The sequence below is a fragment of the Mytilus trossulus genome, chromosome 7 (genome assembly GCF_036588685.1).
Source record: "Mytilus trossulus isolate FHL-02 chromosome 7, PNRI_Mtr1.1.1.hap1, whole genome shotgun sequence".
Classification (NCBI taxonomy): domain Eukaryota; kingdom Metazoa; phylum Mollusca; class Bivalvia; order Mytilida; family Mytilidae; genus Mytilus; species Mytilus trossulus.
The window spans coordinates 71,573,995-71,646,083 of NC_086379.1; the positions used below are offsets into that span (position 1 = coordinate 71,573,995).

The 72,089-nt window shown below is 32.8% G+C and overlaps 2 protein-coding genes across 2 annotated transcripts; one reads left to right on the forward strand and one right to left on the reverse strand.

Annotated features, from left to right (window-relative positions):
• The first annotated feature begins 10,889 nt into the window (after window positions 1–10,889).
• LOC134725724 (mismatch repair endonuclease PMS2-like) lies at window positions 10,890–57,290 on the forward strand. The gene is made up of 26 exons (XM_063589761.1): window positions 10,890–11,068; window positions 14,106–14,262; window positions 14,784–14,870; window positions 17,366–17,468; window positions 18,108–18,210; window positions 19,688–19,857; window positions 22,190–22,268; window positions 23,871–23,968; window positions 25,480–25,579; window positions 25,820–25,904; window positions 26,332–26,411; window positions 26,879–26,951; window positions 28,441–28,474; window positions 29,267–29,309; window positions 30,208–30,313; window positions 30,910–31,538; window positions 31,997–32,084; window positions 32,280–32,373; window positions 33,048–33,084; window positions 33,583–33,713; window positions 41,325–41,425; window positions 42,477–42,545; window positions 53,803–53,840; window positions 54,929–55,033; window positions 55,662–55,697; window positions 57,023–57,290. Exons 2-26 carry the CDS (start codon window positions 14,127–14,129, stop codon window positions 57,083–57,085), a joined length of 2,688 nt encoding a protein of 895 aa, XP_063445831.1. The 5' UTR covers window positions 10,890–11,068; window positions 14,106–14,126; the 3' UTR covers window positions 57,086–57,290.
• Window positions 37,410–39,431, reverse strand: LOC134725723 (uncharacterized). The gene is made up of 2 exons (XM_063589760.1): window positions 39,313–39,431; window positions 37,410–39,151 (listed from the first exon to the last, which is right to left on the reverse strand). Exon 2 carries the CDS (start codon window positions 39,146–39,148, stop codon window positions 37,472–37,474), a length of 1,677 nt encoding a protein of 558 aa, XP_063445830.1. The 5' UTR covers window positions 39,149–39,151; window positions 39,313–39,431; the 3' UTR covers window positions 37,410–37,471.
• Window positions 57,291–72,089: the final 14,799 nt, after the last annotated feature.

The window sequence follows — 72,089 nt, forward strand, 5'->3', positions numbered from 1 at the left end:
TGTCATACATAAGAAAATGTCTGTACCAAGTCCGGAATATGACAGCTGTTTTCAATTCGTTTGATGTGTTTCGTCATTTGCTTATGGGCGTCCTCTTTAGAATTTTTCTCGGATTTCTTCGTATAAACTTTAAAAAGTTTAGCAAACTTGTATTTTACTTTGTCTGTTGCCAGAGATGGTCAATCATGAATAAATTTGTATAAAGCGAATTATATATATATAGGTATATTTAAGGAAGTGATTTTTATACTGATATTTTCATTATAGAATTGATTTTCATTTAACCACATTCATTTTTTTTAAATCTTAGTTTTGGTAAACGATCATATACCTACATGACCAAGGAACCGGTAAAACACGTAGCAAAGATTGTAATAATTTTGAAATAATCAAAACAATACATTAATGATTACAGCTTATAGCACAGAAAACGAATTAAAAGATTAGAAAACATCATTCCAATTAAAATGAATATAGATTAAGATGACCTGGAAGGGTAGAGAGAGAGAGAAGTGATGCTTGCTACGAAAACGGGTTTATGTATCCATTGCGCAACAAGTCATAAATGCAGGCGTTCTTAAAATAAATATAAAGAGATCACATCATTATTATGCAATACTGTTTTGAGCATTGTGTCGAAACCTTTCTTTAAAAGTAAGTATAAAAACATCCCCGCAAAATTCTCCCGGATATCGTACAATTTGGATGATATATGATTAGAAATGTATAACAAGCCCTCGCAAATCGTAGTTTGGGTGACATGTGCAGGTAATCAATGTTCAGCTGATGTGTGCTGTAGTGATAATACATAAAAATTGAAAGTACACATTTTAAAATTGAGTCAAATATTTTGTCATAAAGAGTTATTCACAATTAACCATCAGTGTCGGTTTCAATAGGGACATTATCCGTCACATACCTGTATATGTGGTATCCTTTTATGTCAAGTTCAATGGAATAGATAACTTAAATAAGTAGGTAAACATGATTACATAACAGATCAATTTCTAAAGTTTAAATAATTTAGTGGCAATACGTTATCGCAGTATCTATATATTTTTACGGAGATTTCTCAGTCGAGTCTTTCGCATTACCGTTGTTTACATTTTGTAGTAACCGTTCATATCAATATGTAATTCCTTAAAAATTCTCCACATTTAGTAGTCTAGCTTGGAAGCATTTAAATTTACTAATAAATATTCAATTATAGAAATGAAATAGAAATAAAACGTACCTTTTACTTTGACTTGAACACATGGTTTAAATGACCGAATTGCTTTATAAAATAGCTTATTTAATACATCGTAGTATATTGTCGAATATTATTTACGTCGTGTCCTATATTCGACTCCTATTTTTGTATTGCCTATGAATAAATGAAATAAAAGAGATAACCAAGGACCGTGAATAAACAGTAATTTTGAAGAAAAAACGGTCTTATAACTCTCGGAAGTTCCCAAGATTTGTTTTAAATTCATCTACATTTGGCTCCATGCACTTCACAGAGAGTCGACTAGTGAATAATCATATCATAACTAACGACCCCTCTGAACATTTGAATGTCTGTATTGTGTATTTGCTACATAAACTACACAAAACATTCTTTATATACATATCGTTTTATCTAGGCTTCAAGTAGTCTTCTACAACTAATACTTCAGTGCTTTTGAACTAATTTCCTAATGCCGGCGTCACACATTGTCGTATAGAACGGCGTGCATCAAACGCACGGAAAAAATTGACAAAGCAGGTATACGTTAGTTGCACGCCAAAGGAACGCTAAGCAATCGTTAAACGCGCACTGCATAAGTTTGAAGTACGTCAAAATACAAAGGTATACGCTACACGCACGTTAAAGATACGCTGCAAGCGCGTTGAACGCGCTACAGTTAAGTTTGAGACACGTTTAAGGCCCATTGTATACTCTTCAAGATCGTTCAACTTCAATTAAAATGTATGCGGGCGTGTTTGTAACAAACACCCAATAAAAGAACGTCCAAGACACGACCGGGACGCGTCTCAAATACGTCCAAGAAACTGTTTTCCTTCGTAGCGTACATTTTGTCTACGTTAGACAAACGCCAGGCATACGCCAACATACGTTTCTTGAACGCCCAATAACCGCTAAGGTACGCTTCTCGTACGCCAAATAAACGATTACAGCTCGTTCTGTACACATTACAGATATGATTGACAGGTTGAATGCATCCAAAATTACTAGCGTATTGGCAGCGTGCATGATTGTTTAACACGCCCGACATACGTCAGAGCTATACGATATATGGTGTGTGACGCCGGTATTATACTACTATCAAAGAATTTTCATTAACTTTTGTAATAAATGTGAAAATAATGAAATTGATTATTTTTACAGTGTAAAGATTTCGTTTGCGAATAATTACGTGCTTTTGATTCAATTCGGTTGACCTACTTGAAAAAATTCTTACATAAACAGCAATAAATGCATTTATATATTCTAGTTCCACAAAAGGAAACTAAATGAATAGTAAGTTATCAAAGGTACCAGGATTATAATTTAATACGACAGACGCGCGTTTTGTCTACACAAGACTCACTCATAAGTGACGCTCAGATCAAAATAGTTATAAAGCTGAACAAGTACAAAGTTGAAAACAATCAAAAATGGGGAAAAAAAGGAATATCAGTGGTTCCTTATTGTTAATTTTCCTTTTCTTAGACTGTCACAATGACGTTTCTTTGGTTCAATCCTTTGATGTTTATATATATAAACTAGTTCGCTCTGTCCGTTTTCGTAGTCACGTTTAAGATTTCTATGAACCTACAATGTAATATATGCTAATTTGGTCAATTATTAACTAAAGCCAGAAATTTCATAAATTACTAGACATCTTTATTGAATTTTGTTTGGAAGTTTGACTGTACCCGTCAGTGGTAAAAATTTCAATGCGATTTGTGTACATTTATCGATCCTTAACTGTTCGAATAGACTAATTCTAAATGGTTTCAAATTTAACACTGTAATCAGATCTTTAAATATTGGTGTTATCGGTAAAAGCATTGATTATGTTATCAATAAATTGAAACATAACTAAATATTTTATTTATACAGCTATGGACATCAATGCATGGTCTTACATTCGGTCGCTATCTATATTTCGAATCGTCATTGCACAAAAATCATGGTTTCTGTCACTGTTTATGACGTCTTTACACTAAATGCATTCAATAGGTATAGATTGGTTCTGAAGTCAAGCTAAACATGGTTTATCTATAATAATAACAAGTTGTATTTTTCTTTGAACTATAGCTTCCAGTCATTGCGTGCACCCTTACATCGGTAATTTGTGTCTTTTAAATGGTATATTGTTTAGTGGTTTGTTATGCTTTGGGTCCATCTGATTAATGAAGACTGTTTAACTGAACTTCACAGTGTGTTCTTATGCTGAACTGTTACACCAGTGTCAAGGTTAGAGAAAGGAATCAGTGCTCACAATATGAAAAAGAGGATGTGGTATGATTTCCAATGAGACAATTCTTCACAAGAGACCAATTGACACAGAAGTTTACTACTATATGCCCCGAAATGCAAACTGTTTAACTATTCAAACGAGAAACCGAATGGTCTAATCGATGTACAAATGAAAAGGAACAATACACAAATATGTAACACCACCACAAACGACAACCACTGAATTACAGGGATCTGATGTGGGACAGGCACATACATACAGAATGTGACAGGGTTAAACATGTTTGCGGGATCCCAACCCTCTCCCTAACCTGGACAGTGGTGTTACAGTACAACATATGAACGAACGTTGAAATAGACTTTTACTCATCAGATGGATACAAATAGAAATACATTTAACAAAAACATGGACAGAGTTGCCTGGTACTTGTTACATCCCAACAACGAAAAGACACTAAATACAAATCTGAGAGTACTCGCAGTTACTGTCAGTTAGTTCAAAGCCAATAACAACTAATTAAAAATATATTGATTTGAATTACAAATAATGTTCCTTGTTTTCAGTTTCTACCCGTCTCTTAAAATTTTTAAGGTAAGATGCCAAAACAACAAATTAAGCTTGAAATTATCATTAAAGGACATTACTGTCTGGTAGTTTAACTTAAAGGCAAATCTGTAGATCTAGACGTCCTGACAATTTTATCCTGTCTTTTTCTTTTACCGTTTTCAATATATAAGACAATTTATGCATTTTACCCTTATATTTTCTGCTTTTTTATTACGGCCATGTTTATTGAATAGTTATATCAAAGGTACCAGGATTATAATTCAATACGCCATACGCGCGTTTCGTCTACATACGAGTCATCAGTTACGCTCAATCAAAATATGCATAAAGCCAAACAAGTACAAAGTTAAAAAGCACTGAGGATTCAAAATTCCCAAAAGTTGTGCCAAATATGGCTATGATTACAAAAAAATTAAAAAAAATACAGTTTAATCTATACCCAATGATTATTACCTTGGCTTGAATTGGTTTCAAGTGTGTCAGTGCGAAAGATCTTTGAAAAATAAATATGTGCATCAATTGATGACCAAATCCCACATTGTTTTATGCAGGTGAGCCTGATTAATTATTATTATTATTATCTATTTATTATTATTATCTATTTTTTTACCGTTAGATAATAACCTTATTAACTTACCTTATTTTGTATCTATAGCTTTCGGTGTCCTGTGAATAATGTGTTTATTCATACAGGTAACCTCATTTGATAAGTAAGCTGGTAGTTAGGATTCTTCAGTTGCAGTGTGATCTCTATGCCAATAGTTTATGTTCGTCCTTGTCCTTATAAACATCATTCATTGTATTCTTTATTTATTACTTTCTTTCAAATGTATAACTGTTCTGGGATTTAAACAGGATACAACACAAGTATTGCCATATCCCATCAACATGAAAGCAAAATAACAGAAATAAAAACTACAATTGCCCTACCCTGTCAACATGAAAAATCAGTTTTAGAAATATATCTAGATACCAGTATAACTTCTTTAAACAAGAGTTGATAGACTGTTCTTTGCTCAACACCCAGTGACAAATACTTCAGGAATATTCAGGACGAAAACAAAATATCATTATATGCAATAAGAATTTAAGTAGCATCTTTAAAAATTAACACAGTAAATTGGTATATGAAATCTTAATTTGTGAGAACGTATAGTAAGATGAAGTACACGAGAAATTACTATTGTATTAAATCATAATAAATATTACAAATTCATGAATTTAGAGTAAACTTTTTAATAGAACCAGTATTGTTACGTTCAATGAATTAGTTAAGCTTATTATTCTAGGAGAACTGATAGAACAAATGATGTTGATGATGCTTAAAATTCATTTGTTGCATTTAAACATATTTTAAAATTGCATATTAACACATGTTAAACTATCATATAACTGATAAAGTTGTATTTCAGTGATAAAAATATGTAAAGATTAGTAAGACATTTAATGATTAATAGATTGGTGTTAAATTTGTTTGTTTAAGCTTGACAAATATTGAATCAACTGTAACAGATGGGTTGTGTACATATATGTATTACTGCACCCAATTACTGTAAAAATCTGGAGTTGCAGAAACCCTAGGCCAATTCAAAGACGTAAACCCTGTATCGAGAATACTTGCTGACAGTCTAAATCATTATAAACTTAAAGTGGGAGAGATCCGTTTGCGCCAAAAATGCGTCCTTTTGCGCCACAACATTTTTCTCCAATGCTACACTGTAAATCTACCTGACGCCTGACGTGTCCGGACGCGTTCAAAATTTGTACACCGAATGTTCAATATTTTAACGTCATATGTTCATGCTTAGAGACGTGTTGATAGTTTAAACGTTTGTGTTAAAAATATTAACATGTGTGTTCAGACATAGTGTACACCGGTGTTCAAATTATGATCTGAAAAAGAGGATAGTTGTTTGTCCGATTTTCTATCCTTCTAATTGGGAAATTTACAAAGAAATTCATTTAAAAATATGAATGTACACGCAGGATGATGATCAGATCTTGTGAATTTTTAACAAATAATTTAGTAATTGAGAAATATTAAACTTCCAAGCTGGCATACATGTATAGTTTATGAACTTATTTTATTATCATTACTAGTTTTACTTATAAGTGACATAATTATGCATATCAATGAGGCCTGTTATGATAATATCGTAATAAAAATATGTCGATGTTTATCTTATTTCATGATCCGTTCAGTTTATTAACATTACATGTTCAATCAGTGTTCAAATCGCTCGAAATTTTGAACACATCGCGTTATAATATATAAAAATATACCAGGGTACCAAAAACCGGAAACAGATATCGGCTGGTGATTTAGGCGGTTAAACGAAGAAAGGATACACATACATGAAGAGAGAGCTGGAGAAGGGACTTCTATCCCACATGAACACGAAAGAAGTGAGTAACAAGTTAGGATAATCTCCATAGGTAGTTCAATGGCTTTCTTGTTTTTTTTCTCATGTCAGATATATATTTGTCAAATATTCATAACTGTTATATCCAGATTTTCTATATTCAACATAAGAGACGAATTGAAGAACAGTATTTAACGTAAATAACTGTCAACTTTGTTCTGGTGATTTTCTAAACTGCTGCATAACCAGTCTGTGATCGTCTGTCAGTTATATAGAATAAATGATGATTTTTTCACATCCACGCATATTAGCTGAACACTAAGTGTAAAGAACTCTAACATCAAGTGTTCAAAAATAAAACACAAAGGCATTAAAAACTGAACACCACACATTCAATTGATGAACATTAAGTGTTAAGAACTCTAACATCAATTGTTCAAAAATGAAACACAAAGGCAATAAAAACTGAACACCACATATTCAATTGATGAACACTCAGTGTTAAATAACTAACATCAAGTGTTCAAGAGTGAAACACAAAGGCAATAAAAACTGAACGCCACACATTCAATTGATGAACACTAGTGTAAACATATGAAACACCATTTTTGGCTTAGAAAATGCATTTTTTTTTATTTGCAGGAATTGTTACATTATAATGTTTGAATTAGACACCGGTAGAAAGTTAACCCACGAAGGTCATTTCTGCATGCTATAAAGTGTTGGAAAAAAGAAAGATGTCAAAAAGGTAATATGACAATATATGTATATTAAAATAGCTTATGTAGGTGTATCATTTCTATAAATGTATACCTTTGGTCAAGAAATCGACTTATGTAATTTATAATGTCAAAACTTGCATTTCACTGCCATAGAATATCAATTTGTAATCTGGTACATATCGAAATTTAAGCATAACAACTATTGCATAATTTGATGCTTTATGAAAAACTCTCTTCTATTAATTTTAAATTTTAAATTTTGCAGGATATATAGGCTCATAGACATTACTTATTGTGGAGGATTTTGACATTGGAAGTTGATGATAACACATAAAATGCCACCCAGATGAAGATGCACTGAAAAGTTAAGCGTACATTGTGTGTGATCGTACAAGAACTGTTGGAATTTGCAAACTTTTAAACTTTCATTGTGACAAATATCTATATCATAAACTATCTACTTATCACATTGACATGCTTTTTTGGTTAGGATACACATGATGTAGCAACTATATCTTGTCATGTAGAAGAAAATAATTATTTGTGATATATTTAAGTCGGTTTATTATGTATTATTATGTATGTGATTTCACTGACTGTTACTTGTGATATCATAAGGTATTATTGTGCACTTTTCTTACATATATACTCATTTTTTATTATATAAAGAATTACTTGTTAAAATATGTTTTATTGTTGTATTTTGCCTGATTCAATATAGTTTTTATAACAGTTTAATTAAGAATAGTACTTATGGAAAATTATGTACGCTTAACAATAGAACATGTTCCACGTTTGAACACCATCAATTTGAACGCCTATGTCAACTGTTCTGAATGTTAACGTCTGGTGTTCTGAATCTTAACATTTTGGTTTTTGAACATGTTCGGTGTGTTCAAAAAGTGTTACAAAGCTGTTGAACGCGTAGACGTATTACGATTTTGAACATTCGGACACGTTAAATCGTTAAACACTAATGTTAAGGTCTTTAACATCAAGTGTTCAAAAATGAAACACAAAGGCATTAAAAACTGAACAACACACATCCAATTGATGAACACTAGTGTAAACATTTGGAACACCATTACACGTTCAAAAAGTGTTACAAAAAAGCGTTCAAGCGGTGTTCTATTTATTAACACTTAGATTTACAGTGTACGTTTGCGTCACCTGTTTTAAAATTACATGGTATCATGTGCGCCAAAAATAAAACATACGATTGCACCAACTAGAAGAAAAATTACTTCCCTCCTTCTTTATTCTGACTTGGAACTGACAGTTTACACGACAAATGTTTCCTTTTCTGAGAAATACTTTCTTTTTACTGTTGCTGAATGGCTACTTCCCAATTCAATGTATGTAGTAGATTGTAACTTCACTTTATTGTCCAAAAAGACAAACATTGAAGGATGAAATGCATAAAACAGTTCATTATAATTCCTGTGGAATGCTTCTGCTCCATTACTGATACGTTTTGTTGTAGATCGAGTTCCATCCCATAGGATTGATGGGAACAAAGCACTGAGTCATCAACATATGTGGCTAAAACATAATCATCAAAAGCTTCTATTTTATTCTTCTTTGGCAAATATTGTATTAAATATTCGGCAAGGCCATATGTTTGTTCCCTCTCGGTACATGGACTGTCTATTGCAATTCGAGTCATTTCTCTCCAGATGCTCATCTTCATGATGAAATATCTCCGAACATTTGATACTTTTTAAGCCAAAGTAAGAATTAATTTTAATCACTAATATTTATGATAGATATGTGTACAGGTTAATTGGCGCAAATGAGTTCCGAATATTGGCGCAATTGATACATTTTGAAAACAAAATTTGGCGCAAATGATACCCCTGAAAAACAGTAATTGGCGCAAAAGGACTGCATGCTGCCCTAAAAGTGAATGAATCCTTTAATCCTCAAAACCCGTCTCACATAAAAATTATCAAATCAACTCTTTAACGATGGATGTTATTTTTTGTAAATTGATCTCAGTATTTTCACGACAGTGTTTTGGCATAATGTTGTTTAAAATAAAGTTATCAAAAGGTTCAAAATATTTCAAAAACTGTTAAATGAATGTTGTGGTTATACAATAATTACGAACAGTACTGTTGATTAATTGTTGTCTCGTGGACTTTCCTCCTGACTGTTTTGTCAAAATGGAATTGGTTGAAGATTATCAGATCACAATTAGTAAAAACAAATTCTTGTGGGAGCTATTTTTTTTTTTAGAATTTACAACAGAAGCTCATTGTTTGAAATGAAAAACATATCTTACCAAAACAGGCACTCTTTTCTGATATCAAATAATCCAAATCAAGGAACTTCAGAAATATACCTCTTGCAAAAATGTTACTAATCACTGATGGTATTATATTCGTGTATACGTAAATTCTATAAGCTGTATTGCTGCATTGCTTAAGAATAAAAGACTTATTATTGCGTAGTAAACATGTTTCATTATAGATTGTTATTTGATATAGACATGGAGCTGCAATGAAAATATTATTCTTGCAAACATATTTTATTGTCCCTTGACAATCATTTCAATTTTAATATTTAAAATACAGACTTATTATCCGGCCGTACTATCATATTGATTTTGATAGTTTTGTAGTTGTTAATCTCCTTTAGGTGTCGTAACAAAAAAATGGTGCCAGTGATGCAATGCATTACAGTTACTTTGGTTGAATCTTACTTTGGTGCATTTAATAGTATATTAAATATATGTTAATACTTTTGCAGAAAAGAGATAAATAGTGTCAAAATAGAGTCAGACATCTGTAGGTGCATGGTTGTTTGCTAGTTCAAATCGTATTGTTCTATGAATTGTTTATAGATAATTTATACCATATGCTATTAGAACGACCTGCCTCTCAGAGCTATGAGGCACAATAAAATATGTTTTCAAAAATATGCCTGCCAAGATATACTTGACTTTATAGAGGGTCCCTGTTCAACTGTTCAAAGAAATTAAAGTCTATACCGGGGTGTGTTTTTTTTTTTAGATAAATGTTTTCCAAATTAATAAGCTCAGATTGTTTTGTTCCAATATGCTTGTAGATTTTAAGTTTAGGACTAGCTTCTTTTGTGCATTTTTTTTTTTAATAACTATAGGTGCCATTTCAAGTATGCAAATGTGTTATTCTTTTTCTTTTTCGTTTTAAAATAGCCTGACATATCATATATTCATAATTCCCTCTGGTTTTAAACAATCGGAAAATTATTCCTCATATGGGTTGTTCCTATAATGACTAACACATACTTCTCTCCCCAGTTATCATGGTTATAATACATAGTGAATAAACTAGTGTCAAATTAACTTTAAAGATATAAAGGAGAAGACCAAAAATATTGTCTTTTTTTCATTTTGTGAATTATCTAAAAAGTGAATATGTGACCATAATCTGTAAATGTTATCACATTAAATATCAGTACACCAAATATATATATATATATAAAAAAGAACTGCTCAAAGTAAAAATCTTTAAAAAAAATCTAACTTTGCATGTAAATAGTCTTAAAAACTTCCCATGTCACGAAAAGTTAAAATAAAACCTGTAAACCACCCTTGAAATAAAACATAAAGGCTTTTTAAAAAAACTGTAAATAGTGTATATAATGTTGTTGCGTTACGATTGTTAATTTATTCTTCATTTATTTTTTTGGTGTAGGAACTGTTCGACATACGAAAATATGGTTACCCTATCAATGGTGTAAAGATCCAGAGAAGAAGAAGAAGCCCCGTGAAAACTTTTCTCGGATATTGTCCGACATTTGTTCGAATCTTACTTACAGTATTCCGAAAGGAAGATTTGCGAGACAATCCGAAAAGTGCGCCAAATTGAAATTTTATATTTTGTTGTTGTTTAGGCCTTACTGGAACCTGAAGATTATATTTTACTTAACCTGCAGATTAAGAAACGTCAACATTAAATGAGAACCATATTGTGATGTGGTAAGATTAAAAAATTTACAGATCTAGAGTTTCAAATGTCTGAAATGTTTAAAATTATCAGTGTTTTAAACTTTTTGTCTTTAGTTTACATACAGACTACAGATCTAGAGTTCCAATTGTCTGAAATGATATCAGTGTTCTTTAGTGTACAGTGTACAGGGGTGCAAAAATGGCAATCTCTTTTGTTATTCTGCCAATGAATTTCCAGTATTAAAATAAAAGATAAATAGTCTGGCCAATTATAATTTTTTTTATTGGCTTCATCTGTTCATTAGACATCTATGATACAATGTCAGAATGTACTACTACTAATCCAAATAATTATGACGTCTTGAAAGGCTATTATAATTTTTTCTTTGACGCTTAACTTCGACGGCGTCAAGAAAAAAAATATAATAGCCTTTCAAGACTCCATAATTATTTGGACTACTATGATACTAGTCCAAATAATTATGACGTCTGGGACGGCTATTTTATTTTTTTTCTGGGACGCCTTCAGGAAAGCCCAAAAAAAATTTAAAATAGCCTTGCCAGACGTCATAATTATTTGGACTACTATGATACCAAACGATCCTGAATTTATTGTTTCTGTGAAGTTTGGTTAGTCCTCAAATGATCATGATGATTATGCATGATACTTCATTTAAATTGTTTGGTGATTTTTAATTCATTGGAAATTAAGAGAAAAAGGTAGGCACTTGTAACCTGTCCCCAAAAGTAGGATTGTGTTTTGGATAGATTTTTTTTAAGAAAAAAAATGTATATTAGATACAACAGAAAAAAGGGGGGACACCCCAACCCTGGTGTCCTATTCCCAGTCCAGGTATATCAGTGAATGTTCATAGATCTCTGTTGTACATGTTGTACATGTTGTAGTATAACTTAATTTAAATGATGCATCCAAGCAAGTTTGATATAGTATTTTTTCAAATGCCTTAACCGTTTCAAATTAAAGCTACACAAAAAATAGAAAAATGGCTGCTGCTGCATTTGTTTTGCGTTCATTCATTAGAACAGTATATTCCTTTTCAGACTGCTCTTTTTTTATTATATGAGATACAGAGAAAGTTATTGCATGAAAATTGCTCAGGACTGTAATATTAGGCAGTTATTTCAGTAAATTTTTTATCAAGTTACCTGCATTTTCAGATAATTAACAGGTAAAAGGTGTAATTTATTACATTTGTGTTGAATTTTGATTTTGAATAAAAACTATGTTTTGTCTTCATCTATTTTGTGCTTTTATCTGCCGTATAATAATGAAGACACCAGTTGCTCGAATCCGTAGCATATTGCACCATACACAACGTATTATGTAATTGTGGAACAAATCAGTGCCTCGGTCCTCAAAATTTTCAGTCAACCTCTGTTTTCCCCCCTTTTTCTATGTTTGGTAATGATCCATCAAAACATATTTCCCACACGATTTAAATGTAATAAACACATTGAGATAACAAAATATAAAAAGAAGATGTGGTATGATTGCCAATGAGACAACTATCCACAAAAGACCAAAATGACACAAACATTAACAATTATAGGTAACCGTACAGTCTCAAAAATGAGCAAAGCCCATACCGCATATAGTCGGCTATAAAAGGCCCTGATAAGACAATGTAAAACAATTTAAGTGAGAAAACTCACGGCCTTATTTATGTCAAAAAATGAACGAAAAACAAATATGTAACACATAAACAAACGACAACCACTGAATTACAGGCTCCTGACTTGGGACAGGCACATACATAAATTATGTGGCCGGGTTGAACATGTTAGCAGGATCCCAACCCTCCCCTAACCTGGGACAGTGGTATAACAGTACAACATAAGAACGAACTATAAAAATCAGTTGAAAAAGGCTTAACTCATCAAATAGACAAAAAATAAAAGTGGACGTTGCCGGGTACTTATACATACCGACACAAAAAGACACAATGAACAGATCTGAGAGTACTCGCAGTTATCTGACAGCTAGTTCAAAGCCATTAACAACTAATAAAAAAATCATGCCTCTAAGACTAAGCAATCAATCCGTACACATCCAACATACAACGTATTTAGTGTAAAGACGTCATAAACAGCCAGAGAAAAACATGACCTTGTGCAATGCCAAGTTACAGGTATCAACAGATTGTAGATTCATGAAAATGTATATGTATCTAACATACTAGTAATATTTAGTTAGCTTTTAATCTACTTATAATTTATAACAAAGTCAATATTTATACCAATAAAAACAATATTCAATGATCTTATCACAGTGTTGAATAGGTAACCTTTAAGAATAAGTTTATTTAAAGGAGCAACAAGTTTACATGGATCATTTCTAAATTTCGGGGCACGGTTTACAATATTTCCGTAAAAATGAGGATGTGCTTTCCGTTTGAAATAAGTTTTCTACAGGTACAAACAAACTTCAAAACCAAATCTTTATATCTATGGAAAAATTTAGTAAAGGTTTTAAGTAATTTATGGTAACGATATCCCTGGTTTAATAATTTACCAGTAATACATAGGTTACGTTCGTTAAAATCAAAAACGTCACAACAGACACAGGCATAGCGAACAAGTTGTGAAATATAAACACCGTAAGATGGTGCCAAAGGAACATCACCATCTAAAAATGGAAAATTAACAATAGGGAACGAAAAATTGTCTCTTTTGTCGTAAATTTTAGTGTGTAGTTTCCTGTTTAAAACTGAAATATCTAAATCCAGGAAAGGACAGTTATTACCGAATACATTTGACACCTTTTAACTTATCCTCATTGTCAGTTTCGCAATAGAAATGCTGAAATATTTCCATATTTACAGCTTGGTTTCCGATTTCCGACATTTGCATTTGTCAATTTTTTTATTTGTTTTCATTCAATTTTCCTTCTGCTGCATGATTTTACAATAAAAATTGCCAGGAAAAAAAATGTGTCAGATGACCCCGCCTACAAATAAAAAAATCTGACATGGCTAAAATTAGAACATAGTGGTAAAATGCAGTGAGGATTTCAGATATTATTTTTACTCTCATGAATTTTTTTCAGGATTGTATTCTTATCCTTCTAATGGAAGCTGGATCAATAAAGGCTATAGACAGAGGGTCTGTACACAGAATATGCTCAGGACAGGTTGTATTAACATTAGCTACAGCAGTAAAAGAACTGGTAGAGAATAGTATAGATGCTGGAGCAACCATTGTAGGTATGAATGGCGCCATTATATGTATCACTGAAAACAAACAATTATTTGAATCTGGAATAAATTTCTGGGGAGAACACTGACAGCAACATGTTTAGATTTTAAACTTTGTATTTTTTTCTAATATGAAACACTCTAAGATTTTTTTTTCTTCTTCCCATCAAAATTTACCACAGGACAAAGGAGTAATAACAGGTACAAAAAATTGAATACATTTATAAGACCTTTGTCAATAAAGATGTCAAGTTTAAAACAAGTAGAGAAAACTTTTAAAGTTCTTAACATACATATACATTGAGGACAGGATCAATAAACATGATAAATCAAGAAAACCCATAATTAAACAATAAGCTTTTGTATTGAGATACATCAACATATCAGTAGGAAATTTTTGAAATGAAACACGTAATGTATGTTTTGGATTTGACACCAAAAAATATTTAACTGTGTAGTAGTTTTTGTTGATAAAATGGCATATAAACTTGTAAGCCTTGTATTGAGTATAATTATGTCCTGTTTTACAGAGGTCAAACTGAGAGAATATGGGAGTGAGCTGATTGATGTCAGTGACAATGGATTGGGTGTTGAGGAAAAGAACTTTGAAGGACTCAGTAAGATTTAGTTTTTATAAATTGAACACAAGTAGAAAGATAAGGAGATTCTGTATGATTGCCAATGAGACCACTCTCCACCAGAGAAAAATGATGTAAAGATTACAACTATATGCATGCGTAAGGCACAGTAAGTTAAAAAAAGAATAATGAACTACCATGACTACCGGGTATGTTAAAAGAATTTCTTATTTTAGCACTGCATTTCTATTCTTTTAAATGAATCAAAATAACTTTTCTTGTTCGAATCAACCAATGTGCCTTCAGAACAGCTTCCTAAGCTTGTACAATGTATATCTAAATGTATTATTAAAGTGTCGTGTGAATTCCATTGTATCTTTCCAAACTGGAATCAAACTGTATTTTTAAAGTTTTCATTTCTACCTTTTGAAATATTGAAATAACTTGATGATGTCAAATACTTTGGTTAACCTTTTCATATATGGACCATAATTTGGTAATCGGTCTTTGGTTTCTTTTTGTATCCTTTTTTATAAGTTCTAAAATTTTAACTTTTATTTTGTGGGTTGTGTTGGTGTTAGAATAGTATGAATGGAACAATTGAGTTTTTCGAGAAAAAATTAATACATTTTGATTCACCGTTTACGTGACATGAAACCAAACAGGAAACCAATCTTTATTTTCTTTATTTTGCACAATATAATTCAAAAGGCATAAATAAACACCATTACTAGTGTTACTTGCTTCATGTTAATATTTAAAATCTATTTTCAATGTTATATTAAAGTTTTTTTTAAACCTGAGAGGAAACCATAAGAAACCGAAAGCATTTTTTTAGTTTTATTTTATTGCAAAATCTGCTTAAAATAATCTGAACAGTATACTTTTTCTTAAAATCCATCTTAAATGTAACAGTATTATAAAACTCCTAAATATGTGCTTGTTTTGAAAACAATTAGTACAATTTATTCAGAATTTTCCATATTTTCTTCATTGATACAGGATACCATAATCGTTGTATCTTGATGTTTAAGCCAAAAAAAATGAATTTATATTTGGTTTTGATATTCCAGTTATATACAATTTATTCCAAATCATTGGCAATGTAACATTCTTTAAATCCAGTAAAGAAAAAACTTTTAACTTGGAATTAAAATCTTTAAAATAGGCACAATGTGATACTTGTGACCTGTACACCATCTACATGGTTTCCACATTTTAACCTACTTTAGTGGGCTAAAATCAATAAAGTACTTCCTTTCAAGTCATGCATGGTAAAAGTTTAGTTCTCCTTTGACAAGTTTATTGCGTTTCTGATAAGTGTTATATGCAGTACATGAATAAAAAATATTTATTAAAAACTGTGACAAAGATTCCGACTTTGTACATTCCAAGTGTAACGGTATATTAACATGTATTTTTTATTAAATTATATTTATTCACCTAAAATATCCAGTAATATTTACTGCTGAAGTTAAATCAATCCAAAGAGCATTGGTACAATGATAAGAGACGTAATTTCGATTGATTTTTCCAAGGACTCTTCACGTCATTATCGGGAAACGAAGTGTGTTCTAACGTCTGTCAAATATGAAATCGATTTTGTCAAGTCATTGGGCATTTATTTTCACACAGGATCGTATGTAACATTATGCACATAGGAAAAATAACAGACCATCCGCGCAATCTCTTTGACAATTGTATTTTCCTCTTTTAAACAAGACGAAACAAGTCTACAGATTATGTTTGCTAACATCCCGTTGGAAACAAAAACAATGTTTAGACCTAGTATTTCGTACATCCGGCCGTAATGGCGTTATCACATGTTAGTCACATGTTTCACGTATGACCGGAAATGATTAGAACTTAAGGACAAAAACAATTTTAATAAATAACTGGACTTCTGTTTCGTGTGAAATGCAACGCATAACGGTAACGTAATTTTCTTACTTAATTATTACGAAGATCAAAAGAAGAAATGTAAATCATCTCGGATTTACCTGTTTGAACATCTCGCGAGAGTTCATATTTGCATATTGTTTTTAAGAATTCTATTACAACAAAGCAGATTACATCATCTAAAAATTGCGTTACGAAATCGGACACAAAAATCACGCCACTGTTCTTACATCTGCTACATAAATACTTATAGTTCTCGGCATTTTCTTCTCACTATTCTTATTGGTCGATGTTCTTTGTTATTTGAAAGCAAAAGTTACGAATTTGCCGGTGACGATTATCTATTAATCAGTCAGCGTTATGCTCTTCGGAAGCAACAAATAACGCGAGAAACGACACAAAAATACGGTTGTAGAATCTTTGAAATTCGTATATTTTAAAAAAATTTCTAGAGAAGAGTAGCATACACTTGTATGTTGATAAAAATAATGGCATCTTTAGATGTAGTTGCAACTTTTCTTACAGTAATTCACATTTTATCACTTTTCTATAGTTATAGGAAACAGAGCCCAATAGCAAATTATGGTCCATATACTCTGAACATGCTATCTAATGTTGTCTTTTTCTTTCTTAAGCTTTGAAACATCATACTTCAAAGCTAGAAGATTTTTCAGACCTCATAAATGTGGAAACATTCGGATTCAGAGGAGAAGCATTGAGTTCCTTGTGTGCTTTAAGGTAAAACTTTTCAAAACTACCGTGAAAGAAAAAAATTAAATGGAATAAAGAGAACAGTTCACTTAAATAAATTTCTATCCATCAAAATCTTGGCTCAGTGGAAAGATGGGGAAGTACTGATCTGGACAAAAAATTTACAAAGCATTTCAGCCTGGTATATTGTACCTGTAGTAACTATCCTTGTTTTATTTATTCATTTCAGATGACAACTCTCCTATCATTTTGATGTATAGTGGATAATGGTCCAGTCCCAACAGTACCTTGTAAAAAAATCACAAAAAGCACATGAAATGATAAATGTTCAAAACAGTTTTGCTGTAAACTTTTACTCACCTTTTAAGATTGCTAGTTTATAGCCAATTGCATTTGTATTCTCAGTTTCTGTAAACTCAGAAATTATTGCATGCATGTATTATTGCGATTTTGTCATTTTGGACTAAAATGCAAATTTAATTTTTGCTATATTGGGAAAAAATCCTGTTTGTTTTACATTAAAAAATTCAAAATAAGAGTTTAAATTATTAATGCATTTATAACCCTGTTTCATTTTATGCAATAGTAAAAACATCACAATAATATCTGAATTTAAATATATTTTTAAAAATAGCATTATATTTACCTCCAATTCTATCTTTACAGTGTTATGAGTGTTGTAACCAGACACAAAGATGTAGAAGTAGGTTCTAAACTGGAATATGATAACCATGGTAAGGTCAGCAGTAGGTCATCAGTGGCTAGACAGGTATGGTTAAATATAAATGGTAAATCAAGATGTATTTTTATTATACTCTATATGATAGGGATTGCCTTCACCTCATTTGTCTGAATTTTCAGCATTTTATTTTTGGAATTGCAAAATAGAAAATATTTTATCTTCAGAGATATTGTAAGGTTGGTAGTAACATGTTGTAAAGTCTTTAAGTATCTGTCAGCCACTTTTTTCATGTTTGCAGATACTATATAAAATAGAAGATGTGGTATGATTGCCAATGAGACAATATTCCAAAACAGACAAAAATGACACAGACATTTACAACTATAGGTCACCGTACGGTCTTATACAATGAGCAAAGCCCATACCGCATAGTCAGCTATAAAAGGCCTAAATAAGACAATGTAAAACAATTCAAACGAGAATACTAACGGCCTTATTTATATAAAAAAATGAACGAAAAACAAATATGTAACACATCAACAAACAACAACCACTGATTTACAGCCTCCTGACTTGGGACAGGCACAAACATAAATAATGCGGCAGAGGTTAAACATGTTAGTGGGATCCCAATCCTCCCCCTAACCTACAACTGGTTCATTTCTGACCACATTGGTATCTATACCCTACTCAGAAACTTCTGATTAGGTAGACATCTTATTTGACCAGCAGCTTGATATAGATACGAAGTAAGATGTGAGTGATTTTGGGGTCTGTTAGACACCTACTTCCTGTTTTCTGATACTTTGAATAACAAGAGAATTTGCACAACACATGTATCTTCTTGTTTTGGTTTAAGTTTGGTTTTAAGTAAAATCTTTGCATCTTAACAATCAGCATTAGCTATATAGCTAGATGGTATTTGAATGCTATATAGCACCTTTACAATTGAAAGCACTGCATATAATGTATTATCGGACCACAGATGAATTATCACATTGTGATTGGTTAAACGCTGTCACCCCCTATGAGACCGTATGGGGTTAGTAAGTTTCATATGGGGTTCATGATTCATTAATGGCGACATCATCTATTAATGTTGTTGTGTTACATTGTTTATTTTTCATCAAAACGCTGCAGAAAAAGTCCAGCGTCCGATAAATTCGTTATACGGTTAACTACTGATCCCGCACCGATCCATAGAGGGTGAATAAAATTCATAGGGGATTCGGCCCTATGAATTTTACTAACCCTCTATGGATCCGTAGGGGGTCAGTAGCGAACCATATAACTTATAATATTTTAAATATGTAATTTCCATGAAGTAACACAAACAATATAATAAAACATAACTTGTTGTTTTAGATTTAGAAGTTTGATTTTCAACTTATTGCAAAGATAAACATATATAGTGATACAAAGATGATTAATTTCTTGCTTTAAACTGTAGCCCTAAGATATACAGCAATCTGGTGAAAAACAATTTAAACATATAAGAAACTAGTAGTCAATGTAACAGTAAGGATTGTCATTTCAGTGCATTTTAACAATAATCTATTTATAGATTGGTACTACAGTAACTTTACAGAACCTGTTTTATACACTACCTGTAAGACATAAAGAATTCCAACGAAATCTGAAGAAGGAATTCGTAAAGATGGTACATGTCCTGAATGCCTATTGCTTAATCAATACAGGTGTAAGGATAACTTGTACAAATCAGACTGGCAAAGGGTAGGTACATTATTAGGGGAAGGTAACATATTGATTACTGCCTCATCACTATAGATGTAAGGATAACTTGTACAAATCAGACAGGCAAAGGGTATGTACATTGTAGGGGGAAGGGAACATATTAATTACTGCCTAAATATATAGATGTAAGGATGACTTGTACAAATCAGACAGGCAAAGGGTATGTACATTGTTAGGGGAAGGGAACATATTAATTACTGCCTAAATATATAGATGTAAGGATGACTTGTACAAATCAGACAGGCAAAGGGTAGGTACATTGTTAGGGGAAGGTAACATATTGATTACTGCCTCATCGCTATAGATGTAAGGATAACTTGTACAAATCAGACAGGCAAAGGGTATGTACATTGTAGGGGGAAGGGAACATATTGATTACTGCCTCATCAATACTGGTGTGAGATAACTTGTACAAATCAGACAAGCAAAGGGTAGCTATTATTCTGAGGGGAGGTGATTTAGTAATGATTTGTAATGTTTAATGTAAATTACTATTTTGTAATGAGATGCTTCCCTTCCCATCTATTTTATGTTTCTTTTAGCTTGTATTGTCTTAAAGTGGTGTCATTAATGCATCTATAGCAGTCCCTGGTCTGTCAACCTTGAAAAGATGAGTTTGATAACTGATTGTGGCAAAAGGAGTAGGGGCATTAAGGCCTAGTTTTGGCCCAAGAAAATAAAATGTTTGATAACCATTTCAAATTGGCACACAATGTTAAGAAATGCATCGGGTAAAGAAATATAAATGAAAAACATAAAGAATTTTATCTGATGATGTCACAATTACGTCATAATATGTGCTGTTTTCACAAAACGATGAAAATTACAGAAATGGTCTTATTGCATTTCTGCTAATTTTTCAAAATCCCCAGACTACGTCTCCGCAAATTTAAAATATGTGTTTCCGCAATTTGTATTTATTACTTTTCCGGAATTTTGCTGGTAACTTATAATTGAAATATTAAAAGCTAATGCTCCGTCTGATGATAAATACATGAAGTTTGCCGATTATGTTTTGGAATTTTATATAGATGGCTATTCGAAATTTCAATAAACCATTTTGGCATCACCTCCTGAACCCGAGGAAAAGAGAACAATGAATGGTGCCAGTTTTTTGCTAGTCATCACGTGTTGCCTATAAATATTCTGCCACAACTGACTTATGAACTCATATCAAGATATATCAGATCAGTGCTGACTATTGAACATACATTTTCATACTTTTTAATGATGAATTTTACTTGCATGTTATGATGACCTTTAACTTAATAAATATTTATTTTTTATTATGTCTTTGATTTCGACAGGTATTCCTGAATTATTTGTGGAAAAGTAATAATTTATTTTTTCAGGAATAGTTAGTTTTTTTCCGAAAAAAGTAAACTATTTATTTGCGGAAACGTTCACTTTTTTTTCTGGAAACGTCTTTTTTTTTTTCCCGAAAAGTAATGCCAATGTGAGGAAATGTAAAAAAGCCGTCAGAAATTAAGCAGTTTTCTACCTTTATTTCCATTGTAGAAACATCCTGCACAGCCAAGAAACAACAAAATAATCAAACAGAAGCTTTTTTACAACTATTGGCATAATCTCACCAAATATAAAGTTGTTTCTTGGGTGCGCACATACTTTTTCAATCTAAAATATACTTAAAATTTGATGAAAAAACAAGGAAAATAACAAAATTTAACATAATATGCAAATTAAGTCATGGTTTGTTGCCATGGTAACTTGTTCAATGTCAAATTTGGGTATTTTTTGGCAGTACCTTATACCGTAGTCAAATTTTTAGTTATTTAAGAATATGTATGATAACTTTTGAATTTGCAGTAATTTTTGGGCCAAATAAGGGTTAATGCCCCTATTCCTTTGGAATTAAGCTTCTTGATCACATGCTTTATTGTGTAATGCATTTTCACATGCATCACTAATCAATTTCCTGTTAGCTAAAATACTTTTAGAGGGAGGGTATCATTACAGATGAAATATTAATTGAGTCAAAACATAGCCATCGTACATTTGGTAATCATTGTAACAGTCATCAGTCAAGATGAATCTATGCTTTCAGTTTTTTAAACATCAACAGATAAAATTTTACCAAATTTGGATAAAACAAGTTTTTTCATAATCAAAAGATGGTACTGAGAACATTTGAATATTTAATTAAGATTATTCTATATTTATCTTATAATTTGACTTGGTTTTAATAAATTTGGTTGCATTTTTTTTGTCAACATTAAGATTTTACACTGACAGTAACAATTGCAGACAATACACAGTGTCTGATTGTCTTTTTGTCTTTTATTCACCATAGGAACAGAACAACAGTAGTATCCAGTAAAGGTAACCAGACAGTAAAGGAAAATATATCCAATATATTTGGTCCAAAACAGGTAGGCCACACATATATTGTAGCATGGGATTCGATAATTTCTTCTATCCTTATTGCATGTTTTCCTATAATTGTACAAAGAAACAGTGTATTATTGGTCTATAAATTAAAAAAAAACAGGTTTTACAGTAGATCATACCAAAAGATGTTTAATGTGGTTTATTGATGGCAGAATTGGACTCATATTCTTGTTTATACATTTTTTAAACCCTAGAGTGGAATAACTTTAATTATTCAATTTTAAAAAGAAGATGTGGTATGATTGCCAATGAAACGACTGTCTACAAGTAACCAAAATGACACAGAAATTAACAGCTATAGGTCACTGTACAGCCTTCAACAATGAGCAAAGCCCATATCGCATAGACAGCTATAAAAGGCCCTGAAATGACAAATGTAAATCAATTCAAAAGAGAAACTAACAGCCTTATTAATGTACAAAAAATAAACGAAAAAAACAAAAGTTATTTAACAGCAAAATTTAGACCTGTGCATAAAATACAATCAAAAATGTTTCAAATATCAGTTTAAGTCTTCTACAGAAGGAGATGGTGAGTTTGATATCTGTCATTAATTAAGGAGAAAGAAGAATGTGTCAACATTCCTGAAGCATCACAAGAATTGATATATAGTGTACTTCTTACTTTTATTTATTTTGAGAATCATAGGAAGGTCATCAACAATGAACTATCGAACACCTACATGTAATAGTAAGATAAAGATTGATTTTAAAAAATATAATGTTTTCATAATGGAATCTTATTTTAAATTATTTAGATTATATTGACCTATGATTTTGTCCTAACTGCATTGAATACTATACACCTTTTGACTGGGTGTGAGGGTAAAAGCAAGTTTGTTGTCCCTGAGATACCAACTATTGCTCGAAGCAAAGCCAAGAGCAATAGTTGGTATGCGAAGGGACAACAAACTTGCTATTACCCGTGCAACCAGTCATTAGGTGTTTTATTATACTGAACAAAACAGCCGTTAAGTGTTTTTATATACCAAATAACTAATTTTTTAAAAGTGTAAATATATCATCTGATTTTAAAGAAAAGAAAAATGTCACATAACTTTTAAACATGCACATGATGTACTATACTTGTTTTTATAATTCGTTTTGTATTTATAAATATTTCATTAATTTCAATCAAGACTAGAAATACTTGTGTTAAACTTTCCGTGCTTATAATAAATTCTAGCTAAATTACGACAAACAAAAATTTAATTCACTTTTAATATACGGAGAGCGAACCCATATTATGATTTTCTTTCTCTTTTATAATTGCTTCTTGTAAGTGAAGTTACAATCAACACAAACAGATTCCACCGTTTACAATATAAAGGTGAGTTTGACGTGGCAAATCATACGTAACAAAGCAGAGTAGTCAATGACATCATTATCATCCAATGAAAAATAAGCTTGAAAAAGTACGGGAAAGATGATTATGGAACTATTAACCGGGGCAATAGTCTTTGAAACTATTGACTGGCAAATGGTTCTGTGGAATGAAATAGCACAACTATTTCATTACTTTTTATATAGAAAAAACATACTGTGGTATAATAATAAATTTTATTATACATTCTTACATTCTAGACGCAGAGTATATTAGAGTTTAAACAACACAAACCCACTGAGGAGGTATCATCAGAGTATGGGATCAAGCTCACAGACGGACAGACAGAATTGTTCAAGTTGGTTGTAGTATTGTTATAAACTTTCTTATAGTGATACTATTTAGCAAAAAAGGTCTTTTCCATCAGCAGTCTTCATTCACATTCAGTAGAAAGATACAAAATTCTCCCTCAAATATACTTATATTTTTTTCTTTTAAATTTTGATAATTTAGATATCGTAGTAAGTATAAAAAAGATATAGAAATCTTTGATATTTTATCCCTTTTCTTCAATAGAAGAGGATCATTATGTTTTATGTTGTTTGTCTGTCAGTTATTCTGTTTATCTTTCCCTATCAGGTAAGGGTTTTTGGTTAAATGATTCTAAGATGAAATTGTGGTTTAATCAATTTTAAACTTTACATGTGTTTGTTGATTGTGATGTGAAACTTTTATTTTGTGGAGAAAAAACAACATTTTGACCCAGATTTCATGTTTTCTTTGAACATGGGAATGGGACCAGTACCAGCTTGGCATTGTGTCCAATGGTCACCCATTCAATGTTAATAATTATAAGACTTGATTGTTTACATTGCAAAATATTATGGTACAAACATATATATAGAATAACCATACATTGTCTCGAAATATCAATGTTATTTGTACAAGGCTTAGAAACAGGTAGAAGCGAGGCTGTGCCGAGCATTTCTACCTGTTTCGAGCCGAGTACAAATAACAAATTGATATTTTGAGACAATGTATGGTTATTTTTTATATACTGCAACTCTTAAAAATGTTCGGAATGAAGTATTTTGGGTAAAAAACATCATTTCTTATTTTGAAGCGGACGACGTTAAATTTCCATGAACCTGTATGTTTTATTGACGTCATAAATAAAACTCTACGGAAACACATTGTCAACGTCATAAACAAGGTGATATACGGTCAGGGACTGTATATCACATATGAATATACAATCAATGCAATTTGACTGCTCAAATAGCACAGCTGCAGTATATATATATATATATATATAATTGAAATTCAATAGGGTCCATATCCTTCTGAAAAAGATATTTATTATAGAAGTTTTCATGACCTGGCAACAATAGAGGGGTCATTAAGTTTAATCTTTGTCTGTCCTTACATACGCCATAGAATTGGTTTTCATTCAGTTAGCCATAACCAAACTTATATACAACCTTTAAATTACCAATAAACACAGATCTTTGAATTTGGGTGGCGTCACAAATCTGAAATTTGACAAATCTTCTAAATGTAAAAGTTAACAAAATAATTTGCTGGACCAGTTCTGTCACAAACTCCACATACTTAGTTTTGAAAGAATCAGGTATATTTGTACATAGCAGAATATATTTGCAATGTTTTGTAATGTTTTAGGATAGAAGGCCATGTATCTAAGTGTGAACATGATATATTTCCAATGTTTTGTAATATTTTAAGGATAGAAGGCCATATATCTAAGTGTGAACATGAAATATTTCCAATGTTTTTTAATATTATAAGGATAGAACGCCATATATCTAAGTGTGAACATGATATATTACCAATGTTTTGTAATATTTTAAGGATTGAAGGCCATATATCTAAGTGTGAACATGGTCAGGGAAGAAGCAGTGCAGATAGACAGTTTTACTTCATTAACAAAAGACCATGTGATCATTCTAAGGTACCTTAGTGTTTGTCTTATTTCCTGTGGAGTAGGGTTACAATTGGCCATAAAAATCATTAAATTTTAGTTATACAATTAAGGGTTATAATGTAGTTGAAATCATCTACAAAGGCTTAGAGAAAAATATGCTTATATTGAATTCTGTATACTGCAAAATGTTCCTGAAATTAGTTTATTATGCTTATTTTTGGATACTAAACATTCATTTTGTGGCTTTTTATCGCTCTTTTTTTCCAGCTATCAAAACTTGTAAATGAAGTATATCATCAGTATAATCGACATCAGTATCCCTTTGTGGCCCTCAGTATTACTATACAGAAAGGTAAATATTTTTAGAAAATGGTGACTGTTTATCATTTTTCCCCAGTTAATTAAATAAAAGAGTAATATCTTAAGATGACCATCAGATAATAAGTGTGAGCAAAATTTCAGTTTCTCATTATTTATATGCATTTGCTCTTTAAGATGGTATAGAGAGTAACAAATATGTAAATATCATGGTATGAACATATGACATTTCCAATATACTAAGTAAATGATGAGTAATAGACAGGTGATGAAGAGCATTTTCCCGTCTGTTTCAGTAGGATGATATTGACAGATGAAGCTCCACTTACAATTTAAATAGTAGAATTATCTTGATATGTTGAAAATGGATCATAGCAATATATGTATAGCATTTATTGTAGCTTTGACTTGTAAAATCTTGTTGATAAAGACAAATATTAATAACAGTTTATTAATTACAGAATCTGTAGATGTGAATGTGACCCCTGATAAAAGACAAGTGTTTATAGAAAATGAAAAGATTTTATTAGCTGTCATTAAAGTAAGTATGTACAAATTTCTTGATTGATGCTTTATGCAAATACTTCATTTGATTTTAGGGCAAAAACATATTAACGATAGATCAAATGAATATTTTCTACAAGATAATTTATGTGAGAATGAAAAAGCTTTTGCTAGGTGTTTTTTTAAAGACACATAGCATGACACTCTTCCTATACATCACGTATCAAATTTATCATCCCCATTTGGTTCAGATGTGACTGCATATTTAGACACAGCCTACTGGATCCCATTTTAACATGTGTTTTATATCCGCATGTTAGGTCCATTGAAAATATGTGTATACCCTAGTCACAACTTTGTGTTAATAGTAAGTATGTGTATCAATACAGGTGAAAAATGTCACATGACATCATGAAATAGAATTTACATCAATAGTTTAAAAGCAGGTTTTTTTTAAAAGCAAGTTACATTTAGTTGAGGTATAAATCTGTTTTATTTTTGCAGACATCTTTGATAGAAATGTTTGAACCTACAGCATCGGTATATAATGTTAATACATGTACATTACAAAACCTTGGTAAGTATGGTCAAAATAGAATTGGGGAAAAAAAATGAAATTGCTATAATAAGAATATGAAGTATCCATTATTAAAAATTTACTGATATGAACAATGACAAGTGAATAGAAAATGAATTTCTGTGTAACACAACATTTTTCACAATGAATATAAACGTATTTACACTTTTGGTATTTAGCTGTATTTTGCCTCCGAATGACCTTAGATCACCTCCGAATAACCTTTTGACGTCAAACAAAAATATCTCATTTTAATTATGACGTCAATTATTTTGAATTCTTATGTCGAAGTTTACAGGAACCTTTGTGATTTTACATAATGGCAGACACATTTGCATACAAGTGTAAATATGTCTATTGCTGAGTTGAACTTTTTTGTGATATTGTATATGACTGCATGGCAAAATTGATAAGAGATCTCTAAGAATTCTATAAAATGCAGTTTTCATGTATTTACAACATATTGGTATGCTAACTTGACAGTCTAATATTTTCACTATATAACATCAGACATTTCAACTCCATTCTTTGAATAAGGCATGTAGACAACAAATTATTATAGAGCTAGCATACAAAGGTGAAGGAACTTTTCATTAATGAATTCATGTTTACTTTATGTTCAGTGGCAAACATTTCAAGCATGTTGGGGACAACAGTAAATATAGGAAATAGGTTTATGATGCAAGATCCATGATTTTTCTTAAGAAATAATTCCTTCATGTCATGCTCTATGCTCATTTTAACATGGGAAGGCATTATATTTGTTGATATTTTACACTGAGCGTTAGTGAGGAATGAGCATAGATCATGACATGAAGGAAATATTTCTATTCTAATAGGACAAATACAGTAATTATATAGGTCGAAGCGTACGAAAATACAGTAAAAATGTTTAGCTATTCCCATTTCCTCCCTGAGGAGTCTGTACATTGCATTTCATATTTGATAAGTTTAAAAAATATGAGCAGGGTAAATATATGTTGAACTAAATAACATATATTATAAAAGTTTATGTAAGCTTCTTGAATGTATATATTTTATAGGATAACGATGGAAATAACTTTAATATAAACAGTAAATTTGTGGGCATGTGTCAAACATATTTTGTGCTCATTAGAACAAGGCTTTGTTTAAAAAGCGTAATAAGGATGTCATATTAGAATATGTATTCACCTATAATGTACACCTATTTGATGTTAAAAGATATTTATAAAAGTGAAGATGTGGTATAATTGATAATGAGACAACTCTTCACAAAAGACTAAATGACACAGAAATTAACAACTATTGATCACTGTATGGCCTTCAACATTCAGCAAAGCCCATACTGCACAGTCAGTTACATATGGTTTTTTTCAGCTTACTTATTACAACCCAATCTGTACATAATGATACAAAATGTAACAATGAAAGATAATGTCAGAGATTTCCTATCAGCTTTAGATAAGAGATTGTTTTGAAGAATAATACATTTCAATCTTCTTTCTAGGCAACAAAGTGAAAACAAGTCCCTTTAAACAAAGGTATGTAGCTTGAAAATATAGAAGCAATATTTCTGAATTTTTCTCACTTGCATCAAAATGCATTTATTGTTTTATCTCTCCTCATGCCAACAGGTGCCAAATTTAAGATAGTCCTAGTAAAGTAATGATCTTGAGATGCTTACTGAGATATATGATAAGGAGGGATAGGATCTTTATCGGGAGTCAGGAATCTGGTGTTTCTAAACTCTTAGGGATTTTCCCTTTTTGGATCTGGGATTTTTTTTTCTTCTAATTTCATGATGTTGGGATTTAAATTTATTAAAATTGAGGACCTCTGGATTTTGTGTTTTTAAGCTGGGTTTTGGGATCAGGACCCCTTAAACCCCCCTCTTTGATGCATGAGTAAGGAGTAGAACTACCTTTTACATTAGAATTTGATTTAAATGTGTGGTAAATGTCAATGATTTATACCCCACCGTTTATCATGTTATCTGGTCTGTTTATTTGTTCTGTAATTTGTCCCATGACTGGTAAAAGATTTTCGCTAATATAGTTTTCACGAAATTCAGGTCACACTCACTTGAAGTTTGATGAGTATGTTCATTATGATTCAAAATTTAGAATATTATGCAAAATAACGGTGTTGAACCCATTTTTGTGGTTCCCTGAAAATGCAGTGAAAACTGAATATGGAATTATTATCTTAACAACTAAAATGATGAGGGCTTGAAAATAAGGTGATTTTGAGTAAAAGAGGGAATTTTACCTCCCATATAAGTCATGTGACATTATAAAAATCTTTTACATTGGATTTTTTCTGATTTTTCTCAGAGAAAGCAGTGAGTTAAATTGTGAAAGTCCAGTTTTGTCAAAGGTATGTAAATAGTATTTTATAGCTAGGCTAATATATAAGTAATTTCCAGAGAAACTTACTCACATACATGAACTATTCTTTAGATTTAAGAATTTGTAAGAACAAACTTGTAAAATTAGAATAATGTAATTAAAAGACAGTTTTAGAGATGATACTGTCAGCTTGTCAGTTATAAGCTCAAATTGTGTACCCCTAGGTTCTCTTATGTTAAATTACAAATTACAAATGTTATGTTAAATGTTCATTAAATTTTATTCCACATTGTATTACATTGTACTACAATGAAATATCCAAGAACAGCACTTATAATCAATTTCATTAAGACATGTAATGTTATTGGTTATTTCTAGCATCCTTTTGAAACATTATGGAAAGTGTATAAGAGAGAATTAAAGAATTACTTGCATGTTAACTTATTAGGGATTGATTTGTGTGATTTTCAAAGTTGTTTAAAATGTGGTGTTTTATTTCTTCAAAATAACCAGTGACAAAGGACAAGGTGTACAAATTCAACATTTGATAAACTAAACAGTAAAATTGAGAAACGGGAAATGTGTCAAAGAGACAACAACCTGACCATAGAAAAAACAACAGCAGAAGGTCACCAACAGGTTTTCAATGTAGCGAGGAATTCCCGCACCCAAAGGTGTCCTTAAGCCGGCCCCTAAACAAATATATACTAGTTAAGTATTAATGAACGCCACACTAATTACCAAATTGTGCACAAGAAACTAAAATTAAAATAATACAAGACTAACAAAGGCCAGAGGCTCCTAACCATATATATCTGTTATTTCATTATATAGTTACTTTATTAAGGGTTTTTCTGCTCTCTGTACATTTATATATTTTTGAAAGATGACAATCATTAAAGACTTATGTTTTTCTCCCATTTAAGCATTCAGTAGGCAGTGCCTTTAATAATTTAAAGAGAACATTTAGTAGCAGTTTCACCAAAGAGGAGGAAAGTTCAATATCACCTGTTAAAGAGCAACAGAGTAAACGTAAGCTAACAACTGATTTCCTCTATTAAGTCAAAGATCCAAGGTTTCTTACATTAATCGAAATTGTAAATTGATCCAAAAATGTATAGCAAAATGGAAAAATGTTTTTTTAATTTAAATTAAAACTTGACATTCAATCCACAGAATTTTGATTAGAATTTTATCGAGTTATTGCTGTGTGCATTTCTGTAGAAGAGAATACTAGGTTTAATGCTGGAATGATTTATGGATATTCAGATGCAGTTCAATTTTTTCTGAATGCATTACAAATTCATAAAAATCTAAAATACTGCTTATTTATATGCACTTTACCATGAAGTAAAATAAGCATACTCTGATAATGGTTACTTATGTCATTATTTCCACACTTTATTATTCTTTTGAATGAATCATGTGAATAAAAATATTCACTGAAATGGACCATGCAGAATAATTCATATGATCAAGAAATAATTTGAGTTGAAAATGTTCTTTTTGTCTAGATTAACAAAATAATTTGGCAGTGAATGTATTGAAGAGTTGAATCTATTTATATCATATTTTGGCTTCCACCTCAAATTGGAGTAAAGTTGTATAGTTTAACCTTTCTATTTTAGAGCGAAGACTTGATTCTTTTGTCATTAAATCAAAAACTTCAGACAATACAGAAGAAATGAAAGAATCTTTTATTGAAACTAAACCAATCATTACTACAGAAGTGAAGGATTCCCAAGATATATCTGTTACATTTGAAACAAACAAATCTTTACTTGAAAATACTGACAACCAATGTGTATCTCCAAACTCATTTATAGTAAATCATGAGAAAAGGGAGTTAACTCAGACAGATTCTGAATCAGGAATCAGTAGTTCACAGGACCAGACAGATTCCCAGTCATCAGTCTGTGTGACAATATCATCAGACAGTGATGTACAACATCTCTCTCAGGAAATATGTCAAGATCATTCAGAAAGATTGGAAACAGAAGAGGTGATATTGTTAGACCCTGATTCAGACAGTAGTAAAAATGCTGAATGCCAAAGCATTAAATCAGACAAAAGAGAATCTAAGAATAGTTATTTGTGTTCACCTGCCACCAGTTGTGTTCAAGAAGACTGTTTAAATGATGAAGTTGATAGAAGATTGAAAGCTACTGTTAATACTAATTTAGAAGTTTCTGAAGTGGATTGTTCCAGTCCGAATATGATAAAAGAACCAGAACCATATTTACAAGTGACTTGCTTTGTAAGTTAATTAGTCAAGGGAGCAATACATTTAAGTCAGAAAGGTTTTTTATGTGAATAAGTTACAATAACAAGTTTATTACAAATACATGCAGGCACACATTGTGTGCAACTAGAGCAATATAATACAGTATACAAAATAATAAATTGGTCAATAAGTGTGACAATTTAAAGTAAGTTTAAAAATTGCATAAAGAAATCTTTTTTCCTTTTTTTTTTGCATGTTAGTAGCTTTAATTGCATTTTACCAACCCACACAATATTGAAAAGATAGAAAATTCAATATTTGATCTTAATAGAATAAAGCAAGACGAAACATATAATGAGTGAGATACTCCTATTTGAAGAATGTATATAGTAGTGAAAGCTGTGCATATTTGTTTATTTTCAATTAGGTAATAAAACTCCAAGTCTTTGTTTCATCAATTCTAAACATCATTTTATATTTTTTTTCTTCAGGATGAGATGCAAGACCACAAGCGAACAGAAAGAACAGTTACATTTGATTTTAAGGGATTTAGAGATAGAGTGCAGAAAAGGAAAAATAGTAAGAACAATTGATTTTGATAATTTAACAAAGGCCTAATAACATTTAGAAAATTCAACTAAGATTCTATTACTAGTAATTAACACAACACAATTTTATTTGCTTGTGATAATGTTATTTATTTTGTGACAGTTCACATATTTGTTTGTGACATGTTCTGTTTAATGTTTGAGATTTATATTTGTTTTACCTAAGGAAAGAGTGAAGAAAGTTTTTGTCGTACGTTCCGAGCCAAGATATCACCGACAGATAACAAAGCTGCAGAAGAGGAATTACAAAAAGAAATCAGGTAATACAAATAAAGTTTTGAGTGGGTTATTATCAGTTAGACAGCAATCCATCAACAAAATAACAAACCAAACTTTTACAACCATAACTTTACCATTTCTAATATCATATCATATGCCCATGTGAATTTATGGGTAATGATCTGCTTTGCTTTTAATATCCTCATTCAATATTTAGTTACTGCAGATTCATTTATTTTCGTTGGTTCCAATTTTCATAGATTGAAGTCTGCATACACTACTTTTAAAAATTAAATTGTTGAACATTTAAATTTTTGGTTCCCCTTTACCCTTGAAATCCACAAAAATTGGTAGGCAACAAATATTTAGGAATCAACAGTATTTCGTATAACTATTAAAAACTGGAGAAGTATGCTGACATTTAAACAAGTTACAGAAAAAAGAGGGAATATTAGCAGTCTTGGCTGAATTGTTTCTTATGTGAGGCAACTCTAAAAAGATGGATATCTTGTCAAAGGTGAGGTTTTACCTAAGACCCTGCCGGGCAAATTTTGAATCAATACTTGTCTAGATGATATTTTAATAAAAAAAAGTAGATTTTTGGAAGCATCAAAGAAACCTCAACCTAGCAACACAAAAGTTAGATGACATCTAGAGAATATAATATCTTGATATAACTTTTTATTTATGTGAAATTATGTTTTTGTCTTTACAGTAAGGATATGTTTAAAGAGATGGAAATCCTTGGACAGGTATTTACCTATTTTATTCTATGATGTACAATAGAATGATCCTTTGACTATCGTTAATGACTCATATCGAAGATTTTAAATTTAAACTATATATTTGTTGTTGTTTTTTAAGATAAAACCATGTAATAACACCAAAAGTTTTATCCAATATTACTTTGTATGCCTCATTTATGGGCATTATGTTTTTGGTCTGTGTGTCTGTTTGGCTGTCTGTCCCATTTTAGGTTAAAGATTTTGGTCAAGTTAGTTTTTGATGAAGTTAAAGTACAATCAACTTGAAACTAATTACACATAATGCCTATGATATGATCTTTCTAATTTATTGCCCAATTAGAGTTTTAGCCCCAATTTTACAGTCCATTGAACATAGAAAATGATAGTGTCAGTTGAACCTCCGTGTATTATGGACATTTTTGTGTTTTCTTTACTATATATGGACACATTGTTGTTTTTCTTTAAAATATAATATCATATATCATTTATTATTTTTTTTCATAGTTTAACTTAGGATTTATCATCTCCAAGTTGAGAGAGGACCTGTTTATTGTAGATCAGCATGCTACAGACGAGAAATATAACTTTGAAATGTTACAGCGACATACAGTCATACAGAGTCAGAAAATGATTCAGTAAGTACAGCATACAGTCATTCAGAGTCAGAAACTGATCCAGTAAGTACAGCATACAGTCATTCAGAGTCAGAAACTGATTTAGTAAGTACAGCGACATACAGTCATTCAGTCAGAAACTGATTCAGTAAGTACAGCGACATACAGTTATTCAGAGTCAGAAACTGATTCAGTAAGTACAGCGACATACAGTCATTCAGAGTCAGAAACTGATTCAGTAAGTACAGTGATATAGAGTCATTCAGAGTCAGAAACTGATTCAGTAAGTACAGCGACATACAGTCATTCAGAGTCAGAAACTGATTCAGTAAGTACAGCGACATACAGTCATTCAGAGTCAGAAACTGATTCAGTAAGTACAGCGACATACAGTCATTCAGAGTCAGAAACTGATTCAGTAAGTACAGCGACATACAGTCATTCAGAGTCAGAAACTGATTCAGTAAGTACAGTGATATACAGTCATTCAGAGTCAGAAACTGATTCAGTAAGTACAGTGACATACAGTCATTCAGAGTCAGAAACTGATTCAGTAAGTACAGCAACATACAGTCATTCAGAGTCAGAAACTGATTCAGTAAGTACAGCGACATACAGTCATTCAGAGTCAGAAACTGATTCAGTAAGTACAGCGACATACAGTCATTCAGAGTCAGAAACTGATTCAGTAAGTACAGCGACATACAGTCATTCAGAGCCAGAAACTGATTCAGTAAGTACAGCGACATACAGTCATTCAGAGTCAGAAACTGATTCAGTAAGTACAGCAACATACAGTCATTCAGTCAGAAACTGATTCAGTAAGTACAGGGACATACAGTCATTCAGAGTCAGAAACTGATTCAGTAAGTACAGCGACATACAGTCATTCAGAGTCAGAAACTGATTCAGTAAGTACAGAGACATACAGTCATTCAGTCAGAAACTGATTCAGTAAGTACAGGGACATACAGTCATTCAGAGTCAGAAACTGATTCAGTAAGTACAGCGACATACAGTCATTCAGAGTCAGAAACTGATTCAGTAAGTACAGAGACATACAGTCATTCAGTCAGAAACTGATTTAGTAAGTACAGCAACATACAGTCATTCAGAGTCAGAAACTGATTCAGTAAGTAAAGAGACATACAGTCATTCAGAGTCAGAAACTGATTCAGTAAGTACAGCGACATACAGTCATTCAGTCAGAAACTGATTCAGTAAGTACAGCGACATACAGTCATTCAGAGGCAGAAACTGATTCATTAGGTACAGTGACATACAGTCATTCAGAGTCAGAAACTGATTCAGTAAGTACAGCGACATACAGTCATTCAGAGTCAGAAACTGATTCAGTAAGTACAGCGACATACAGTCATTCAGAGCCAGAAACTGATTCAGTAAGTACAGCGACATACAGTCATTCAGAGTCAGAAACTGATTCAGTAAGTACAGCAACATACAGTCATTCAGTCAGAAACTGATTCAGTAAGTACAGGGACATACAGTCATTCAGAGTCAGAAACTGATTCAGTAAGTACAGCGACATACAGTCATTCAGAGTCAGAAACTGATTCAGTAAGTACAGAGACATACAGTCATTCAGTCAGAAACTGATTTAGTAAGTACAGCAACATACAGTCATTCAGAGTCAGAAACTGATTCAGTAAGTAAAGAGACATACAGTCATTCAGAGTCAGAAACTGATTCAGTAAGTACAGCGACATACAGTCATTCAGTCAGAAACTGATTCAGTAAGTACAGCGACATACAGTCATTCAGAGCCAGAAACTGATTCAGTAAGTACAGCGACATACAGTCATTCAGAGTCAGAAACTGATTCAGTAAGTACAGGGACATACAGTCATTCAGAGCCAGAAACTGATTCAGTAAGTACAGCGACATACAGTCATTCAGAGTCAGAAACTGATTCAGTAAGTAAAGAGACATACAGTCATTCAGAGTCAGAAACTGATTCAGTAAGTACAGCGACATACAGTCATTCAGAGTCAGAAACTGATTCAGTAAGTACAGCGACATACAGTCATTCAGAGTCAGAAACTGATTCAGTAAGTACAGCGACATACAGTCATTCAGAGTCAGAAACTGATTCAGTAAGTACAGCGACATACAGTCATTCAGAGTCAGAAACTGATTCAGTAAGTACAGCGACATACAGTCATTCAGAGTCAGAAACTGATTCAGTAAGTAAAGAGACATACAGTCATTCAGAGTCAGAAACTGATTCAGTAAGTACAGCGACATACAGTCATTCAGTCAGAAACTGATTCAGTAAGTACAGCGACATACAGTCATTCAGAGCCAGAAACTGATTCAGTAAGTACAGCGACATACAGTCATTCAGAGTCAGAAACTGATTCAGTAAGTACAGGGACATACAGTCATTCAGAGCCAGAAACTGATTCAGTAAGTACAGCGACATACAGTCATTCAGAGTCAGAAACTGATTCAGTAAGTAAAGAGACATACAGTCATTCAGAGTCAGAAACTGATTCAGTAAGTACAGCGACATACAGTCATTCAGAGTCAGAAACTGATTCAGTAAGTACAGCGACATACAGTCATTCAGAGTCAGAAACTGATTCAGTAAGTACAGCGACATACAGTCATTCAGAGTCAGAAACTGATTCAGTAAGTACAGCGACATACAGTCATTCAGAGTCAGAAACTGATTCAGTAAGTACAGTGACATACAGTCATTCAGAGCCAGAAACTGATTCAGTAAGTACAGCGACATACAGTCATTCAGAGCCAGAAACTGATTCAGTAAGTACAGTGACATACAGTCATTCAGAGTCAGAAACTGATTCAGTAAGTACAGCGACATACAGTCATTTAGAGCCAGAAACTTGATTCAGTAAGTACAGCGACATACAGTCATTTAGAGCCAGAAACTGATTCAGAGTACAGCGACATACAGTCATTCAGAGTCAGAAACTAATTCAGTAAGTACAGCAACATACAGTCATTCAGAGTCAGAAACTGATTCAGTAAGTACAGCGACATACAGTCATTCAGAGTCAATAACTGATTTGGTAAGTACAGGGACATACAGTCATTCAGAGTCAGAAACTGATTTGGTAAGTACAGCGACATACAGTCATTCAGAGTCAGAAACTGATTCGGTAAGTACAGCGACATACAGTCATTCAGAGTCAGAAATTGATTTACATTGTGTTTTCAAAATCCTGGGCCCCTGTTATGAGCCCCTCAACCAATGACCCTGGTAATGAAAAACACCTGGATTACAACAATTCATCAAGCATTTGTATACTTTTAATTAATTGTTTTTTTAAACAGCTATACCAATGTCTTAAATGAATGATGCATGTAAAACAAAACTATTGATTCACAATTCAAACAAAGCGAGGATTTTGATGCAAATGAAAACAATAAACACAAAGTGGAACTGACAAGTCAGAGACTAATGCTACCAAGGTCTATTTGACCTCTATTGTAGAATATGTAAAAAAAGGTTGAAATTATTTTTTTTATTGGTGAAACAACCGGTTTCTCAAATTTCTAATTCTTTAGCCAATGAATAAGAAGATTCAAAACAATGAAAGTGTGAAGTTTTTATGTTATTACTTTTTGTATTTATCAGTCTATAATTTATAATCAGACAGAAATTTCGCATACAAAATATTAGAAGTCACAAGTCATTAACTTCTGGCCACCTTAAAGCATATTCTTGTAATATAAATCAATTAAAATTTTTATCATTTAATGGAAAAGATTCTTCAGTGTACATGTATATCTTATTCATGAGATAAATTGAATTTTACCAAGTATGTTCCTGGGAAATCACAAATAAAGCCTGATGACTCATTGTGTTTACTAAAACAAATGCACCGAGGAAGCTCCAGTTCATTCTCATTAGTCAGCTCTTTACTCTTCTGTCCATCTTTTGATATTACTATTATTCTATGAAATCCATTATCTGCTACAAAAATGTTACCATATAAATCTGTAGAAAGTCCCCATGGTTCAGATAAATCTGTATATTTCCAGATCTGTTTACCTGATCCATTCACACAGTAAACTTTTTTACCTAAATAATCACTATAGATTACTCTGTCATTACAGTAAACAAGGTGAAACAGGGATGATTTACTCTCAACTTTTATTGACTTCAGTGTATATCCTTCTAAGTCTATAATACGAATTTCATCTTTCTCCAGACCTACAGCCAGGGAATTATTGGAGAATGATATTCCATAGCATGCTTTGTTTAATGTGATAACTTTGGTAACTATTTCATTCTCTATATTGAAGATTTTAATGGCTCCCTCACCAGGATAAGTCATGGCTATAATATTGTGATTGATCTGTGTTACACTTACAACTCTACCAGGTAAAGGTAACTGTTTCTGTAGTTTGCCATCAGAAGTAAGTATATTAGCAGTATCACTCTGTTTAACAACTACAACTCTACCATCCATCAGACAAATCAAGTCACTAATAGACTTCTCCATGTTTAAATCTATCTTTGTCTCAATATTCATTGTCATTTTGTTTATGTTTGATTGTGGTTGTAATTGTACTTGTGCTTTCTGACTCACACTTGTTTTTCTATTCATTGGTTTATCTGTTTTGATAACTGTAACTGCTAGTGATTCAAGAGATTCTATTTTTTTTAGGGTCTTTTCCATTTCATTATTTTGCTCCATTTTGATGTCAAATTCTTTATTCCTGTCATCACCTTCCAGATCCTCAACATATTGTTGATATTGATTTACTTGTTGTTCAATCTGATGTACTCCTAGAAAGGATTGTAGTTTAGAACTATGTGTTGTGAAAGCATGTAGATAATCTTTCACTCCATCTAGTTCTCTTATCTTTTCTTCAATTTCATTTATCAAATCTGATGCATTTGATTTCTCTTCATTCAAGATGGTGTTTGTTTCTTGGTATAACTTCTTCTCTAGTTTGTCTAAATGTTCATTTATTTTCTTACGGAATTTTATAATCCTGCCTTTGATGCTTTCACACTGTTGTTCACCTCTTTTGATATTTTCTGATTTGTTGATCACCATTTTATTCAAGATGTCTAAGATGGAGGTTATATCTTTATCTAAAGATTCTTTTGATTTTACCATTTTTGTTTTCTCTACTACACTAGCTAAACTTTTTATTCCTGTACATTTTGTATGACTAGTAGGAATACATTCATCACAACAAGGCATTAAATGACTAGGACAGTACAAGTTGAGTTGTTGACCATGTTTGTCACATTCTGTTTCGATGGCTTTATTTAATAGTTTATAACTTTTGATATTAATGGTTTTATGATCACATAATGATTTAGATATTTTATGGTGACCAGAACATGTTGAACATAATCCTTCTTCACAGTTATAACACCAGAACTCAGCATTTGTGGTTAGTTCTCCCTTGTGACAAGGCCCACATGGTATAGGTTTGTTGGATGCCATGACCTAAACAGAAATAAAAGATAAATAATTGACCTAATTGGCAGGATTCATAAGGTATAGATTTAAAAGTATTATTCTGTAATTTTTAATACGCTTCTTTTAGTCTTAACTGCTATATACCCCACTTTTCTTTGAGTCATAATTGCTATTTAATAAATAGATACCTTTAAGTGTATAGAAAAAATCCTTTTGAGTTAACGTTGTTCTTATGACACTTCGAATTCATTTCCTTCAATGATTTTCACAACCTACAAGGAAGTTAAATAGGACATGTTTATATGTTGTTCAGGTAAACATTTAAATTCAGGTGATCAATAAATATTTAAATGCTGTATTCAATAAATATTTAAATGACCTACCTTATATCATACAATGTAATACAATATATTGATAATACAAAGATATATTAAATCATTTTGTCAGATCAGATCTATTTATAGTATTTATTATTATGGAAATTGTGAAATATTTCTTGTAATATCTCTATATTTAAATTATAATTTCACTAATGTAAAGTGAAGGCTTCTTTCATTTCAATCTTTTCAAGCTTTTTTTCATTTCAATCTTTTCAATTTCCCAATCAAATGCACCAACAATTAATATAGTAACAAAACAGATAACCTACTGATGATGCCAGATTTTTCTGAATCTTATATTTATTACCCATACAATAAATTTGGCTACAGAGTTAAATGTTTTGACCTATCCATATATAGGTCATTCTATTCATAGCCACATTATTTGTTGCCATTTTCAGCTGGTTTATTTTCTCCAAGTTCTCTTCCAATTGTAGGAACTTTTGAATTCAATATAACCATGGATGAGTTTGATGATAAAATAATCTGAGAATGGGGAATATTTCTGGAGGGAGAATATTTGAGATATTTACAAATCATGTCTTGTCATTACTGTCATAGTTTCATTTTTTTTTATTTCCATTCATCAATATATACCACAAATCAATTTAATAATAAGTCAAATCTGAAATGTTTTGGGGAGATGGACTTAAGTACTAACTTTTCATATTAATTCTAGGTTCATTTGACCTTAACTTTGTTTTCATGGTCCATTGGTCAGAAGTATGATTCGGTAGTTTTGTCTTTTTCCTATCTACTGTATGCAATATATAAACTATGTTTGGTAAAAAGAATGATTTGAATATGTTGTTATACCTGGTAGAGTTAGGCCAACCTTTACCTTATTTTCATGGTTCAATGGTAAAAATAATTATGGTTAGGTCTGTTTCGCAGGTGCTTTAAGTTAAAAGTTAACTAGATTTGATGTATGGAATGATTGTAAAGTGTCGTGCAGTATTTATTGGACCTTATTTTTGTGGTCTTTTGGTCAACATTAAGTTTTGGTGGTTAAATCTTTGTCTTTAAAACTTTCAACATAAACTCAATCATGATCAGGGGATCAGATGAGCCATTTCTGAGTGTGGACTAGTTTTGTGAAGCATTACTTTAAAATTTCAATATTTTTATTAACCTTTAACACAAAAGCTTTTGATTTTTGTCTCATTTATAGCGTTTGAAGTCACAGAATGCAAGACTAAGCAAGAATTTGGCCCCACCCCCTCAGTTACGGTCTATTGACTTTTGGCTATATTTTCATGTATTAGTTTGTGATTAGGTCAGTTTATAGGGAACCACTAGTGGTAAATTGATGATAATTGGTATGTAGTTGTTTAAGCATTGCATATCTCATTTCCATGGAGATTATTTGGCCCGGCTGATTCAGTCATGGTCTATTGGCTTTAAAACTTTTGCTTAGTCTTCATGTATTAGTTTGTAATAAGGTCGATTTATGGTGAACCACTAGTGGTAAGTCAATGATATTTAGTTTGCAGTTGTATTATCATTGGCATATCTCATTACCTTGGAGATTATTTGATCCTGCTCCTTCATTCATGGATCATTGACTTTGAAAATTTGCATTATAGAAATTACAAAAGAGCTAGACATATCTCTTTGATGACAGTTTATATATATATTCACCTATTTAATATTTCCCTTTCAGGACATTTTATACATTTATATGTGCAAAGTGCTTTCATTCATATACATGTTATCAAATTGTGCTTTTAAAATAGATTGCAATTGCTGCAGCAAATTCCTGTCACCTGTCGCAAAAAAAGGGAATAAGCAAATAATTTTCTCTATTCTTTGTCTTGTAGTCCACAGAGTCTAGAACTGACATCCAGTAATGAGATAATACTAATGGAGAGTATAGAGGTATTCCGAAAGAATGGATTTGATTTTATTGTAGATGAACAAGGTAATAGTAAAAACAGGTAGTTTGTTTTATTCAAAGTTATCAACCCCTAAGGGTGATTGGGGAAACAAAATATGGTTGCTTGGTCTTCTCCTGACCAGTAGTAAAACACTCACCAAAGTGGGGCTCCCTTTGGCTGTGCGGGATGTATCAAGTTTGCAGCCACATTCAGTCACAGTGGGTATGTTAAATCCAATGCCTCATGTAAAGAGATTGCCTAGCACTTTGCACTTTAAGAACCCTTGCAACATCTCTTTAAGGGGTCCGTAGGTGGCCTGTTTCAAAGCAAAATTCTGCCCCTATTCAACATACCCTCATTTTCCAGTGGCAGTCCAAATTTCCACGCCCATTATCCAGAATGGCCTCTATCATTACAAGACCTACTTATTGTATTTATTGTTTACTTGTTGTTACATGCATGAAATATTTTGACACTGGACCTTATGCAACCAACAATCAATCAATCAATCAATCAAAGTTAGCATGGTTAGTTATTGAATACTAATATACACAACAAATGATTTACCGAGCTTTTGATGGACTTGTTTTACAAAAGTAAACGTATTCTATATTTGAAATGTTACAAGGTTAAAGGAAACAAAATATCTGTTTGTCTCTCCTGTTTGTAATTGTATGAATAGTTTGTCAATAATACAACAGTATGAAAACGTTTTCCACATTTAAAAAAAACAACATTGTACTCCAAATGTCCTCAAATATAACCTTGTGCATGTATCTACTTTGATGTGTTCAATGACTCTCTGAAGTTTGTGTTGTATAGTTTTTATATATGTTGAAACAAATTTGAATTTTCTTGTCTTATCTTTCATAAGAGAATGAAATGAATAGGCATTCTAACATCAGTGTTGAGACTTCGACATCAGGGAAATTATCTTTGATGTAATGAAATTATGGTTTATGGACCTGCAGAGATCATTGTTGTTGATTGAATGATATTGAATAAAAAAAAAATTGTTGATGTAACATTAAAATTAACTACTTTATTTAATATCATAAAACAAAGAAAAGTATTTGTATATTTTTTTGTTCACAGGTGATCCTACACAAAGAGTCAAGTTAATATCTACACCGGTCAGTAAAAACTGGACATTTGGAAAAGATGGTTAGTCAGAAATATTTAACATATTATTATAATTGTAATCTCTTCAAAAATACTATTTTACAACAAAAACAGAAAGTTAGGCCTGTCAGTACATAAAGGTGCATTCACACGATACGATTTTCCGTTCGATTTTCCATTCGACTTGACACCGTCGCACAGGTAAATCGTACAGCGTTATGTTCACACGATGCGATTTTCCATTCGATTTTCATCAGATTTGAACAAGTGCTTTTTTATATTTCTAAATGCAGCAACTTCCGAAATTATCTTTATACGCAAGACTGAAGTATTATTAAAGTTTAAACAAATATTATTGAGTTATTAATTGAATGGTGATTTGATAATGAATTTCCAAGGACTATTCCTAAATTCTCCAAAATATTTGTCTTGCCGTCTAGGCAGTTTTTTTTATGTAATCTATACCTTAAGCTTTTACTTCTTTATCAGATATATTATATTTCTTTAATATTATATACATATTGCACTACCATCTTATATTGAGACTACCCTCATAATGATTGTACTGGCCGTTATAATTAGTTCTTTGCAAACCTGTAGTTTCCGTTAAGACTAATAAGAGACGAAAGACCCAAGCTTGTCGAAATATTTAGCAATTTAGCACAATAAAGAGTGTAGTACGAGTTATAAGTTTACCTTGAATAATTTTTGTCTATATCAATGATGGTCATTTTTAAAATACTCAAAATTATATGATTATCAGTCTTGAAAAATGTAGAAATTTATTCGGCATGTAATCTCTGTTTACTAAATAAACAGTTTTTTGAAAATAGATTCTACACCCAACATATTGATATCGGTGTTAAAATTATTTCTAGTACAACTTCTCTCTTCAGATACACGTATAGTTTTATAAAAGACGGAATACTCAAAATGTAATATTCGTGGAATGTAATATCAGTTGAAATTTTGGTGAAGAGTGCTTTCTTTCACGTCCGCACTTCTATCAAGTATGGCATGCCAAAATAACATTTAAAAATTTATTGCGGATCATGGCGAATATATAAATTACAGAACAATAACATACAGAGACACCATGTGACACTCTTAATTTTTCGATTATATTAGTGTAATAGAGTTGATTTTCTTCTCAGATCTAGAAAAAAGTAACGGATATTTATACATCAATATTAATGCTAGTAGAAAATTTAAACCAGATTTCAATATTCAAAATATAAAACTTGTATTTAAAATATAGATTAAAAAGAGAACTCGATACGTTTGAAGAATAGAACTCTAAAACAAATAATCGTGTTGCTTCGTGTCTTAATTTATTACTACGCGTACGTCTTTCTTTAATATGCACATGCTTTTGTGTAATTCACGTTTTTCTTGATAGAGTTAAGTCATATCTATAATACTACAATTACGAGGTCCAATTTGTCAGCCGTCATCACGTAAAAACGATGAATCAAAGAATTCAATTTTACATATAACTAATATAGTACAATGGTGTTGATTAAAAATTACACCACTCCAGGCCCCTTTGTTTTCCACGTAATTAATATTGCCAATAATTAAGAAGTTCCGGATCGAATCCGACACCGATACCAATAGTATATTCACCTGTTACCTATTACCTTATCTGTATGTTCCGCCTCTGACAGGCGCACCACAAAACGGTGTATTAAGAAAGTTTGCTCTATACTGCTGAGTAAAAGATACTCCATTCCGGGCCCTTTTTTTTTCCAAAATTAATTATCAATATTACCAATAATTGATAGGTCCCAGGTCGACGGGTTCAAACAGAACTTTTGAAGATTTTGAAAGTAGAGAAAACTGTACATCTTATAATCGGCATGACTTTATCAGATGACAATACCAATACTAAAATAAGACATACGCATAGTTATGTATTGTAATTCAGTCACAGACCCGCGATATCACGGGTCTGTTCTAGTATTTAACTAATATTCTATAGTGCGTCTTTCCGTGTTGTAATGTTATACATATAAGTACTACTTTTTAGGTAAGGGCGAAGGTTGGCGCCTTTTAAAACATTCATACTTGCTATATTATCATGAGTTTCATAGATGTTTTTATATGACCGCAAAAATATTTTTTTTGTCGTACATTCATTGGACAAAAGTGAGTTTCAGTCAAAAAAAGTCCTATCATTCAACTAATATCGATTTTTTTCAAAAAATTATTACGAAGTAACTGTATTAGCGATTTCCATAATATAGATACCAAAAGATGTAGAAATGTCTGAAGTTTTATTGTTTATTTGGTTATAATATTATTCATGCTCATTTTAATTTTCTGACGAGATGAACACAAAAAAATATTTATTGAAAAGTTTGCTATTATTCTAACCAAATTAAAATCGTAAAAATTAGCATTTGTGTTTAACTCATCAGACGATGAAAACGAAATGTATATTGGTATCACGGCGTCGTCGTCTGCGTCGTCCGAAGATGAATGGTTGCCGGATAATAACTTAAGTTTTTAAGCTAACAGAAATCGATAAATATTTAACGCAAATTACCACTAAAAGAAGGTTTGGATTGATTTTGGGGGTTTTGGTCCCAATGGTTTGTGAATAAGGGGCAAACAAGGGGCACAAATAAGCATTTTTCTTTGTTTTCGCACAATAACTTCAGTATAAGTAAATAGAAATCTATGAAATTTAAACGAAAGTTTTATGACCACAAAGGAAAGGTTGGGATTGATTCTCGGAGTTTTGGTCCCAACAGTTTAGGAATTAGGGGCCAAAGGGTCCAAAATTAAACAAAATGTTTGATTTCATCAAAAATTGAATTATTGGTTTATCTAATATGCAGAATCTAATCGTGTATTAAGATTCGAAATTTTTGGTCCCGTTTTCAAATAAATCTACATTAAGGTCCAAAGGGTCCAAAATCAAGCTTAGTTTGATTTTAACAAAAAATGAATTCTTTGGGTTCTTTGATATCCTGAATCTAAACATGTTCCTATAGTTTCGACTACGGGCCCAGTTTTCAAGTTGGTTCAAAGGGGGGGGGGGGGTTCAAAATGAAACTTTGTTTGATTTCAACAAAAGTAATTGAATATATGGGGTTCTTTGATATGCTGAATTTAACCATGTATTAATGTTTTTGGTGTTTGTCAAATTGGTAAACATTGAGTTCTCAAGGGCTCAAAATTAAACTTTATCTAATTTCACCATAAACGAAATATTGGGGTTATTTGATATGCTGAATCTAACCATGTATTTATATTTGGGATATTGGACCATAATAATAAAATGTCCAATTTAATTTTTTAAATTTTTTAGTGTCAACTATTTAATCACAATCCAAATTCAGAGCTGTATCAAGCTTGAATGTTGTGTCCATACTTGCCCAACTATTAAATTTCCTGTTACAAAACTTTAAATTTTTCGAAAAACTAAGGATTTTCTTATCCCAAGCATAGATTACCTTAGCGGTATTTGACCCAACTTTTTGGAATTTTGGATCCTCAATGCTCTTCAACTTTGTACTTTTTTGGCTTATCAAATATTTTGATATGAGCGTCACTGATGAGTCTTATGTAGACGAAACACGCGTCTGGCGTACTAAATTATAATCCTGGTACCTTTGATAACTATTCAGGGTTCGATCTCTGCGGTCGTATAAAGCTGCGCCATGCGGAGCATGTGGTTTGTTTCCCGTTTGTAAATAGATTAGACCGTTGGTTTTACTGTTTGAAAACGTATACACTTGTCATTTTGGGACCCTTTATATTTTGCTATTTTAGGTCAGCTAATCAAAAGAAAGGCTCCGTGTTGAAGGTTGTACTTGGACCTATAATTGTTAGCTTAAATTCGCTGAGACTTGGATGCGGAGTTCTCTCAATGGCACTTCTACCACATATTCTTATTTTTTTTCAAACTTATTTCGAAATATTTTAATTGGAAAATAAAGAACTTTATTCATGTGCGAACTAAAGTTGGGTTTAGGGGTGGCATGAATATAGGAAAATAATACCTTTTTATAAAATAATGCTAAAGGTCTTCGAAACTTTAATATAGTGCAGCTTGTGCAATACCATAAATTGGAAAATTTCAAAAATAAACAAATAGGATATGAGACTTTACAATCCCTTAAAAAAATTACCAAGATTCAAGGTCGCTACACGTTATAATATTATCGGACAAGGAATAGCTAGCATGATTTGATTTCCTTTAAAATGTCCATTCGAATTTTCCGATACATATGATCCTATAAGCTAAACTGCCAGTTCATACATTCTCAGATCTAACTGAATCTTACCTCGAAATTCAGAAGTTTATAATTTTTTAGATGACACGACTATTTCAAGAGCTAAGAAAGTTTGACCTATTTTTATAATTTGGATTATCGTCACTGGTTTCTAAGATACAACAGGGGTTGATTCCTGATGAAGCCAGAGGCAGGGGATCACCCCCCCCCCCCCCTTTTGTGGAAAAAATGGTTGATTAAATAGGGAATCACTGAAGCATAACTGGAGCCCCTCTTAGGCAGTCAATGGACCCCCTTTAATGAAAATTTCTGGATCCGCCACTGGACGCGGTATTATAGATTATATTTTTTATTCGATTAAGATAGATTATTCTAATGCAACAACGTTTGTAACGTTCATTTTGATTGGATAACGTCACTTTCTTACATGGCATCAATTGACAATTGATGCCATGGGACCTACGCGCAAGCGCAGACGGCATATGACAGATTTTAAATACATGTTTTAACGTTGTTTTCTGTCAGTTTCTTTAGAATGGAGATAACAATATTGTATTTTAAGCTCCGACGGCATCAATTGGGGATTTGATGGTCGCAAATACCCGTTTACTGTCTCCGCTAACGCGTGGCCAGTAAACTTAATTTGCGACCATCAAATCCCCAATTGATGCCGTCGGAGCTTAAAATACAATACAGTTATCTCCCAATTTTCCATTGCGTTATTCATTTTGATCCCTTTCGATAGAGTCAATGCACACGGTTGTTGAGTTTAAAGGGTAACAAACTACTGAAAATCACACTTACCACACTTTTCTTAATGGTATTTTTAAATATTCTTATTTTCAAACCGAAATTTATGGGGTCTTTTGCATAATGTTCCTAATGTTCATCTCTTTTAAAAGTTATGATTAAATGCATTAATCGTATCCAAATCCTTACTGTGTCCCCACTTTTTGTTTCAACACTTGTTAAATTGTACTGCAATTTCGCGGGCATCATCTAGTGTATGCTTATATCAAAGAAAATACATCGGCTAGCGACGTTCTATCAATGTATTCTATAATCTTTATATTTGGAGAAATGGAACAAAACATCTGTTATTCAATTTTTAATAACTGGATTTAAGTATGGCCGTTGCAATTTGGTTATTCCTCATTACGGATCCTGGATCGTTCAGACCAATTTTTCTTTGATTCAATATGAATTCAAATTCAAAGTTTTATTTATTGTCGATACAAAGTAAACAAAAGCGAGCTTTTAAAATCGACATTATTTTTCAAAATTCAAAATTAAATTGGTGTAAACAATGATACCTCTACAAAATAAACACATTTGTCTAAATAATAAAAAAAAATGTAGGTGTTGGGTTTTTTTAAAAATAGGTGCAATGATTACTATTGAAACTATGTATATTGTTTTGGTGAATTATTTGTAAAAAGAAAGTCATCTACATTGTATTAGTCAATTCATTATGTCTTGAGCTCTTTTATTTGGGAATAAAACATCCTCTATTAAACGCTTTGTCGATTACCACTGTGCCTGAAGTGAAATATTTATAAATAGATATCAGAACGCGGACGTGATAGAAAGCCTAATTTAGAACATTGTCTAGTCTAGAAGAAAGCCGGGAAGGAAATAAGTTGAGTTACAGTGAATAAATACTTAAGATTTGCATCATATACGGCTTGCACATTCAATGCACAGAACTACTCACGACAAACAAATGCTGGCCCCTCGTCATCCTTTGGAGATATGTTAATAATGGGTCTTCCCATTAATAGAAACATGCATGTCCCTGTGTATAAAACACTTCCTTAATCTTCCTTATCTTTTTGTAATTCTTGAACAGGCAAATTCATCCAATGTCACTCCTCCTGACTTTGGAAGTGCTAAGGTGAATTGCATTGACTAGCACTTGTCGCCTTATTAACGCCATGTAAGTCCGCCAGTTCTTATCATTTATAGGAACCACATCCACTTTTCGTAACTTGGTCTAACCATAGTCCCCTAGCCAAGTACACGATAATATAGCAGTAGTAAGTATTGTGCCAGGACTTACCTATTATTCACGATCATTATTCGAAGGCTTTGTGAAACGGCTGTAAAACCTAGAGATTTATTAACGATGGTTGTCACTATATATGGATCTAATGACACGTAGACTTCCGAAGGCTTTGTAAAACGGTGGCCAGGTTTATGAACAAAAGATGACTATGTTTCCTGTACGAATTAAAAACGTTTAGAATGATGCCAAAATCGGAATGTTGTCAATTAAATTTATAAGCTTGATTTTTTCAATCGACTGATAAATTTGGTCGATTTGGCGTTCACACGGTCCGATTCCAGTCGAAAAGTCGAATGAAAATAGCGTACGTTTCGATTTCAAAAAGACGTTTCGACTTGACGTTCGACTTCAGATTTTAGTGTTCACACGATACGATTTTAGTCGAAAGCAGGTGTACAGGTAAAAATCGCATGAAAATCGAATGGAAAATCGTATCGTGTGAATGCACCTTAAGATGTTGATTTCACTGAATGCATATATTTTTTACATATTTAACATTGACACATCCATTTGTATTGAGGCTGCTTTTGACCAGCCCATTTGTAATTGTTTATTAATTTTAGAAATATTTGAGCAGTCACTCATTATTTAGTGGATAATTTTATTTATTTTTGTGCAATCATGTAACTGCAATTTATTTTAACTTAAAATGAGAATTCTTGATTGATTTGACATTTGGTTTTAACAGGAGTATATTTAACCTTTAGAGCCAATACAGACCACATGTTGAATTGAATAGACATTTTTTTTTTGTCTATCTGATGAGTTAAGCCTTTTTCAACTGTTTTTAGCTCACCTGGCCCGAAGGGCCAAGTGAGCTTTTCTCATCACTTGGCGTCCGTCGTCTGTCGTCGTCGGTCGTCGTCGTCCTGCGTTAACTTTTACAAAAATCTTCTCCTCTGAAACTACTGGGCCAAATTTAACCAAACTTGGCCACAATCATCATTGAGGTATCTAGTTTGAAAATTGTGTCCGGTGACCTTGCCAACCAACCAAGATGGCCGCCATGGCTAAAAATAGAACATAGGGGTAAAATGCAGTTTTTGGCTTATAACTCAAAAACCAAAGCATTTAGAGCAAATCTGACAGGGGGTAAAATTGTTTATCAGGTTAAGATCTATCTGCCTTGAAATTTTCAGATGAATCTGACATTCCGTTGTTAGGTTGCTGCCCCTGAATCAGTAATTTTAAGGAAATTTTGCTGTTTTTGGTTATTATCTTGAATATTATTATAGATAGAGAAAAACTGTAAACAGCAATAATGTTCAGTAAAGTAAGATCTACAAATAAGTCAACATGACCAAAATGGTCAGTTGACCACTGTAGCCCTTTATAGCCAATTTTTAACCATTTTACGTAAATCTTAGTTATCTTTTAGAAAAATCTTCTCCTCTGAAACTACTGGGCCAAATTAATTGAAACTTGGCCACAATCATCTTTGGGGTATCTAGTATAAAAATTGTGTCCGGTAACTTGGCCAACCAACCAAGATGGCGGCCATGGCTAAAAATAGAACATGGGAGTAAAATGCAGTTTTTGGCTTATAACCCAAAAAACAAAGCATTAAGAGCAAATCTGACAGAGTTGAAATTGTTGATCAGGTCAAGATCTATCTGCCCAGGAATTTTCAGATGAATTGGATTATTGGTTGTTAGGTTGCTGCCCCTAAATTGGTAATTTTGAGGAAATTTTGCTGTTTTTTTGTTATTATCTTGAATATTATTATAGATAGAGATAAACTGTAAACAGCAATAATGTACAGTAAAGTAAGAACTAAAAATGAGTCAACATGACCAAAATAGTCAATTGACCCCCTGAGGAGTTATTGCCCTTCATAGTCATTTTTTAACAATTTTCACAAAATTTGTAGATTTTCACTAACATTTTCCACAGAAACTACTGTTATAGATATAGATCATTGTAAGCAGCAAAAATGTTTATTAAAGTAAGATCTTCAAACACATCACCATCACCAAAACACAATTTTGTCATGAATTCATTTGTGAACAATGTTTAATATTAACATAGACCAAGGTGAGCGACACAGGCTCTTTAGAGCCTCTAGTTTATAGGTCGTTCTTATGTTGTACTGTTATACCACTGTCCCAGGTTAGGGGGAGGGTTGGGATCCCGCTAACATGTTTAACCCCGCCATATTATTTATGTATGTGCCTGTCCCAAGTCAGGAGCCTGTAATTTAGTGGTTGTTGTTTGTTTATGTGTTACATATTTGTTTTTTTGTTCATTTTTTTACATAAATAAGGCCGTTAGTTTTCTTGTTTGAATTGTTTTACATTGTCTTATCAGGGCCTTTTATAGCTGACTATGTGGTATGGGCTTTGCTCATTGTTGAAGGCCATAAGGTGACCTATAGTTGTATTGTTTGTGTCATTTTAATCTTTTGTGGATAGTGGTCTCATTGGCAATCATACCACATCTTCTTTTTTAGCTCACCGGGCCCAAAGGGCCAAGAAAGCTTTTCTCATCACTTGCCGTCTGTCATCCGTCGTCGTCCGTTGTCCGTCGTCCGGCGTTAACTTTTACAAAAATCTTCTTCTCTGAAACTACTTTGCCAAATTAAACCAAACTTGGCCACAATCATCATTGATGTATCTAGTTTAAAGTTTGTGTTTTTTTACCCGGTCAACCATCCAAGATGGCCGCCATGGCTAAAATTATAACATAGGGGTAAAATGCAGTTTTTGGCTTATAACTCAAAAACCAAAGCATTTAGAGCAAATCTGAAATGTGGTAAAATTGTTTATCAGGTCAAGATCTATCTGCCCTGAAATTTTCAGATGAATCAGACAACCCATTGTTGGGTTGCTGCCCCTAAATTGGTAATTTTAAGGAAATTTTACTGTTTTGGGTTATTATCTTGAATATTATTATAGATGGAGATAAACTGTAAAGAGCAATAATGTTCAGCAAAGTAAGATTTACAAATAAGTCAACATGACCAAAATGGTCAGTTGACCCCTTTAGGAGTTATTGCCCCTTATAGTCAATTTTTAACCATTTTTCGTAAATATCCATCATCTTTTACAAAAATCTTCTTCTCTGAAACTACTTGGCCAAATTAAACCAAACTTGGCCACAATCATCATTGATGTATCTAGTTTAAATTTTGTGTTTTTTTACCCGGTCAACCATCCAAAATGGATGCCATGGCTAAAAATAGAACATAGGGGTAAAATGCAGTTTTTGGCTTATAACTCAGTTGACCCCTTTAGGAGTTATTGCCCTTTATAGTCAATTTTTAACCATTTTTCGTCCTTTGTTTAATTCACATATACCTAGGTGACCGAAACAGGCTCTTTAGAGCCTCTAGTTATATTGTGTGTTTAATTCTAAAGATAGTTTTTATGCCCCTCCTACGATAGTAGAGGGGCATTCTGTTTTCTGGTCTGTGGCTCCGTTTGTTCGTCCGTCTGTGCGTCTGTCAGTCCCACTTCAGGTTAAAGTTTTTGGTCAAGGTAGTTTTTGATGAAGCTGAAGTCAGATCAACTTAAAACTTAGTACACATGTTCCATATGATATGATCTTTCTTATTTTATAACAAAATTAGACTTTTGACACCGTTTTTATGGTCCACTGAACATAGAAATTAAAAGTGTGAGTTTCAGGTTAAAGTTTTTGGTCAAGGTAGTTTTTGATGAAGCTGAAGTCCAATCAACTTGAAACTTAGTACACATGATCCTTATGATATGATCTTTCTTATTATAAAACAAAATTAGACTTTTAACACCATTTTCATGGTCCACTGAACATAGAAATTTAAAGTGTGAGTTTCAGGTTAAAGTTTTTTGGTCAAGGTAGTTTTTGATGAAGCTGAAGTCCAATCAACTTGAAACTTAGTACATATGATCATTATGATATGATCTTTCTTATTTTAAAACTAAATTAGACTTTTAACAACATTGTCATGGTCCACTGAACATAGAAATTAAAAGTGTGAGTTTCAGGTTAAAGTTTTTGGTCAAGGTAGTTTTTGATGAAGCTGAAGTCCAATCAACTTGAAACTTAGTACACATGTTTCTTATGATATGATCTTTCATATTTTTAAACAAAATGAGACTTTTGACACCATTTTCATTGTCCACTGTAAACATAGAAATTAAAAGTGTGAGTTTCAGGTAAAAGTTTTAGGTCAAGGTAGTTTTTGATGAAGTTAAAGTCCAATCAACTTGAAACTTAGTACACATGTTCCTTATTAGTTGATCTTTTTACTTTTAAGGCCAAATTAGATTTTTTACCCAATTTCACGGTCCATTGAACATAAAAAATAATAATGCAAGTTGGGCATCTGTGTACTTTGGACACATTCTTGTTGTGATTAAGTTATAAATTGTGGTCATTTTTACGGCCCTGCAACGAAGTTGTTGGTGCCATATAGTTTTACCCTTGTCCATCATTCCGTCATTCTGAAATTCCGTCATTCCAAAATTCTGTCAATCCAAAATTCTGTCATTCCGCAACAAACCATTATACAGAGTTTTTTCTGAATGCCTTCAGATATTGGGCTGAATTTTGGTATGTGAGTTAACCATGATGAGTTACAGATCAAGTTTAAGTCTAATTCCGATCCACTACTTTTTGCAGAAATTACGGACTTTGGACTTTGAGAAATTGTTAAAAATCATAGTCATACAGACTTTTTTTCGAAATGCTTTCAGATATTGTACTGATTTTTGGTATGTGAGTTAACCATGATGAGTTACAGATCAAGTTTAAGTTTTGTTCTGCTCCACTTTTTTTGGCCGAGATTACAGGCTTTGGGCTTTCTCTATTCCCCTCCAGATTTTGAGCTGATTTTTGATATGTGAGACTACCAGCATGTTTTTTTCCACATGTGTTGAAATTGAAATTGCAGATTTTTCAATTTTTTGGGACGGGACCATTTTTGTCGCTTTGACACATCTAGTTTTTGTTATCAAAAGCACATTAAGAGCTACAAAGATATCGATTTTTCAAGTGTTTTTATTTTCAGATATAGAGGAACTAATCTTCATGTTAACAGATTCACCTGTGAGTATATGTCAATTAACATACATTTGGTTAATTAAAGAGGGAAAATAAGGGTGAATGATACCATAGTGACACTCAAACTCATAACCTGAAAATAAACTTGACAACTTCATGGTTAAAAAAGAAAAAGACAAAACATATCCTGCTCCACATGTATTCATGTCCTATTTACTACAACAAGAGATTTACTACCACTACTCGGGAAATCCAGACTGCAGTGTAACTGCTCTTGCTCAGAGAATTGTCCAAGCCACTATCAGTGAAGGTGACCAGAGGCTGATCTACTTTGTGATGGCTTTGATTGAATGCATATTCTTTTGTTGGAAAAAAAATCTTAAATATAGTGCCATGCACTCAACTAGACTCAAGATCTTTAGTTTTCTATCTTCTGTTTTGCATACTGTTTTGGTCGTTTTTTTTGGGTTTTTTTGCCCTGAAATTGTCAGTTTGTTTTGACTGATGAGTTTGACTATCCTGCAGTGTATTTTGCCTGTCTTGTACCAGTTGATACATAATGAGACCTGGGGTTAAAATCATAAAACTTTGCTCAGTGCTTGGAGCACAACAATGATGCTGGAAACATGAAATCCAACATTTTCATTGGTTGATTTTCAAGTAGGAGTACAAAAAACCAACTCAATGTTTTATGACTGCAAGGCCTGGATTACATACTTTTAATGTTTAGTTTACATTTGTTTATAAAATTGGAAAATGTTTTAAGATAGAATATTGTTTCTATATAGGAAGGAAGACATTCTTATTGGATAAACAAATTAAGTGCTTAGGAATTAGCCAAATGACAGTAACATGCATTGTTATGTGTGCGTATTATATTTCAATTATCTAATGACAATAACTTAATTTATCCCTCTTTTAACCTTAGAAATTTAAGAGGTCTCCAGTTTCGTAATGCTGTGATACACCCAATATGGACCAAAATGTGAATTTAAATTATAATGGCAGTTCTTTTTTTTAAGTTCACAACACTCTGTAACTATGACTTATCGCTACGTCCCATTTCATGTGTGATAATTTGAAGATTGACTTTTGGCAAAAGATAAAACTGATTACTGAATATATGTTGTTAGGGTGTTATGTGTCGTCCATCCAGAGTTCGGCAGATGTTTGCCTCTAGATCATGTAGAAAATCCATAATGATTGGTACAGCACTGAATAAAGCTGAAATGAAAAAGGTAAGTTTAGTTGATGTATACAGCGGGTTTCATAGCAACATTATACCTTATTTAGACATTCAAATGTTGGACAAATTCAGGGTGGAGAAATATCGTAATAAACGAGATACAATGGTGGAATCTGTTTCTCTTATGATTTTTATCCTTCCTTTTCAAAGATTTGAGGAAAGTTATGTACTTTTGATGTGACGTCATCAGGCATTGTTTGCCTTTTTTCATGACATTACAATAAGAAAATTCAGAAAAAAACAAGAAAATTTAACGTCACAATTAAATTTCAACAAATCATTTGCTGAGAACAGATTTTTCAGTAGTGAGGAGAAATATTTTTCTCAGACAGGTCAGAAAATGTGAAAATAGCATAAAAATTAGAGAAAAAGCAGAAATTGCAGAAAAGAGGTAACATCAAGTTGTAAACATTATGTTGAAATAAAATTATTTGCCAGTTCATTTCCTCAGACTTTTTCAGAATGAAAAAACAATTTGCCTTGTCAAAACTACATTGGAATATTCATAGGAAACATTAAAGATTTTACCAGAATGTCACATGTATTGGCACTATAAAAACAAATATTTAACAATTGTGTGTGAGTGTCATGTAACTGGTTATTTTCTTTTTACCTTACAGTTAGTTGAGCACATGGGCCAAATTGACCAGCCGTGGGTAGGTTAAACAAATATTTATACACTTTAAAATATAAAGGCACTGAGCAAAGATGCCAAAACTAAAATGAAACCAATCAGTCAGAACTTTATATAAAAAGAACTGATTGATTGATTGTTGACCCAGTGGCAATAATTCATTCATGTTTAGGTCAAGAACTAATTAACAATAAATACAATATATTGATGGTGATGCTGATTGCAACTAATCTTTCCCATAACCATTCTAGAAATATCTAGTTTTAAGATATGTGTCTTGAACCTGCCAGCAAAATGACAAAGGCACCGTTTCTAGAAATAGAACATAGGGGATAATACAAGTATTATAAATAGTCTTAAAACAGCGAAGTTGACCAGCTACCCAAACTCTAAAAAATAAGTCACATGTCTATGGAGTAGATATAGCAAATATTAATCAAATCTGTGACATTTAGTGGCCATACCTATCCTTCATTCTTTGGGTTTTACATAGAAGTAATGTTAAGTCAGGAGGAGCAAAATAATCAAATGATTACCAGTTTAACAATACACCACTTTCGAGTTTGTCCGTCACTGGCACGCCTTTATGACGTCATTTACCAGATAGTGGGGATCACCTGTAATCCTGCACTATTTACATTTATCAAGTGTCTTAGTGATGGCCATTGTGAAGGATAAACTAGAAATAATATTTGTTCTGTAGGTACTTAATCACAATTCCCAAATGAGAGAGTGCTGATTGTCAATTATGAAAAATCAATTTGATGAATAAATTATGCAATATAAAATCATACGACTGGCTCAACATGGGAATGTGACGACGCCCCTAAATTCAAGAATGATGTTCACTTAAACAAATGTTTTTGACAGAAATGCATCCAACTCAATAGTTGTCTATTGACATTGAGTCTCATTGAAAGATAATATTATCAGATAACAAGAGGACATTAAAATCATAAGTCAAAAAATTACACAAATTACCATTGCCACAAGAAAAATAAACAGTAATCCTTCAAAACACTACACAGTAAACCTAACATTGAACTTCTAAAACTATGTGAAACTTGGAATGATCACTGTTGCACCTGAAGGGTAAACGGTTCTCTAGTTATTCCCATTAGTTGTTAATGACAAGTAAAGAAAAGAGCATCACATTGAAGATAATTATAAGTACACATGTTTTCTTAATTCTAAAACATCAACTATTATTATTTTATATACTATCCATCTTTTAGTGAAAGCGATTTAAATGAAAAAAGACATTTAGACAAATACTAAATACTGAAATGTATATGAAACTAAACTATCAATTCAAAATATTAACTTGCTAATTTATATTTTTTTTAGAATTGTCCACATGGAAGACCAACAATGAGACATTTAATTAACCTGAATATGGTTCCAAGATGATTTCATTGTATCATTAGGCACCACCAGAGATGTGTTCAGTTTTTAAGAGATATAAAGTTTTAATAAAAAAAAACATGTCATTATTCTTGTGCATTCTATTGTTCATAACAGACTAGAACAACTTTCCAAAATTATAGTACCTTATTTTAAGTTTGACCTTGAAGCATTTTTAAATCAAATATCCTGGGATAATCAATTTAGATAACTGTTGGTTTTGCGTACAATGTATTGGTATACAGTAATATAAACTTCTGACGCTGCATCTCATGTTTATATGTCTGTTTTACACTATGTGTATAATGGTTATCTACTGATTGATATTTAAGTATGAGAAGAAATGGTTTATTTATTGTTGAGTCTGGCTTTGAATTAGCTTACCATATCTGTGAGAACTCTAAAATAAGTAACATGTGAATATGTTTAAACTAAACAATACTAAATACCATGTGTCGTTTTGTCATTTTCAAGGTTGATTGTGTGCTTCGTGCCATTTTCTGTATATTGGACCCTGGATGATATTTTTATATTAATTTTGGTTCCCAGATACTAAACTTATCATATGAATGAAGGATATTGTTTGGTAGCATCTTATTTTGAACCCAACTAGAATATATCGTTGTGGATAGTTACATATTTTTACTGTTGAAAAATAAGCAATATCAAAAACAGGAGGGGTGGGATGACCAACAGGGACTCTCTCTATATTTCATTTGATTTATTATATTGTCCCTTGGAAACGGTCGAGATCCCCACCCTAAACCCTATATATTCATATATGAAAAGAACGAAAGGACTAATCAAATGAAATATAGGGGGAGTCCTAAGGGTCACCCTACCCAATCCTGTTCAATAACGTGGAAACAGATGAGCTCCCCACCCTCAACCATATATATTCATGCGTTGGACATTATAACAAATCAAATTAAATATAGGATAAGTCACTGGGGTCCCCCAACCCTCCTGTTTGAAAACTTGATAACAATCGAGATCCCCACCCCTAAACCATATATATTCATGTATGGGACAATATAACAAATCATGAAAAATAGGGGTAGTCCCTTATATAAAAAAGAAGATGTGGTATAATTGTCAATGAGACAACTATTAACAAAAGAACAAAACCACACCGACATTAACAACTATAGGTCACTGTACGGCCTTCAACAATGAGCAAAGCCCATACCGCATGGACACCTCACACCCTCTTGTGTGTGTTTTGATAACTTGTAAAAGATTGAGATACCAACTCCTTAACCATATTCATTCCTGTTTTTCATTTCAAAATATTGAATGACAAACAAGGTCAATCGTCACATATGCATATCACTTTGCTAGACCTAACACCTGTCATTTTATTCCAAACTTAGACATCATGGATTTCGGGTGAAAGTGGGAGTCATTTACATTTACTATGGACAGGTCAGTCAGAACTCACCATCGATCCCTGTAGTTGTAAACATTTGTCTGATTTGTGTCTCATAAAAGAGGGACGAAAGATATCAAAGGGACAGTCAAACTCATAAATCTAAAACAAACTGACAACGCCATGGCTAAAAATGAAAAAAGACAAACAGACAAACAATAGTACACATGACACAACATAGAAAACCAAAGAATAAACAACACGAACCCCACCAAAAATTAGGGGTGATTTCAGGTGCTCCGGAAGGGTATGCAGATCCTGCTCCACATGTGGCACCCATCGTGTTGTTTATGTGATATTAAATCCGGTTAACTGCATACAGTCCTTACAGCGCTTTGATTTCTTTTTCGAAGGTTGTTTTTTGTGCCACTTGCCTATCAGATATGTTGAGCCCTTTCAAACTGAATTTTGCAGTTTGGTCTTGTTCTTTTACAGTCCACTGTACAATGGTACGGAGAGTCTTTAGCCCATGAAACACGATTAAGTAATTTACCGATGTTTAAATCTCACAAATTAATTGCGAAAAGACAAACAGGAACAGTAAGTCGAATAGAATGAGTGCATTGACAGCTATACATCCATCACCTGTCATACAAATTCTTACTCAGTCAAAATGTCATATTCGGGAATAAAACGAAATTGATAAGATTGCAGATCAAACGAAAATAAAAATAAAATTACAGTTATATAAGGTTATGCAATTTTATTTGTCATGTGCTTCATGACATGAAGGGTAAGTACGGGCAAGAGAATCTCTAACCAAAAGGGTAAGAGTGGATGCAGGATAAAGGGTTTTCTGTATATTTCCGTGTGAAGAAAGTTCGTGACCTACCAAATCCTTCCAGATTTCCCAAAAGGTTTTATTGGGGTTCGTGCTGCTTAGTCTTGAGTTTTCTCTTTTGATTTGTGTGTACTAATATTTGTCCGTTGATCTTTTTTTTTCTATTTCGGCTATGGTGTTGTCTATTTTTCGACATATGAGTTTGAATGTCTCTCTGGTATCTTTCGCTTCTGTTTTGGTGGCATATTTTGTTTCCAGATACCAAACGTGTCATACCGATGAAGCATTTAGTCCTATTTAGTCGCATTTGATTTGAAAACTAACTCGAATATACCATTGTGGATGGATACATGTTTCTATGGTTGAAAATTAAGCATAATATTTGTTTTTAAATCATTGATGAATCAGGCAGTTATATTTTTCTTTTGAATTGTTTTACATTTTCGTCAGGTTTTGTCCATTGTTAAAGGCTTATAATGACTTATAATTGCTAATATCTACATAATTTGGTCGAGGGTCTAATTTTGTTTCATAACTATCATAACTATCGACAATCTTGCCACATCTTATTTTCATTTTATCAGAAGTTGAAATCAGAAGTACAAATGAATACAATTATATCATTATATAGAATATTATGTTACCAATAAAAGCATAATGGTAGACATTTGACACCTAAATATTTATATATATAAATGTGCTGATAAGTTGTTTCAACTATACACCTTTTTCAGAACTTGACACTTGTCTAAATTTCTTCTTGTGAAATATTTAGGCACACACCAAAAGGCTTTACCTATGATGAAGCTAACACTTTTGATCATTTGATAGATTATATTCCTCAGTAGTGTTTTTCTTATTCATAAAATAAATTGAATTTTACCAAGTATTTGTCTAAGTAATCACCAACAAAACCTGATGATTCATTATGTTTACTGATACACTGAGGAAACAATAGTCCATCCTCTTGATTAATCAGTACTTTACTACCCTGTCCATCTTTTGATATTACTATTATTCTCCTCGATTTACCGTCTGCCACTATAATATTACCATAAGTATCTGTGCAAAGTCCCATCGGTCCTGTTAAATTCTGTTTATATTGCCAGATCTGTTTACCTGATTCATCAAAAGAGCATACCACCTTACCATCACTGTCACTGAAGGTTACTCTGTCGTTACTGTAAACAAGATGAAACAGGTATGACTGACTCAAAACTTGTATTGACTTCAGTGTATTACCTTACAGGTCTATAATGCGGATTTCATCTTTATCTAAACCTACAGCAAGCGAATTATTTGCGAATGCCAAACCACTGCATACTCTGTCTAATTTGATTACTTTAGTAACTTTTGTTTTCTCCATATTAAATATCTTAACGGCTTTCTCGCCAGGATAAGTTAAGGCAATGGTAAACTGATTGATCTGTGTAACACTGTAGGCTTCACCAGGTATTACAAAATGCTTATGAATTTTGTTAGCTTCAGTAAATAAGTGAACTGTACCAAACTGTTTAATTACTATAACACTACCATCCATCAGACAAGTCATGTTCCTAATCCACTTCCCAATGTTGAGCTCTATCTTTGTTTCAATCTTCATGGTCATAATATTTATGTTTCATCGTTCTCGTGTTTCTACTTGTGCTTCCTTCTTCACATCTGTTTTTCTATTCATTGGTATATGCGTTTTAACAGCTATTACGTCTCCTAGGGATTCAAGTGATTCTAATTTGTTGATGGTCTCTTCAATTTCATCATTTTGCTTCATTTTGATGTCAAATTCTTGAGTCCTTTCGTCATCCTCCAGATCCTCAACATATTGTTGACATTGATGTAGTTGTTGTTCAATTTGACGTACACCTAGGAATGATAGCAGTTTTGAGCTATGTGTCATTACTGTAGGGATATAGTCTTTCACTTCATCTAGTTGTTCTTTTTTTTTCTTCAAGTTCAGTAATTAAATCTGATGCTTTTGATTTTTCTTCATTCAAGACGGTTTCTGCTTCTTGACATAACTTCTTCTCTAGTTTGTCTAAATGTTCATTTATTTTATTTCGAAATTCTGCAATCCTGCCTTTGATGCCGTCATACTGTTGTTTTCCTCTTTTGACATTTTCTGATTTGTTGGTCTCAATTTTATATAAGATGTCTAAGATGGAGTTGATATCTTTATCTAAAAATTCTTTTGATCTTTCCATTTTTGTTTCCTCTACTTCACTAAATAAAATTTTTATCCCAGTACATTTTGAATGGTTAGAAGGAATACAATCATTACAGCAAGGCATTAGATGACTGGGGCAATACAAGTTGAGGAGTTGGCCATGTTTGTCACATTCTGTTTTGATAGCTTTTATGAATGGTGTATAACCTTTAATATCATTGGTTTTATGATCATGTGACGATTTAGATATTTTATGACGACTTGAACATGTTGCGCATAATCCCTAATTTTAAAATTCTTTTATATGTCTTTTTTAGATATTCATTAGAATTGACTCAGTGGTTATGTAACACCATATACGTTGAACGGCAAAATTATTTCATTGATTGATTATACTTTTACTTAAGGATCTTGACATACTATGAATGACAAAACTATTTAATTCAATAATACTACTTTTTCTGTTTAGTCTGTTTTTTATGCAATACATTTGACGTGAAACTGTACTTATGTATCCCGTCATACTTTGAACCACACCATTTTATTTATTATTATTACTTTTACTGTTAAGTCTGTTTTTTGTTATATCTACTTTACGTGAGTCTGCATTTATGTAAGCCGTCATACGACAAAATTATTTTTATGTCTACCTGTACGAATTTCAAACGCGCAATTTTACACCAGTGGAAAACCTTCTATCATTTATGGATAGACTTTACATAGATAAATTCAGCCGTATAAGAAAAGCAAAAAGAGAATGTTAAATTGATGAATGCCTTTTTTGTGCTTCTTTGTCACATTTGTTGTTTATGTAGTGATATTAAGATGATAACACAATATTGACTGTTGTACCCCTATTTTTGACATTTTTACTCTTTGATAAAGTTTGTTTTGTTCTTACATCGTTGACAATGTGATGGAATTTGATGCGACTGCCATACAAGTGAGAGGTTTAGCTAGCTATAAAACCAGGTTCAATCCACCATTTTCTACATTAGAAAATGCCTGTACCAAGTCAGGAATATGACAGTTGTTATCCATACATTTGATGTGTTTGGACTTTTGATTTTGCCTTTTGATTTTTGATTTTCCTTTTTGAATTTTCCTCGGAGTTCAATATTTTTGTGTTTTTACTTTTTTTTCATCACAGTTGTAACACCAGAACTCAGCGTCTGTGTTTGCTTTTCTTTCGTGACAAGGCCCACAGGGTATATGTTTAATTGATGCCATGCCCTGTGCTGAAAAAAAATTATAGTTTGATTGTTTTGAAAACCTCATGACCTTATTTGGACATTTAGTAGTTAGTTATCAAAAGTACCAGGATTACAATTTTTTTATACGCCAGACGCGCGTTTCGTCTACATAAGACTCATCAGTGACGCTCAGATCAAAAAAGTTCAAAAGCCAAACAAATACAAAGTTGAAGAGCATTGAGGACCCAAAATTCCAAAAAGTTGTGCCAAATACGTCTAAGGAAATCTACTCCTGGGGTAAGAAAATCCTTAGTATTTCGTAAAATTCAAAGTTTTGTAAACAGAAAATTTATAAAAATGACCATGTAATTGATATTCATGTCAACACCGAAGTGCTGACTACTGGGCTGGTAATACCCTCGGGGACGAAACGTCCACCAGCAGTGGCATCGACCCAGTGGTGTAAATAGTTATCAAAAGTACCAGGATTATAATTTTTTTATACGCCAGACGCGCGTTTCGTCTACATAAGACTCATCAGTGACGCTCAGATCAAAAAAGTTCAAAAGCCAAACAAAAACAAAGTTGAAGAGCATTGAGGACCCAAAATTCCAAAAAGTTGTGCCAAATACGTCTAAGGTAATCTACTCCTGGGGTAAGAAAATCCTTAGTATTTCGTAAAATTCAAAGTTTTGTAAACAGAAAATTTAAAAAAATGACCATGTAATTGATATTCATGTCAACACCGAAGTGCTGACTACTGGGCTGGTGATACCCTCGGGGACGAAACGTCCACCAGCAGTGGCATCGACCCAGTGGTGTAAATAGTTATCAAAAGTACCAGGATTATTATTTTTTTATACGCCAGACGCGCGTTTCGTCTACATAAGACTCATCAGTGACGCTCAGATCAAAAAAGTTCAAAAGCCAAACAAATACAAAGTTGAAGAGCATTGAGGACCCAAAATTCCAAAAAGTTGGGCCAAATACGTCTAAGGAAATCTACTCCTGGGGTAAGAAAATCCTTAGTATTTCGTAAAATTCAAAGTTTTGTAAACAGAAAATTTATAAAAATGACCATGTTATTGATATTCATGTCAACACCGAAGTGCTGACTACTGGGCTGGTGATACCCTCGGGGACGAAACGTCCACCAGCAGTGGCATCGACCCAGTGGTGTAAATAGTTATCAAAAGTACCAGGATTATAATTTTTTTATACGCCAGACGCGCGTTTCGTCTACATAAGACTCATCAGTGACGCTCAGATCAAAAAAGTTCAAAAGCCAAACAAATACAAAGTTGAAGAGCATTGAGGACCCAAAATTCCAAAAAGTTGTGCCAAATACGTCTAAGGTAATCTACTCCTGGGGTAAGAAAATCCTTAGTATTTCGTAAAATTCAAAGTTTTGTAAACAGAAAATTTATAAAAATGACCATGTAATTGATATTCATGTCAACACCGAAGTGCTGACTACTGGGCTGGTGATACCCTCGGGGACGAACGTCCACCAGCAGTGGCATCGACCCAGTGGTGTAAATAGTTATCAAAAGTACCAGGATTATAATTTTTTTATACGCCAGACGCGCGTTTCGTCTACATAAGACTCATCAGTGACGCTCAAATCAAAAAAGTTCAAAAGCCAAACAAATACAAAGTTGAAGAGCATTGAGGACCCAAAATTCCAAAAAGTTGTGCCAAATACGTCTAAGGTAATCTACTCCTGGGGTAAGAAAATCCTTAGTATTTCGTAGAATTCAAAGTTTTGTAAACAGAAAATTTATAAAAATGACCATGTAATTGATATTCATGTCAACACCGAAGTGCTGACTACTGGGCTGGTGATACCCTCGGGGACGAAACGTCCACCAGCAGTGGCATCGACCCAGTGGTGTAAATAGTTATCAAAAGTACCAGGATTATAATTTTTTTATACGCCAGACGCGCGTTTCGTCTACATAAGACTCATCAGTGACGCTCAGATCAAAAAAGTTCAAAAGCCAAACAAATACAAAGTTGAAGAGCATTGAGGACCCAAAATTCCAAAAAGTTGTGCCAAATACGTCTAAGGTAATCTACTCCTGGGGTAAGAAAATCCTTAGTATTTCGTAAAATTCAAAGTTTTGTAAACAGAAAATTTAAAAAAATGACCATGTAATTGATATTCATGTCAACACCGAAGTGCTGACTACTGGGCTGGTGATACCCTCGGGGACGAAACGTCCACCAGCAGTGGCATCGACCCAGTGGTGTAAATAGTTATCAAAAGTACCAGGATTCTAATTTTTTTATACGCCAGACGCGCGTTTCGTCTACATAAGACTCATCAGTGACGCTCAGATCAAAAAAGTTCAAAAGCCAAACAAATACAAAGTTGAAGAGCATTGAGGACCCAAAATTCCAAAAAGTTGTGCCAAATACGTCTAAGGTAATCTACTCCTGGGGTAAGAAAATCTTTAGTATTTCGTAAAATTCAAAGTTTTGTAAACAGAAAATTTATAAAAATGACCATGTAATTGATATTCATGTCAACACCGAAGTGCTGACTACTGGGCTGGTGATACCCTCGGGGACGAAACGTCCACCAGCAGTGGCATCGACCCAGTGGTGTAAATAGTTATCAAAAGTACCAGGATTATAATTTTTTTATACGCCAGACGCGCGTTTCGTCTACATAAGACTCATCAGTGACGCTCAGATCAAAAAAGTTCAAAAGCCAAACAAATACAAAGTTGAAGAGCATTGAGGACCCAAAATTCCAAAAAGTTGTGCCAAATACGTCTAAGGTAATCTACTCCTGGGGTAAGAAAATCCTTAGTATTTCGTAAAATTCAAAGTTTTGTAAACAGAAAATTTATAAAAATGACCATGTAATTGATATTCATGTCAACACCGAAGTGCTGACTACTGGGCTGGTGATACCCTCGGGGACGAAACGTCCACCAGCAGTGGCATCGACCCAGTGGTGTAAATAGTTATCAAAAGTACCAGGATTATAATTTTTTTATACGCCAGACGCGCGTTTCGTCTACATAAGACTCATCAGTGACGCTCAGATCAAAAAAGTTCAAAAGCCAAACAAATACAAAGTTGAAGAGCATTGAGGACCCAAAATTCCAAAAAGTTGTGCCAAATACGTCTAAGGTAATCTACTCCTGGGGTAAGAAAATCCTTAGTATTTCGTAAAATTCAAAGTTTTGTAAACAGAAAATTTATAAAAATGACCATGTAATTGATATTCATGTCAACACCAAAGTGCTGACTACTGGGCTGGTGATACCCTCGGGGACGAAACGTCCACCAGCAGTGGCATCGACCCTGTGGTGTAAATAGTTATCAAAAGTACCAGGATTATAATTTTTTTATACGCCAGACGCGCGTTTCGTCTACATAAGACTCATCAGTGACGCTCAGATCAAAAAAGTTCAAAAGCCAAACAAATACAAAGTTGAAGAGCATTGAGGACCCAAAATTCCAAAAAGTTGTGCCAAATACGTCTAAGGTAATCTACTCCTGGGGTAAGAAAATCCTTAGTATTTCGTAAAATTCAAACTTTTGTAAACAGAAAATTTATAAAAATGACCATGTAATTGATATTCATGTCAACACCGAAGTGCTGACTACTGGGCTGGTGATACCCTCGGGGACGAAACGTCCACCAGCAGTGGCATCGACCCAGTGGTGTAAATAGTTATCAAAAGTACCAGGATTATAATTTTTTTATACGCCAGACGCGCGTTTCGTCTACATAAGACTCATCAGTGACGCTCAGATCAAAAAAGTTCAAAAGCCAAACAAATACAAAGTTGAAGAGCATTGAGGACCCAAAATTCCAAAAAGTTGTGCCAAATACGTCTAAGGTAATCTACTCCTGGGGTAAGAAAATCCTTAGTATTTCGTAAAATTCAAAGTTTTGTAAACAGAAAATTTATAAAAATGACCATGTAATTGATATTCATGTCAACACCAAAGTGCTGACTACTGGGCTGGTGATACCCTCGGGGACGAAACGTCCACCAGCAGTGGCATCGACCCAGTGGTGTAAATAGTTATCAAAAGTACCAGGATTATAAATTTTTTATACGCCAGACGCGCGTTTCGTCTACATAAGACTCATCAGTGACGCTCAGATCAAAAAAGTTCAAAAGCCAAACAAATACAAAGTTGAAGAGCATTGAGGACCCAAAATTCCAAAAAGTTGTGCCATATACGTCTAAGGTAATCTACTCCTGGGGTAAGAAAATCCTTAGTATTTCGTAAAATTCAAAGTTTTGTAAACAGAAAATTTATAAAAATGACCATGTAATTGATATTCATGTCAACACCGAAGTGCTGACTACTGGGCTGGTGATACCCTCGGGGACGAAACGTCCACCAGCAGTGGCATCGACCAAGTGGTGTAAATAGTTATCAAAAGTACCAGGATTATAATTTTTTTATACGCCAGACGCGCGTTTCGTCCACATAAGACTCATCAGTGACGCTCAGATCAAAAAAGTTCAAAAGCCAAACAAATACAAAGTTGAAGAGCATTGAGGACCCAAAATTCCAAAAAGTTGTGCCAAATACGTCTAAGGTAATCTACTCCTGGGGTAAGAAAATCCTTAGTATTTCGTAAAATTCAAAGTTTTGTAAACAGAAAATTTATAAAAATGACCATGTAATTGATATTCATGTCAACACCGAAGTGCTGACTACTGGGCTGGTGATACCCTCGGGTAGACGTCATCATGAAATATTACTAGATGAGGCTGCGTAGAGTTATCTCCCTTTGAACAATACCTTCCTTATACATTTTTATTTCTATTAATGCAGAAAGAATCGATCTGAAAATGACAACATATATAGGAACAAATGGCAATGTTAATAAAGGAGCAGTTATTATGCTATCGACCCTTATAAGGGTTATTTTCCTTTTAAAAAATTAAATATCGAGAACTGATTGGACATTCACCAACAATTTTGACCTTTCATTTGCACCGAGAACAAAGGTCACCAAGTAAAAAAGTGATTTTACGCTAACATTTTAAAATTACATTTCAGGGAAACGATAGAAGATCAGTGCATACATGAAATTCTCCTCTAAAAGGCCAAAATTAGTCGTACCATCCGTTCAAAAGTTACATCGAGATGATTGTAAGTAAAGTATTGTGTGTATATCTTTAAAACGGTAACAAATGCCTTCCTTCTATAAATTGGTTCTTTTAAATGAAAATTCACTATAAATTGCAATAATGATCAGAATTTTAAGACCTTCATTTGAGGTCAAAGTCAAGGTCATGATGAAATTTTACTTCAAAGTCTACAATGACATTTACCTTATGACCTTTGCAAGGTCAAGTGGTACTGAGCTTAATGATGATAGTCCCATGTATTTAATTTTCAGTTCTCAAGGTCAATAGTTCAAAGTCTCATGTGCACTCATACCACAACTTCTTATACAATAATTGAACTTCGTAATTGTCAAGTTTTTGTAATAATTTTGTAAGTCATCTTTCGCTTAGCAGATTTAATATATTTGTTGACATTTTTGAGATATTGGAGTTTGAAATTGTTTGCATTATACCCCACATTTCTTTTATACGTTAATTGCTATGTACGCCATATTTCCTTAGTCGTAATTGTTAAATATTCAACATTTCCTTTTGATATGAAACAGATATGCAGTGGCATCGACCCAGTGGTGTAAATAGTTATCAAAAGTACCAGGATTATAATTTTTTTATTCGCCAGACGCGCGTTTCGTCTACATAAGACTCATCAGTGACGCTCAGATCAAAAAAGTTCAAAAGCCAAACAAATACAAAGTTGAAGAGCATTGAGGACCCGAAATTCCAAAAAGTTGTGCTAAATACGTCTAAGGTAATCTACTCCTGGGGTAAGAAAATCCTTAGTATTTCGTAAAATTCAAAGTTTTGTAAACAGAAAATTTATAAAAATGACCATGTAATTGATATTCATGTCAACACCGAAGTGCTGACTACTGGGCTGGTGATACCCTCGGGGACGAAACGTCCACCAGCAGTGGCATCGACCCAGTGGTGTAAATAGTTATCAAAAGTACCAGGATTATAATTTTTTTATACGCCAGACGCGCGTTTCGTCTACATAAGACTCATCAGTGACGCTCAGATCAAAAAAGTTCAAAAGCCAAACAAATACAAAGTTGGAGAGCATTGAGGACCCAAAATTCCAAAAAGTTGTGCCAAATACGTCTAAGGTAATCTACTCCTGGGGTAAGAAAATCCTTAGTATTTCGTAAAATTCAAACTTTTGTAAACAGAAAATTTATAAAAATGACCATGTAATTGATATTCATGTCAACACCGAAGTGCTGACTACTGGGCTGGTGATACCCTCGGGGACGAAACGTCCACCAGCAGTGGCATCGACCCAGTGGTGTAAATAGTTATCAAAAGTACCAGGATTATAATTTTTTTATACGCCAGACGCGCGTTTCGTCTACATAAGACTCATCAGTGACGCTCAGATCAAAAAAGTTCAAAAGCCAAACAAATACAAAGTTGAAGAGCATTGAGGACCCAAAATTCCAAAAAGTTGTGCCAAATACGTCTAAGGTAATCTACTCCTGGGGTAAGAAAATCCTTAGTATTTCGTAAAATTCAAAGTTTTGTAAACAGAAAATTTATAAAAATGACCATGTAATTGATATTCATGTCAACACCAAAGTGCTGACTACTGGGCTGGTGATACCCTCGGGGACGAAACGTCCACCAGCAGTGGCATCGACCCAGTGGTGTAAATAGTTATCAAAAGTACCAGGATTATAATTTTTTTATACGCCAGACGCGCGTTTCGTCTACATAAGACTCATCAGTGACGCTCAGATCAAAAAAGTTCAAAAGCCAAACAAATACAAAGTTGAAGAGCATTGAGGACCCAAAATTCCAAAAAGTTGTGCCATATACGTCTAAGGTAATCTACTCCTGGGGTAAGAAAATCCTTAGTATTTCGTAAAATTCAAAGTTTTGTAAACAGAAAATTTATAAAAATGACCATGTAATTGATATTCATGTCAACACCGAAGTGCTGACTACTGGGCTGGTGATACCCTCGGGGACGAAACGTCCACCAGCAGTGGCATCGACCAAGTGGTGTAAATAGTTATCAAAAGTACCAGGATTATAATTTTTTTATACGCCAGACGCGCGTTTCGTCCACATAAGACTCATCAGTGACGCTCAGATCAAAAAAGTTCAAAAGCCAAACAAATACAAAGTTGAAGAGCATTGAGGACCCAAAATTCCAAAAAGTTGTGCCAAATACGTCTAAGGTAATCTACTCCTGGGGTAAGAAAATCCTTAGTATTTCGTAAAATTCAAAGTTTTGTAAACAGAAAATTTATAAAAATGACCATGTAATTGATATTCATGTCAACACCGAAGTGCTGACTACTGGGCTGGTGATACCCTCGGGTAGACGTCATCATGAAATATTACTAGATGAGGCTGCGTAGAGTTATCTCCCTTTGAACAATACCTTCCTTATACATTTTTATTTCTATTAATGCAGAAAGAATCGATCTGAAAATGACAACATATATAGGAACAAATGGCAATGTTAATAAAGGAGCAGTTATTATGCTATCGACCCTTATAAGGGTTATTTTCCTTTTAAAAAATTAAATATCGAGAACTGATTGGACATTCACCAACAATTTTGACCTTTCATTTGCACCGAGAACAAAGGTCACCAAGTAAAAAAGTGATTTTACGCTAACATTTTAAAATTACATTTCAGGGAAACGATAGAAGATCAGTGCATACATGAAATTCTCCTCTAAAAGGCCAAAATTAGTCGTACCATCCGTTCAAAAGTTACATCGAGATGATTGTAAGTAAAGTATTGTGTGTATATCTTTAAAACGGTAACAAATGCCTTCCTTCTATAAATTGGTTCTTTTAAATGAAAATTCACTATAAATTGCAATAATGATCAGAATTTTAAGACCTTCATTTGAGGTCAAAGTCAAGGTCATGATGAAATTTTACTTCAAAGTCTACAATGACATTTACCTTATGACCTTTGCAAGGTCAAGTGGTACTGAGCTTAATGATGATAGTCCCATGTATTTAATTTTCAGTTCTCAAGGTCAATAGTTCAAAGTCTCATGTGCACTCATACCACAACTTCTTATACAATAATTGAACTTCGTAATTGTCAAGTTTTTGTAATAATTTTGTAAGTCATCTTTCGCTTAGCAGATTTAATATATTTGTTGACATTTTTGAGATATTGGAGTTTGAAATTGTTTGCATTATACCCCACATTTCTTTTATACGTTAATTGCTATGTACGCCATATTTCCTTAGTCGTAATTGTTAAATATTCAACATTTCCTTTTGATATGAAACCTATAAACCTCACATTTCTGTTAAGTGATAACTACTATAAACCGAACATTTTTTTCCATTTTAGTTATGACTTTGTACCCCACATTTTTTTTTGTTTTGATTGCAATAAACCCTACAACAGTCAATACTAGAATAAACCAAATAAGTTAAGGCAAGAGTATTATACCGCTGTTCAAAACTCGTAAATCTATGGACAAAAAACTAAATCGGGTTAACTGAGGGAAACGCATTAAAGGTAAGCGGAGAACGACACAACATTACAATGTAACAACACACAGAAACTTACTTGAAAATTGAGCATGGAAATGGGTAATGTGTTAAAGAGACAACAACCCAACCATAGAACAGACAACAGCAGAAGGTCACCAACTAAACTCCAAATTGTACACAAGAAACTAAAATTGAAAATAATACATTATTTAAGTCATATTTTACAATTTGCTTAAATATGCCCGAAATTTTCATCTAGTCATGATTTCTATATATTTACTAGATACAAATGTACCTTTAAAAATCCTTTCGAGTAACGTTGATTATATGACACTTAAAATCATTCCTTCACCATTGCTTTTAAATGTTTTTCTAATCAGAACATGTTTATACCTGGTTTAGATAATCAGATAACCAACCTTATATCATAAAATGAAATACAATATATATTTATATATGTGTTGATATAACAGATAAAGCTCATCATCTTGTTAGATTAGTCCTTGTTATGTTATTTTTTTTTTTATCATAGTTGTTAAATAAATATTTCTTGTTTTATCTCTTTATGTATAATACATGTTCATTAATGTGAAATTGTAGGTTTCTCTACATTTCAATTTATTTCTCTTTTTCAAACAGGCAAAATCACATGCATCCAAAATAATTATTGTAACAAAATGATAACTTAGCGATGATACCATATTTGTTTGATTTTTTTATTTATTACCCATTCCTCGAAGTGGGTATGGTTAAATGTGTTGTTATGTTCATACGTCAGTCTATCCATAAATTCTTTATTTGTCGCCATTTCAGCACCTTTATTTACTTCATGTATTTTTTTTCATTGGTAGGAACTGG

Coding starts and splice junctions, on each gene's coding strand:
- LOC134725724 (XM_063589761.1), top strand. CDS start 14,127: ATGGAAGCTGGATCAATAAAGGCTATAGACAGAGGGTCTGTACACAGA. Junction 22,269..23,870: donor ATATATTTGGTCCAAAACAG/GTAGGCCACACA, acceptor CTTACATTCTAG/ACGCAGAGTATATTAGAGTT. Junction 25,580..25,819: donor GACCATGTGATCATTCTAAG/GTACCTTAGTGT, acceptor CTTTTTTTCCAG/CTATCAAAACTTGTAAATGA.
- LOC134725723 (XM_063589760.1), bottom strand. CDS start 39,148: ATGGCATCCAACAAACCTATACCATGTGGGCCTTGTCACAAGGGAGAA.